The sequence below is a fragment of the Amblyomma mixtum genome, chromosome 1 (assembly GCF_055824585.1).
Source record: "Amblyomma mixtum isolate Tamu chromosome 1, ASM5582458v1, whole genome shotgun sequence".
NCBI classification, from domain to species: domain Eukaryota; kingdom Metazoa; phylum Arthropoda; class Arachnida; order Ixodida; family Ixodidae; genus Amblyomma; species Amblyomma mixtum.
In genome coordinates this window covers 160,045,107-160,117,195 of record NC_143012.1, presented here as the reverse complement: position 1 = coordinate 160,117,195, position 72,089 = coordinate 160,045,107, and the positions used below count along the sequence as shown (strand labels likewise).

At 47.4% G+C, this 72,089-nt stretch overlaps 2 protein-coding genes across 2 annotated transcripts; both read right to left on the bottom strand.

Moving 5' to 3' along the window:
• Positions 1-17,776: 17,776 nt before the first annotated feature.
• LOC149369533 (uncharacterized) lies at positions 17,777-18,728 on the bottom strand. Its single transcript, XM_089573864.1, has one exon. It carries the CDS (start codon positions 18,494-18,496, stop codon positions 17,795-17,797), a length of 702 nt encoding a protein of 233 aa, XP_089429990.1. The 5' UTR covers positions 18,497-18,728; the 3' UTR covers positions 17,777-17,794.
• An 11,968-nt stretch (positions 18,729-30,696) lies between these two features.
• On the bottom strand, positions 30,697-39,197 carry LOC149369532 (carbohydrate sulfotransferase 11-like). The gene is made up of 3 exons (XM_089575853.1): positions 39,162-39,197; positions 36,852-37,501; positions 30,697-30,952 (listed from the first exon to the last, which is right to left on the bottom strand). Exons 1-3 carry the CDS (start codon positions 39,195-39,197, stop codon positions 30,697-30,699), a joined length of 942 nt encoding a protein of 313 aa, XP_089431979.1.
• Positions 39,198-72,089: the final 32,892 nt, after the last annotated feature.

Sequence of the window (72,089 nt, the reverse complement as noted above, 5' to 3'; positions counted from 1 at the left end):
TATCACGTCCTCCCAATTCCAACCAATATGAACCCCATACACCATGGTGCATGACGAAAGGCACGAGCCAAGCAAATGCAACATAAGATCATACGTCGCAAAGCAAATATTCTTTACACTGATGCCAACCCGTACCGATGTCGGTCGGCTGTGGTAGCAACCGTCACAACCGGCCTTGGAGAGGAGATAGCCAGCGCCACGGTTCAAAGCCGAAACATCATAGCGGACGCTGGGGAAGTCGCAATCGCGTTTGCCATCAAGCACGCTCACACCACCGAGCAAATGACTACAATCACGAATGACTCGCAACAAGCCTGCTAGGCGTACCTCAGTTGGGAACTCTGCCAAGCGGCCGCCCGCATCATGAGGAATAGCACTCCCGGTACACACACCCCTCACAGTATTCTGTGGATCCCTGCCCACGAAGACATAGAGGGCAAAGAAGGCGGCTGACAGGACAGCTCGAAGCCATACATTCTGAGCCCCGTTGCTATACCCCTCTGAACCTTAGTCTCCACTAACATACGGTGAAATTGTAGACTACCACCGTCTTAGTCGCAGGAAAAACGCAGCCCCTCACAAACACCTCACTCGTCAGGAAGCCGCTATACAGGGCGAAGCATGCAGACCATGCCGACATGCCAACAAAGGCATGCCCGGGCTCCGGAGAAGTTGCAGACATCCTCCACATGGTTCAGAACTGCCCCCAGCAACGAAAAGCGTACCGTTTACAGGAACTCAGCCATGAGCAGTGGGAGGCGAAGCTGGCTCACGCAGAGCTCCCCTTCCGCACCAGCTGATCGGTAAGGCCTGGAGGGTCGTATTCGCCAATCGTTTCCCGGACCAGGGTGAACCACCCTCGTAATTACTCCATATTATTAAATTTTATTCTCTCTCTCTCTCGATAAAGAATTCCCGCTCAGACATCAGAATCATTCCAGTGTTGTTGTTGTTGTTGGCCTCATTAAAAAGGCGCATACCAATAACGAGTATTGACCATGACCTGTACCTTCCAGAGAGAGAGAGAGAGAAACAACTTTATTGCCATAGATTGGTGGGATTTAGGGCAGGTGGGCTTGGTGTGGCCCCCAGGTGGGGGCGACTTCCTGGGCCCACGAAATGAGTGCCAGTTGGATGCTCTTGTCTGGCCTTCTGAGGAGTTGGTTCCATCCGTCTTCGGAGGGAGCTGGCAGTAAGGTTCGAGGGGCGGATTTCCCGCGCAACCCCAGAGGATGTGAGCCTGGGTGGCGATTTCTCCCTGGTAACAATTTTGGCAGACGGGGTCGTATTCACCGGCTGTGATGAGTGAAAGTCTAGAATGGCTAAGGATGGAGTGTGTCTGCAACCTGCGGAGCAAGGTGGCTTGCGCTCGATTCAAGTCGGGGTGTGGAGGCGGGAACTGGCGTCTCATCTCTCTGTAGAGATTGGTAATTTCGGCAAAGGTCTGGGGAGCCTCGGCAAGAGCGTCTGGGTCCGTGGGGCCGGCCGCCCGGTTGGTTAGTCCTCGGGCTAGTCGGTCGACCCCTTCGTTTGCAGAGTTTCCCGCGTGGGCGGGTACCCAGACCAGATTGATCTTATGGTCGGGAGTGCAGCCGCGAAGGATGGGTGCAGCGGGGTGGCAGATAAAACCTGCCGAGTAATTTTGTATCGCTCTTTTGGAGTCGCTGAGGACTGTGCGCGTACGTGGGTCAGCGATGGCCAGCGCGATGGCGGTTTCTTCTGCCGCTGTCGGAGAGTGAGCTACTACTGTGGCGGCGGTGCCGATAGTAGATTGTGGCGTGGTTGCACAAGCCACGTATGTGTTTGCACTTTGCCGTGCAGCATCTACGTATATTGCGTGTTCGTCGGCAAGGTATGTGGCGTCTAGTGCTTGGGCTTTCAGCTGACGGCGCGTATCATGGCGGCCAGGTAGCATGTTTTTGGGGATTGGTTTTATAACTAGGCGGCTATAGACCCCTATCGGAATGGGCGTCGTGGGGTGGACGTCGCCTATGGGGTTGATGTTGAGACGGTCAAGTATGAGCCACCTGTGTTTAGTGCGTGAGAGGCGGTGGATTTGGGCGGTCTTGTGTGCCTCTATGAGTTTTGTGAGCGTGTTGTAGATGCCGAGTTGGAGGAGGTGCTGTGTGCTGGCGTACTGAGGTAGCCCCAGTGCCGCTTTGTACGCTGAACGTATAATGCTGTTCACAGCTTCCTCGTAATTCCGGCGGAGGTGATAGTAGGGGTAGGAGTAGACTATCCTGCTAATGAGGAAAGCTTGCGTGAGCCGACAGAGGTCATCCTCCTTCATACCTCTCTGGCGGGTGCTGATGCGGCGGATAAGGCCGTTGATCTGATTGGCTGTGGTGCGGAGGCGCTGAATGGCCTCCGAGTTTTGCGTGTTGTTCTGTATTAACATACCCAGAACGCGGATGGTGCGGACCGGAGGTATGGGATGGGTGTCGACTTGAAGCACAATAGGTTCTTGAGGGTCGGGTACGGGCAGGCGAGCTCGTCTGTCCTTGATGACTAGTAATTCGGACTTCGTGGAGGAGCATGTGAGCCCGTTCGCCTGTACAAAGGAGTGTACTTTATTGATTGCTGTTTGGAGGGAGTTTTGGATTTCCCCGTCAGAGCCAGAGTTGGTCCACAGGGTAATGTCATCGGCATATATTGAGTGTTTAATGTGAGGTATCTCTTCCAGGAGCGGAGGGAGGCCTCTCATTGTAGTGTTGAAAAGGAACGGAGATAGGACTGCTCCTTGTGGTGTTCCTCGGGTGCCTAGTGTGATCTTCTCGCTGTGGAGGTCTGCAATGTGAAGTTCTGTTGTGCGGTTATGAAGAAAGTCGGCGATGTAGTTGTAAGTGCGAGTGCCTTCCACTGGGTCGCCTGTTACCTCTTTTTTTGTTTACAATCCCTTCTTCACTATTTAAGTTATTGGTTCTCGAGGAAAGGAAATATCGCTGTAACAGACTTTTATGTTGTGGAGATTAAGGTGTCCACCAAGAGTAAGACGGATTCCTTACCCTTCCTTTCCTGAAAAAAAAACATTTCTTCATACTTTCTCATTATCGTGCGCGGATTCTGAGCGCATCATTGGGTTCGCCGCGGAGCTCTAGTTAGGTGCAATTTCGGCGAAGAAGAGGTGCAGCTGAGTGGCATCAGTCTCGACCTGTGCGAGCTCTGTTTTTCAGCGAGGATTACGACATTCATGAAAATCGATTGGGCTGCTGCTGCTAGTGAGTGCATCTTGGTCTGGGGCGTCACGGGCTTTACCTCGGCTCGTCGACTCGGTTAGTAGATCCTTCAAGCGTTTTACTCTGCAGCTGTACATAAGACAGCGTAAAGTAACCCTGGCCTTGAGGTTGGCATCCGGATGCACGTGAAACAGAGAAAGCCATCTGTTCTCTTTCAGCGAAATGTAAAGAACTCCAGACGGTCGAAATTAGTCCACCTCTCTATCCTAATCCGCCTCTCACAGCTTGCTAGCAGCGTCGGGAGAACTCCCAGGAATTGCATCGTAGCATACCCTTCGCTTCACGCCTTGCAAACTCGAGCTATATATCCGGCATTTTCTATTTAGACCAAAATCATTTTGATCTAGGCATATTCCTATATCGCTCGTTGGATCACTTTGCTCATCGTTGCACTGTGTGGCCTTACCGGAACTCGTTCGTTCTATATGGTAGCTAATTGGCTTTCGGTGTTAGTACGGTGTGGGCATCCCAGCATGGGGCCTAACGTTCCTCAAGCTCAGGTTCAACCTTAGCGCAGCGCAATGCTACACACTCCTCTTCGCTGTCACCTAGGGACAGAAAGATGAATGTAAGGATCGTGCACATTTTTTAGGAATCGCGAATTGAAGTGGTTAAAGTACACGGTCATTGTTGTCAGGCATTTCGACGCTTTCCCTTCAGGAAAATATCGCTTTCGGCATAGGTATGTATAGTTTAAGAGCTGTACGATGAATTAGCATGGGCCATTGTTACACAGAAGATTGTGCCATTAGTACTCATAGATGTCATGTGGGCCGATTGAAGTGATTGTGCTAGCTCAGATACTGAAATGAATGCCACGTAAGGCAACACACTGATACCGACATGACGACTATGACCTGGGAGGTATAAAGGCACGCTAGATCTATGATGGAATCAAAGCGGGGCACCATGATCAAAGTTTTTGAATATTTCCGCAGTGCAGGTTCTTTTTGGTGCTGCACCAAAAGCAAATCACAATTGTTTCGGGACAACGCTCTCTGTGCACGCATATGAAAACATGGCGCACCATGGTTGCATTGCTGCAGTGGGGTAATCCTGACGCTGCAAGAATTAGACCGCACAAATTCAGATCCTATGTCTTGTCTAGATCCCAACTGACGCAATGGCCGTAGTGGCCTTTATAATATGTAAAAAAATACATCTCCACGCTCAGCTACAGCCATCATTCGTTGCTCCTCCCGGCTAGGTTGGATTTTTTTTTCGACGAGATCGTTGCCTGGCACCCTTCAACAGAAATCGTTGTGCATTCTACTTTTGCAGAAGCACATACTCAGTTGTGACGCTCTAAAATGTACATAAATTTCTAATCATAATTTTAATGCCAATTTTAAGGTGTGTTTAGAAGAAGCATGATTAATTTTTGTGAGGGGACGTCGAGTGGTGGACTCGTTGCCGTGATCACCTCTTCATTTGCCCATGTGCTTCAGGGAAAGTTTCAGTAATGCTTATTGACCACGTTGAAGGTCTTTCAAGCAGGCTCACGAGAAATTATTTTCATCTTAACTCCAAGGATTCTCTGTCAATGAGGAAGATCTCAAACTGCTTTGCGACTGGCTTCGCGACTGCCGCCGAACACACAGCCTCGAACTCGGCCTGGAAAACGAGTCGTGGATACAAGCGCTGGAAGTCGTCGCTTCGTCTTTGCAATCAAACTACACGTTGACAGCCGTTAGTTTGTGGTGCGTCTACAAGCATGAAAACCTCATGATGCAAGCAAAGAACCTGGTGAGCTTTCGGCACACATTATTTAAGTTCTACTCGGGCACTTTAGCATGTATAGAGTTTCTTCCCCCATTTTAATATTGCTTCCTGTATCCTGCCTCGACACCTATACTTTTTCACCGCGACGAGACGGAAAACGCTGTTGTCTCAACAAAACGTTAGGTTTTGTGTAGTTTGCGTAGGGTTACGAACTGTCAGTGCTGTTAACCCACCACTGTCTACTCCCGGCAGCAGAATGCGAGGTCTTCGCCATGAAGCTGTAACACAAGATACCATCATAAATCAGTGTGCGCACTCTCTTTTATAACTTATGGACGAAGTGGGTTGTTTTAGGCTTCTAACGCCGTTTCTGCGCGCAACTCCGAACACAGACAAAGCAGTGCCAGTGTCATTTCGCCAAGATTTCCGCGCGCAACAAAACTGGCTTGCAACTTGAAGGAGATGTCATGTCTTGCAGTCGTAAAGGGCGGTTATTGTTTATACTTGTTACATATAAGAGTTGACAAACACTTTGCGCTGCAGGCTCGGCGTAACTACGGTCTTCTTCACTGCGCCGTCGGGTTCGCGCTTGGAGCCGATTCCAAGCGCGCAGGGGAGGCTTTCGAGCTGGTCTCCGCACACCCTCAATTCCTGGAAAGGGTACAAAACATCGGGTCATTGAACCAATCAGAAGATGGCATCAGGATCAGGCATGCCGCGCAGCGCCTTAATCGCAACGTAAGTGCCGTGGCCCGTAGAACAGCATCGCAAACTACGTGAGAAGTGGCCTCCCAGAGTCTTTAATTAAATCACATACAAATTTTCCTCAAGCGGTGAATCTTTTAAAACCATTTCACTCGCCTATAGATCCGTTCCTCCACTGCGAAGTTTGCATATACTAATTGATGAAGAGTTCTCTTGTTTTTCTTTTCCTAATAACCCTCCCTCCGGCCGAATTTACCTACCGCGCATGTTACTTCTATGATTGAACATTTCGACTTTGCTTCTCTATTTTTGAAATATTTCGTAGTAGCTTCAGCAATCGTCCAGGTCGCTGTTTCTGTTTTTTATGCGTCTCTTCGCCCTGCCTTGCTTGCGATAAGGATTCTATCGCTTTGAACGTTCTCTTCGAACTGAAACGTGCCTGCCTTAAACGAGGCACTAAAAGCCTTTGTCAGTCTTCACGCCTCTTGATGTCTTGAGGTTTACAAACCAGTTACCCAAAAGAGTATAAACAAGCGACCATTGGTATTGAGTAGAGAAGTTGAAAAGCATCATACCCACTTGTGATTCACGGCGCGCCGCTCGTAATATGGCACGATACGCCTATGGTAACTTCTTTACTGAATTACAAATAGCTCGAAAGCTTTCTTTTCCACAAAGCATGTTCATTACCGGTTAAGCATCCATCCTCCGTTCGCGATAATGAAGTACTGATCGTCTTAGCATCGCAATGCTGTTAAACAGTACATGCATGGATTTAGTTAACATCAGAACAAACAGTTGGTGATATCCGTGTGAACGCTTGCTTTTATTATGTGTATGCAGTTCTGGCAGCTTGCCGGAATTGTCAAAGACAAGCTCGTGTGCAACTGCTCGAACGAGAGGGGCCACGTTGTCGCTGCTGGGCGTCACCAGCTTTGCCATCTCGGGGAGTACGTACTGGCACACATCCGCTCCTTCCTCAAAATTAGAGTATGGAACTCCTCAAAATAAGTGCCTCCATACTCTCGGGTAACCCAGAGACTGCAGAGGAAGCTGCCATAGCACTGGCTTGTGTAGGCACAAAAGCGAGATCCATCATCAGTGTCTCCAAAGTTGCCATACTAAATTTCAGCAGGGGGCGGGTATCCCCTCTAACGAATACAATTCTAAGCCGTCATGTAATAGACAGGAAAATTACACTAGTCTGGACACCAGCACATGCATCCCTGCCTGGTAATGAGACGGCCCACGAGTTCGCCCGAGGCTTTTCTTTCCGGGCGGACCCGAGCGAGGTGGTCTTTACAGACAGGGATCGCCTGGTGACCTACAGAGAAACTACACAACACTATCGTTTGCAACGAGCTAGACTTCCTCCAGCGGATAGCTCCTTGTCCAGATACCAAGCCATCAACTGGCGCCGGTTACAAACTTACACCTTTCCAAACCCGGCCCTCTGGAGTCTTATGTACCCAGGGCAATTTTCAGAAAAATGCGCAAACTGCGAACTTAGGGCCACCTTGGACCATATACTATGGGAATGTCCTCATGCCCCCCGGGAGGGACGAGGTATAAACACAAAAGATCAATGGGAGACCTTACTACTGAGCTCCGACCCGGCGATTCAGTTACAACTCGTCCGACTGGCCGAAGCCGCCGCCGAGAGTCAAGACCTTTCGGCCGTCGTCTAGGCGGGTAGCCCTCTGGCTACCCTCTTTCTGTTGGACAATAAATGTTTTCCTATCCTATCCTATCCTCAAAATCAGTGACATTCTGGACGAGGAAGACGGAATGCCGCCAAGTCTCCTGAACGAAGGCATCTGTCCGCCCAACAAAAGGGACGAGGGAGAGGAGCCGACCAGCGAGAGATTTGCTCCAAGGAAGCGCACGCGCCGCAGGAAGACGTGATAGGAAAGTGCCTTGCGTAGGCCTCTGCTAAAGCACAGACAAAAACAATTCAAGTCCCTGAAGATGTGATGGTAAACCCGCTGGCTGTACACCGCCATGCAAGGTCGAAAACGAGTGTCACGTGTTTTATGTTTAAAGGAATGGGCAAGAACAAAGGAAAAAGGAATAATAAAGCTGACGAAACACCGACGCCAGTGGCCTATCCCAGTGGCTCTATGCCAATTGTGTTCCGCTACCGAGTCCAAGGCTCTGAATTCGACACCATCTCACGGCGGTCGCCTTTCACTGCACATGAAGCGGAAAAGCTAGTGTAATGCACAGAAGGGTCAAACTAAGAAACCTAGATTGTAAAATGCAAGAGCATTGAATTGCTGGGAGCACTGGGCTTTCGACACTGCGGAAACCAATGACCTACGCAAATGAGAATGCCTTGAAAAGTGTCTTGTAGGCTAAATAAGGCACTGCAAATTATAATAAATCGTTACTGTCACTACCCATATTGGCCTCTGGTATTGGTATGAATTGGCGTCTATCGACAAGCACAAACTGCCAAAAAGAGCCCAACGGCGGTTACTGCTGTCTGACGCTAGATCCAGTGTCATGTATATGCATGGGTATACATGTATATCCATGCACAGAATTTGAGGGAGAGGTGTATTTAAATACAGTTAGGTGCGTCTTCTTTTTTTCAAAAGTACTCCTTCCTCAAGTAGCACAAATCTGTCTTCGACAGTCATGTGTAAAACATTTTCGATTAATGAGCCATCCTGAACGATAATGCCTATGTACTTGTTTTGGAAGGTCATTACAGTAGTTTCGGCCGTAACCAGGGAGAGCACGGTATGTTTTCTCGCGTCAGAAGTATGAGTATTTTGTTTTCGTAATGCCCACGTTAGTCTCAAACTTGTGGCATTGGGGTTGATCGATGTGGTTTGAGGGAGTCCACGATACAGCTAACATCAGCAAGCCGCTCTCGTATTTCGCGGCATATATTTAGTCGACATGGTCTGATGAGCTGAAGACATGGATGGGCGTTGGACTTAGACCGCTACTAACATTTATCACCACCCTCGCTGCTGATAGAAAAAGTTCGAAAATTCTGAAGTTTGTTAAGTATTGTGTAAAAACTTAATGTTTTTGACCGATGAGTTGGGTGACGCAGATAACTGACCAAGTTGGTAAACATTCATTGTAATTAACACAAGCGCTGTGTTGTGGTTAACACATGATGTGTCTGTATTTGTAGCGCTTCTGTTATTCACAATGAGTTGCGTAAGGCAAAGTATGAAGGGGCCATGCGATTCATACTTTACACGCACTATCAGTCTTGAAGCGCTCCAAGATCTCGGCGGCGTAAACGAAGGGAAGCTGCCGACGGTGTCCGTAGAAAAATAGGTCTAACCTGCTGTAGAGCTGAAGATAATGGGAAGTGATGTTTTGGAGTCTTAATCAATTTTCTTAAGTATGTCGGCAGACAACATGTTAGCTTCGTCGATAATAGCACAATGTTGATAGTGCCTTGCTGTCCTCGAGACACCACGATAACCATTCACTTGTCAGCCTCTCCACCAGCTTAGTCATACACATATTAGTGACACAGGACGATACGAAGCCAGGTCCGTCACATCTGCCAGGCTAGAGCACTGGAATAACACTAGCCAGCTAACATTACGACGGAGCGTCGCCAGCCTTCCAAGCTAGACTGAAGTAGTGTAGGAGCGCCTTCCTGTGTTTCAGACCGCAGCCTTTGGTCGGTGATGCCGTCGGGACCTGGTCTGGGCACTGCCCGGAGTTCTCTAAGCGTGAACGGGGCATTCATGACAGACATACAGCAAGCAGGCGGAGGACAGAAGTCAATCCCATAATTTGAACGTTCTAACGAATCTGCAAAATTCTCTGCGAAACATGCAAGAAGTTCATGCTTGCGTGCTGCAAGAGCTTCGAAAGGCTTCCAAAGATGAGATTCTTCAGCAAGTTTGGCAATGACTCGCCATATTCTCGTCATCGGTGAGATCAAAGTCATGCTAGCACAGAAGAAGGCCCACAGCGACCTGCAGTCCTTGTTCGTGCGTCATCGAATGGCAAAATTCAGCCTATTGAATGCAGACTTTAAGGTTCTGTCTTCCTTTTTCCGCATTAGTTGTCGCTCCGCCCTTCTGCGCGCTGCGCAAATGTTCTTATGTTTTAAAGCCGAGGCCAGAAAATAGTCAGGCAACTTGAACGCCGAACTTCCTGCCATCATACTAGAAATAATTTTCTCAATAACATCACCGGATACCCAGATAGGTGCTTTGGGTACCTGTCCCAGTTGACAACAAGCCAGATTCTGGAGCCACGCATAAGGAAGTCGGCAGCAAACAAAGAAGTGTTGCGGCTTTTGAACCTAGTTACGGACCGAAACAACTATAAGCGGCTTGGCGTCTGTGACCTTGAGTGCTTTCCAGGCACTGCATAGGCAGCGCACCCACCTTGGCAGGTGGCAGTTAATGGTTGATCGCGAGATTTGCTTATCCAATGAACGCTTCGGCCTGTTGCAGCAGTGCCGCGTGTCTGCCGCAACGTTGTCAGCGCTGATGAATGCGGCCCATATCTCTCTGCCATCATCCCAAGTACCTGCTAACGCGATTCAGGTGTCAACTGACCCAAGGAGCCAGTTATGCACACTTCCTTTCCTTAAAATCATCGCAATGTCAAACGTTTTCAACGCCAACGCTAATAAACAAGATGAACGCCGACGGCCTATGGCTTCAGTGCCGCGTTTCTGCCACTGTGTTGTCAGTGCCAGCACATGCAGCGCACATCTGTCACTACCACTACGTAGCTTAAAACACGTCGCCAGATGTCCACAGCTCCAACAAGGCAGTTATGCGCCTTTCCTTTGCTTTCGAAGGTCCCGCTCTACTGGTTTCGCAGCTTAAAGCGCGACTAAGTCGTCCACTGTCCAATGGGGCCAAGTATGCACCTTTCTTTGCTTTCAAGCTCAAGGTCATTTCAAGGTCAAATTTGCACGGTCCGCGATTGAAGCCCGAGGTCCCTTAGTGAAGCTTTCGCTTCAAAATAATATAATAATAATAATAATAATAATTTTATTGCCACAACACATGGTGATACATACAAACTCGGGCCTGTCAAAGCCAAGGGAGGCTTGCAGGACTAGGCCCGGCAAAATCGGCGAGCGAAAAGTAAAGGCAATAAAATATCAGGGTAAGTGCACAAACACTGAAATACAAATACTAAGGAAAATACATTGTATAAAAGAGGTGAAAAAAAATCACATTGGAATTTACAAGTTTCTTGCATCAATTTCTGCTTCAATTATATAATAATAATAATAATAATAATAATAATAATAATAATAATAATAATAATAATAATAATAATAATAATAATGTGAGACAGGAGACAGAGGGCAGGATGGAGCGAGCTTTAATGGCACCAGCAGGTATGGCGACCAACCCTTCGAAGAAGAAGATGATCGATGATGATGGATATGTACAGATGAAGACGAAGGTCGCATGTTGTGCTTTGAGCGATGATGATGGATATGTACAGATGAAGACGAAGGTCGCATGTTGTGCTTACACTTTCTCCCCTCGCGTACGAAAGCGACCGGCCCGGGCGCAGATTAGAGCACAGTAGGGCGACGGGCAAAGGGTTTGAGGCGGGAAACATGAACAATCTCGGCACCTCGGCAACGACGATCATTAACAGGATGAACAGAGGCAACGCGATAGTTCACCGGGGACGTTTGTTCGAGTAAAGTATACGGACCAATATAACGGCTCAAAAATTTTTCACACAATCCCGGGGTACGCACTGGTGTCCACAGCAGTACCTCATCACCAGGGTGAAAAAATATGGCACGGTGGGAGAGATCATAGGTGTTTTTCCGGGAGGCTTGGGAGGCGTCGGTATTCAGGCGGGCAATGGCACGGCAGTAGGTAAGACGAGAAGTAAACTGTTCGTGAGAGAGTCTGGAAGAGGTTGAGGGGGCGGAGAAGAAAGACACTTCGAGGGTGAAGGTAGGTTGACGTCCATACACAAGGAAGAATGGGGAGAAGTTGGTGGTTCTTTGCACGGCACTATTGTATGCAAAGGTAACGAAGGGAAGCATGGTGTCCCAGTTGGTGTGGTCGGGCTGGATGTAGGTGGCTAGCATATCGGACAGCGTGCGATGAAAGCGCTCTGTGAGCCCATTGGTCTGAGGGTGATAAGCTGAAGAGGTTTTGTGCACGGTTCTGGAGGCGTGAAGAACTTCGGCAAGGATGCTGGAGAGGAAGGACTTGCCGCGGTCACTAATAAGGACACGAGGAGCTCCATGGCGCAGAAGGATGGCGTTCAGGAAGAAGTGGGCGATCTCTGAAGCAGAGCCGGAAGGAACAGGGGCCGTTTCAGCGTATCTAGTTAAGTGGTCGATGGCAGTGACGATCCAACGGTTGCCCGTTGGCGTTAATGGTAAGGGACCGTAGAGGTCAATCCCAACGACTTCAAAAGGGGAGAAAGGACAGGGGAGAGGCTGTAGAAGGCCCGCAGGGGCAGACGTGCTCCGTTTACGACGTTGGCAAGAGATGCAAGACGCAATATATTTTCCAACAGCGGTTTAGAGGACAGGCCAAAAGAAACGGCGCTTGATGCGGTCATAAGTTTTCTGAAAGCCTAAGTGGCCAGCCGGGGGGTCATCATGAAAGGCCTGCAAAACTTCTCGGCGAAGAGAACGGGGTACGTCAGGCACCCATGAGTCACCGAAGGGGCTGTAATTGTGCCAAAGAAGGATGTTGTCGACTAGCTTGAAAGAGTTAAGTTGGCGACGTAGGCGGGCATTCGGTGGCCGCGTAGCACCGCTCAGACGGTCGATAAGAGTCCGGCAGTAAGGGTCGGCCCGCTGCGCTGAGGCGAGATCGCCAAGACTGGGAGCTGGCATCAAGTCAATGGGTGTGGCGGTCAAGGTTGAAATAGCCGTCGAAGGGGTAGTTTGGCAGTTTGAGGATGTGGAGGACACGGGTTGCGGATGCGGAGGTTGGGTTTGGGCGAGGGGACAACGAGATAGCGCATCGGCGTCCTGGTGTTTCTTGCCCGATTTATAGGTGACGGTAAAGTCATATTCCTGGAGACGGAGAATCCAGCGGCCGAGGCGGCCGGACAAGTTTTTCTGCGAGGACAACCAGCACAGGGCATGATGGTCAGTGACAACTGTGAACTGGCGGCCGTACAAATAAGGGCGAAGTTTCTGAATGGCCCAGACAACAGCGAGGCAGTCTTGCTCAGTTATCGTGTAGTTCTGCTCCGCTGCAGTCAGTGTACGACTGGCGTAGGCGATGACTTGCTCGCACGAAGAGTGCTGCCGCTGCAGAAGAACTGCACCAATGCCGTGTCTACTGGCGTCCGTGTGTAAAATCGTTGGAGCATTGTCGTCGAAATGTGCCAGTATCGGATCAGATGTGAGAGCCTTCTTTAAGGTAGTAAAAGCGACCTCACAGGCCTCAGACCAAACAAACGGCTGGTCAGCGCAGAGGAGCTTATGCAAAGGGGCCGCAATAGAGGCAAAGTTGCGTATGGAGCGCCGGAAGTATGACGCTAGCCCCAGAAAACTGCGCAGGTCTTTGACGCGCGATGGGCGAGGAAAATGCAAAACTGCAGCCACTTTGTCGGGATCATACTTTACACCCTTCTGGCTAACGACGTGACCGAGTACCTTGATAGAAGTGGAAGCAAAGCAACATTTCTTGGTGTTTAACTGTAGGCCGGCCTCAGAAAGTGCGCTTAATACTTCATCGAGACGAACAAGGTGTTCAGAAAAGGTCGGAGAAAAAATGACTATGTCGTCGAGGTAGCATAGGCACGTTTTCCACTTCAGGCCTCGGAGAACGGTGTCGATCATGCGCTCGAACGTGGCCGGAGCATTGCATAGGCCGAACGGCATAACGTTGAATTCGTATAATCCGTCGGGAGTGGCGAAAGCAGTTTTTTCCTTGTCGGCCTCATGCATTGGTATTTGCCAGTATCCGGATCTTAGGTCGAGACTAGAGAAAAATTGTGCACCTTGGAGACAGTCGAGGGCGTCATCAATCCAAGGCAGCGGATAAACATCTTTTCTAGTGATCTTGTTAAGGGCGCGATAGTCAACACAAAAGCGTACTGAGCCATCCTTCTTTTGAACGAGCACAACAGGCGAAGACCAAGGACTCGAAGAAGGGCGTATGATGTGGCGCTTGAGCATGTCGGCTACGTTATCTTGAATAACCTTGCGCTCACTAGAAGACACACGATACGGGCGATGGCGAATGATGCCCGAACCATCTGTGTAGATGCGATGCTTAGCTGCGGTGGTTTGGCTCAAGGTTGTTGCCTGGGTATCGAAGGAAGCGGCATGCTTGGTCAAGACGGCAAGCAATTCATCTTTTTGAGTCGGGTGAGACCGGGGCTGATAGCAGCTGAAATAGATGCAGAGGCAGAGGCAGGGGTCGAAAGAGCGAAGATTGATGGGGCAGAGGAAAGAACGGCCACAGGTTGAGTGGTATCCACAGAAGCGCGACGGCCTGTCGGTCGAGGAGCGGTCCGGAGAGGTAGAGGAATAGGAGGGACGATAATTGGTAGGGTCAGCAAACGGTGGGCGGTAAGCGTACGACGCGTGCGGAGCGTCTTGGGAGAAGTCCCCGTACGATGGGCGACGAGGAGGACTGGAGGCAAACGCCGGACGGTAAGCAGGTGACGAGTACGTAGCTCCGCTGCGAAAGTCTGGGTACCACTCGCGCTCGTCGCGTTGACGCCGACGGCACACACGGGCAACATGCCCGCGAATTCCGCAGTAGTGACATACCGGCCGACGTGCAGGCGGACTCCAAACAGGACACATAGCGGGGCTCGGGGACACAGAGACCGGAGTTTGCTGGACGGGCTGTGGATGCGACGGGTAAACAGCAGCAGGAGGCGTCGCAGCAACCTGGGCATAGGTAGGCACAAAACGCGGTACAGGTGGTTCCGCAGCCAAGGGGCGAGTGACCGAAGCGAGCTCGTCTTTGATGAGATCACGCAAAGGCGAGGACGACGGGGCTGGGGGTGGGTGGGAATCAACTGGCGGTAAGGTGGAGCCGTGCAGTTCCTCTCGGATAATGGAGCGAATGAGGGAGCGTAAGTCCACGTCAGGTGAAAGTGGGGTGTCCCAGGTGTCTTTTAATCGAAGCGACTGAAGGTCGTCAAGACGATGGCAAGTTGTTCGGATGTCTTGGACTGACGTTGGATTCTGAGCAGCAAGCGTGTTGAAGGCAAATGACCCAAGCCCTTTCAGAAGATGACGTACCCGATCGTTCTCTGACTTAGCGCTGTTGACACGTCGACACAGGGCAAGCACGTCTTCAATGTAGGATGTGTAGGACTCACCGGGTAGCTGAACGCGCGTATCTAGCTTTTTTTTGTAGACAGCGGGGCTTGCACCAGATGTGCCAAAGATTTGTCGTATCTGTGCCGAGAAGTGAGCCCAGTCCGGGATGGCATCTTTGTGGTCGACGAACCAAGTCTTGGCCACGGCAGTGAGGTAGAACGACACGTTTACAAGTTTCATCGCTGAGTCCCAACGATTATAGGCACTGACCTGGTTATATTGGTCGAGCCAGTCCTCGACATCGTCCCCACGAAGACCAGCAAAAATGGGAGGCTCGCGCTGGAGTGTGGTGATGGTCCAAGTGGGGTGTCCAGAAGATTGGGAAGAACCGGGTTGGCTCATCACTGCTGGCTCCAGACGGTTCGAATCGAGAGGAAGAAGAACGGGGGGCCCACCGGGAGTACGAGTGGTGTTGTCGCTGACGGTATCCATCGGTGCGGATGGTACGAGCAGGTGGCGACCGGAACGTAGCCGCAGTCTGGCGGCGGAGAGGACGCAGGGATCGAGAGCACACTCCACCACTTGTGAGACAGGGGACAGAGCGCAGGATGGAGCGAGCTTTAATGGCACCCGCAAGTATGGCGACCAACCCTTCGAAGAAGAAGATGATCGATGATGATGGATATGTACAGATGAAGACGAAGGTCGCATGTTGTGCTTTGAGCGATGATGATGATGGATATGTACAGATGAAGACGAAGGTCGCATGTTGTGCTTACAATAATAATAATAATAATAATAATCTTTATTTCCATCGGTATGATGGAGGAGGTTGTGGGTGAAAGCTGCTCGTAAACGGCAGCTTGACAAAGGCCCACAGCCCCCCTCTACAGGGAAACAGCAGCAAGGCATGGAACGACACAAATATACACATCTAAACTCTTCGCGGTTTAGCAGAGCCAAAATAAAGTACAGTAGAAAAAAAAAGAAGAAAAAACAACAACAATGCAATAAATACAGAGGGCACAAAGAGGTACAATAAACAAAATATTAAATAATCGGGCAATGGTCACTTCTCATGCAGTCAGGTGTTGACCACTTCACACGGAGGTAAGGTGAATGAAAAGTCAGGTCTAAAGCTTTGGCTGAGGCTGGAGGTGGGAAGAAAGAGGGCTTGCATCATTGCCAACACACTGGTCGAAACTGTCAATGAAGTCCATGAATTTGCGTCCGTGGGAATCCGTATTCCTGTAACACGAAACAGAATGGTTGGGGCTGGTATCATCACAGATAATTCGAGTAGTTTGGCAGCGATCACAAAGCTGCTGAAGAAACAGATCCAATGCTGCCTTCTTGCGCGGAGACACTTACATGAACGCAACAGATAGTGTTTGAAACCCGAGCCGCTACCTCAATGTCATCAGTGCAACGATCGGTTACGTTCAAAGATACAACTGTGGCATCACTCCGCGGATGTAAAGCGCGGCACTTCCTGCTGGAAAAGGCTTTATGCTGCAGTTTTGATGGGCGACATATCCGGTCAAAGAACTCCGGCTTGGCAGTCCAGCTTCGGAGAGGACCAGTACTCGAACATTATTTTCTTTCAAGAATGGCCTAGAACAAACTGTGCAGCAAGTTGCATATAGCTTCGTTTTTGAGCACCGTATTTTGCGCCGCGCTCTGACTCACATTGTCGGGAAAAGATACGGACTGCGACACACTCTCATCTACGGTAGCTCATTTTCTCTTCGCTTGACAGATATGGGAGAGTCCTAAAAATAAATAAAGAAACAATACCCACCACGGTGGCTCAGTGGTTAGGGCGCTCGGCTACTGAGCCGGTGTACCTGGTTTCGAATCCGACCGTGGCGGCAGCGTTTCGATGGAGCCGAAACGCAAAAGGCGCCTTTGTGCTGTGCCATGTCAGTGCAGGTTAAGGATCCTCAGGTGGTCGTAATTATTCTGGAGCCTCCACTACGGCACCTTTTCCATCCTTTCTTCTCTCTGTCCTTCCTTTATCTCTTTCTTACGGCGCGGTTCAGGTGTCAGAGTCCTCCATTCCACCGATTCTGGCAGTGATCTGGTCGCTGAGGACCACGGAGACTTTTTTCTGATGTTGCTCGAACAACCGACTCGCACGCAGGGGACCTTGACATCTTGCTAGAATCGGGTCTCTCAGGGATGCTGCTTGTTGCTGCGATGATAACATCCGACTTCAACGCACGGAATTCGCCACTTTCGAGAACGGGCTTCTTAGTCGCCTGAATTTTGGGGTGCACACAGGTGTGCATTATTTGAAGCGGAGAATGGATTGTATCGCATCATGTCTAGGAGATCAAAATCCTTCCTGTGAATGCTTGGATTGTTGCATTGCCCGCAGGAGGTCTGGAAAGCAGTTTTCGGCTACGCGCATTTGATTCGAAGCAGGGAATTGCAAATGGCACCGATTTTATTGATGTTTATATCATTCTGGTGTCACGGTTTGTGCTCTAGAATTCGGTTGAAGGGTTCCTCGTAGATTGAATTGAAGCAGTTTTTTTCTAAGACGTCAATATTTATATGAAATTGTGAATTAGGGGAGCCGTTCTTTCCTCAAGCTGACAGCGTCGTCTAGAGAGTAACAGCTGTGCCGTATTATAAAACGTTGTTTTCTCTCATTCCAGGTGTATTCGTTGCATTTGGCAACTATCTGTACTCGACCGGTTGCCTCGAATTCAGTCTCCAGTCGCGCCAATGTTTATTGATTGTTTTTTTTTATTCAGTTACCCTAAAGGCCCGTGTGGGCATTACATAGGGGGGGGGGGGGTACAATAAAAGTTTATAATACGGAGAAAATACACAAACAGGCGAGTACACACAAAATTCGAACATGAAGCAAACAGGTAGATATATGTGGCTCATACAACATTCACAGCCCCAGGAAGCACTTCAGATTGTCGACAAATGTGACGTGGTCAGTGATGGACGCCACGTTTTCCGGGAGCTGATTCCAGTTGCGAATGGCAACAAGAAGCGGTGACTGAAAAAACAGATTTGTGCGGGCGAAAATGGGCTGTACTTTGTGTTGGTGATCCAGTCGCGGAAATACTTGGTTAGCTGGTACTACGTGTAGCGCAGAAAATGGTGAATGACTATGGTAAAGTTTGTGAAAGAAGGACATGAGCTGAAGCAACCTGCGTTTCTCGAGCAGAGATAAGTTAAGAGACTTTTTCATTTCAGATACGCTTGCTGTGCGTGAGTAGTTCTTTACGATGAACCGGGCAGCTTTGTTTTGAAGAGATTCAACTTTATTTATTAGATAGGTCTGATGTGGATTCCATATAAGCGACGCGTATTCGAGTTTTGAGCGGATTAATGCAGTGTATGCCGTAAGTTTTGTAGACGAGTTGGCCAGATGCAAGTTGCGCCTAATGAAGCCAAGCGCTTTGGATGCCTTGCTGAGCGTGATATCTATATGAAGGTTCCATGACAGGTTGGATGATAAATGAACGCCTAAATACTTTATGTTGGACACTGATTCCAGCTGGGCATCGTTTATACTATAAGTATAGGACTCCGGCTTGATCGTCGTGAACGTGATGGCTTTCGTTTTTGACACATTAATCTCCATTTGCCAGTCTCTGCACCAATTACCGAGATTTATGAGGTCCCCTTGTAAACAATAAGCATCCGTAGGGTTATTGATTTGTCTATATACCACGCAATCATCTGCAAATAAACGGACTGTAGAGCACAGGTTATTACTGATGTCATTTATGTAGACTAAAAACAATATTGGTCCGAGCACAGAACCCTGTGGCACTCCAGATTTCACGGAGGCAAGTGGAGATGAATGGTCATTAACGAAAATGGACTGGGTGCGGTTTGATAGAAAATTAGATATCCATTTGACAACCTTCGTGTTTATATTTAAGCATGCAAGTTTGCTAATGAGGCGCTGATGTGGAACCTTATCAAAGGCCTTTCTGAAGTCGATAAATATCGCATCTATTTGGCACAAAGGGTGGACAGCATGATGAACATCGGTAATTAATTCGAATAGCTGTGTTTCGCAAGATTTACCGCGCAAAAATCCATGCTGGTTAACGAAGAAAAAGTCCTGTCGGTCGAGGTAATTCATAATAGCTGATGAAATAATGTGTTCCAGTAATTTGCAACATGTGTTAGTTAATGATATAGGCCTATAGTTTGTGGGATTTAATGGGTCACCAGACTTGAAAATAGGGATCACGCGAGCAACGTTCCAATCGCTTGGGACACATCCTGTATCGAGAGATTGTTGGAAGATAGATGCAAGAACAGAACAAATTCCAGGTTTAGCTATTTTAAGTAACTTGGGGCATATGCCGTCGGGTCCAGGAGCCGCGTTTGTCGGAAGGCGATCAATGGCGGATGATATACCTTCAGGAGTGACAGTTATGTCAGGCATGCAGGAATCCAGGGTCGGAAAATGAAGATCAGTTGGTATCGGAGTCTCATCAGTAAAAGCAGAGCAAAAGAAGTCATTGAAATGGGCTGCGACCTCGGCCAAAGAAATAAGTTCCCCTTCGTCTGCTAAAGATATTGATGCTTGTGTTGAGTAGTTGGGATTAATAATTTTCCAAAATTTTCTTGTGTTGGTTTGAAGCATGTTTGAAATGTCCGTATTGTAAAACTTGTCCTTGGCAGCTGCAATTTCGGATTAGCATGACTTCTCATGCTCGCGGTAAAGCTCCCAATCGCTCACTGAGCCCGACCGTTTCGCTTTTGAGTATAGTCGTTTCTTTTTGCCTATACTGCGCTTTACTTGATTTGTGAACCAGAGGCCTTGTGTCGACTCGGTGATAGCGATTTTTGGTATATATGTTTCCTTTAGCGAAATCAGTTTGTCGCGAAAAAGTGTCCAGTTCTTATTTGCATTGTGAAGACTAAATGTACGCATGAACACGATCGAAAAGGATGTCAGGTCACTGATCAGCGCGTCAGTGTTTGCTCTTGAGTAGTCAAATATGAGTTTCTTCTTGTTTTCTGCTTTTTTCTTGGCTATTGTAAATTCGCTGTGTAGCATGTTATGGTCACTTACACCGTCTAGTACATTCACTGACGTATACTCTGGTTCTGTGGTCAACACAAGATCTAAGAGCGAACCACCGCGTGTAGGACAAGAAACAATTTGATGCAAGTTGAACATGGAAAGGATGTCTAGAAAATTCTGGCATTCACCTTTCCTTGTGCCATACAGGGGCCTCCCATTGTGCCAGTCAATATTTGGATAGTTGAAATCGCCGGCTAGGAATATTGGTGACAGCGGAAATCTATTTTGTACAATGTTTAAGGATTCATATATATATTCGGTAAATTCTTGCAGTGAATCAGGCGGGCGATAGCAGACCCCGACGGCACAAGTTACAGCAGGTGATAGACGTAGAGCTACCCACAAAATCTCGAGGCAAGAATCTGTAGGAATGACATGCGCTTGCAAGTTCTTTTTCACGGCGATTAGCACCCCGCCACCACGTGACAAGACTCGATCTTTCCGGAATATCGAGAAATGGCTTGACAAAGATAGCTCAGAATCAGCAATGTCAGCGGATAACCAAGTTTCCGTGCCGAGCACAAGGTCTGCCGAGCATGATTCTACATAAGAACAAAGATGATCTTGCTTGTGAAATAAACTACGAAAGTTTGATATTAAAATTGACAAAGAAGATCTCCGGTGTGCACCTTTCAGTCACTCATTTTCGGTAGGCTTATTGCGCTTCGGAAGAGCTACTACCTCGCTAGCAACGCTGTCGAAGCAGTACATCGTGTTGTTGAGGAGGAGCTTATCGTACAGAAGCTTGTATTTTTCTTCAGGCTGCCGTTTAGCCCGAGCAAAGTCTCTCAGCTTCTTCCTAATGAATTGCATTCTGGGCGAGAAGTCCTCCTCAATCCACACACGTGGCGATTCAACATCTTTCAGCTTGGATGCATTCTTCAGTATGTTGCTTTTATTCTTGAAATTTAGAAATTTAACGATAATGGGACGAACGTAGTCGGATATTTCTTCCCCTAATCTGTGTGCACGCTCTATTTCGCCTGCAGAAATTCCCAAGTGTTTGGACACAAATTCGGTGACACATTTTTCTGTATCTTTCCATGTTTCTGATGGGTTCTCAGGTATGCCTTTGAAAAGTAGGTTATTTCGACGCATTCTGTTATTCAGGTCGTCAACAACTCGGCTTGATTGTTCCATCTGTTTTAATTCTATGGTTTTGAGTTGACCCTGAGATTCTTTTAACATCACACCAAGGTTATTGACTTCCATGCAAGCATTGCTGACAGTATCAGAGCTGTCTTCTAACTTAGAAAGGCGCCGTTTGATTTCCGTAACACTCGAGTGAACATCTTTCAATTTTCCTAAAATGTCATTGTGAAACTTTTCATTGGACGATGCTATTTCTTGGACAATAGTTAGAACTAGGGCTACCTTATCAGGGCCCGGATTTGTTTCAACATCTCCTGCGGTTAACAACAGGTAGGCTAGACAAAAAAGAACCGGAGTTAGACGGCCGCCCAAGCATAGGTGGACAGTAACGTTTCCAGGCCGAAGCCAGACAGGAGAGCACGTTTCAGTCACTCTACAGCGTGCAACAAAAACGCCTATTCGAGCGCGGTAGGTACAAATGTCGACTCCCATCAGTTGACAGCTAACAGTACACAACAGCTATACACTTCAGTTGGGATTTGCAGCCAAAGATAGTCGAATATACACTTTTCTTTACAGATTCACACTCACCTAAAAGGCGAAAATATTGCCGTGCATTAGAAGCGATTCCAAGGCCGCAAATCCCGCTTTGTGGTTGATGGTCAGTCTTCTTATAGCCGGGCGGTGCGTTGCGGGCGGTGACGGAAGTAGTTGCGCTATCCAGGTGCGCAGTACAGATGATGGCTCGTGGCGATTGTAGCAAGTGATAGGTCTGCCGTATGGGACAGGCAGAATGGTGGTTCCCGTCGACGCAGGGCAGCAGATCCTCCGTCAGCTAAAAGGCGAAAATATTGCCGTGCATTAGAAGCGATTCCAAGGCCGCAAATCCCGCTTTGTGGTTGATGGTCCGTCTTCTTATAGCCGGGCGGTGCGTTGCGGGCGGTGACGGAAGTAGTTGCGCTATCCAGGTGCGCAGTCCAGATGATGGCTCGTGGCGATTGTAGCAAGTGATAGGTCTGCCGTATGGGACAGGCAGAATGGTGGTTCCCGTCGACGCAGGGCAGCAGATCCTCCGTCAGCTAAAAGGCGAAAATATTGCCGTGCATTAGAAGCGATTCCAAGGCCGCAAATCCCGCTTTGTGGTTGATGGTCCGTCTTCTTATAGCCGGGCGGTGCGTTGCGGGCGGTGACGGAAGTAGTTGCGCTATCCAGGTGCGCAGTCCAGATGATGGCTCGTGGCGATTGTAGCAAGTGATAGGTCTGCCGTATGGGACAGGCAGAATGGTGGTTCCCGTCGACGCAGGGCAGCAGATCCTCCGTCAGCTAAAAGGCGAAAATATTGCCGTGCATTAGAAGCGATTCCAAGGCCGCAAATCCCGCTTTGTGGTTGATGGTCCGTTTTCTTATAGCCGGGCGGTGCGTTGCGGGCGGTGACGGAAGTAGTTGCGCTATCCAGGTGCGCAGTCCAGATGATGGATCGTGGCGATTGTAGCAAGTGATAGGTCTGCCGTATGGGACAGGCAGAATGGTGGTTCCCGTCGACGCAGGGCAGCAGATCCTCCGTCAGCTAAAAGGCGAAAATATTGCCGTGCATTAGAAGCGATTCCAAGGCCGCAAATCCCCATTGTTACATTGTTACACATCCCCATTTGACATTGTTACACCGACGATGGCGACGTGGGTCAATCCACGAACGGGCGCTTAAGCCATATAATGTTTCCTTGTGAAGAAAAATACATTATTGAAATTTCGGCAGGGTTGCTTGATTCGTTCTGTAGTTGCACAGGTGTATTTTTTATAGTACGCTGGCTCCTCCCCATACACATGTGGCTACTTCGCTCCACCCCTACTTGGTGGCGTAAATTTTGTTACTGTGCCCATGATTTTTACGCAGGCTGATATACACTTCTTGCAGGCCTCAATGAATCTTTTCTGGATATACTGGAAGTTATATTAATTTGCGCGGGAAGCTTTCTACTTTTCAGAGAAGCCACAGACACGATTGAGCCAGAGTGTCTGCGAACATCTAGTTTGCTGCATGTCAAGGCGTAGGTAGTGACGAGTAACGCTCGTAACAAAGCAAACAGTCAGCAGGCTCGTCTGTAGCAACTTGGTAGCTTGTTCAAGCGTTCAGAATTTCAACGCTGAGCTTTCGGGTCAACAGCCACCCCCACTTTCTCTGCCTGTTGCCGATGTAGTAGCAGTTGACTGCTTGGTCTGAAAGGTTGACACCTGCCATACCACTGTTGTAAAAGGAATGGAGTTTTGGCTTACAAAATTCCTGTTTCTCGTGTGCTGTTGGAAACCACGGCTTTACAAAACGTGCAGACTCAATTCTGTTTTAGGCGCAGGCCATAGTGGCTACACTCTTGTCCTTAGACTTCAATAGAAGCACGTAACTTTACTATTGAAGCAAGAACGAAATTTTCCTGGCTGCTTCTATTCCGTTGCTTTCTTTGGACCGAGTGGACACTTCCTTAACCTGTCTTTGTGATCGGTTACAGTAGCCCGAAATAACTCCCGGTGGAGCGTTACAGAATGTCTTTGCTGCTGAAAAAAATTTCCAAAAGAGATGAAATGGTCACTAAGCCTTCAAATCACCTTAGGAAAAAACCGGACAACACGCGCTTTCAAATGTTTCTTTTCCGAACTCAAGGACTTTCCACACTAGGGGTGATACGCATAACAGTGACCATCTGCTCTGCAGAACATCCAGCTCTTATAATCAACTAAAATCCCACCATCGTCATATTCAGGATAGCTAGTCACAATTACGAGCAGTCACCAAGACCGGGCTTAGCAAACAAAGTGCTTTTTTTCTGAAAAATTGCAAACCATAAGATATATGACCTATAAATCATCATAGCGCAAAAAACCAAAGGTGCAGGACATTCATACCAAGCATTGTTTACTTTACTTTCGTCTTTCGTGCGGCTGTATGCTTGAAACTGGCATAATATGTATATAAACGCGGCCGCGAGAAAATTATAATTCATCGACTATCTGTGCATTCTGCGGGAAAAGAAATATCCTGTAGTTTCACCATAGAAAGATGACACACTGGGGACAGGAAACGCGCCTTCTTAGTTAGAGGACGTTGGCCAGTCACCTGGTGACAAAAGCATGACCTGTTTAAAAAGAAAAATTGGAGTTTTGGTATTGAAATCATAAAAAAATAACTGTAGTTTTAAAAGTACGCTGGGCGCTAGCAAGTTAAGAGCTATGCGCTAAAATATAGCGGCGTATTCGGCGATGTTCTACTTAAACAAAACGAAAAAAAAATTGGTTTTGAGCTCAAGAAAGTTTCTGCAGCCGAATAACACCAGATATAAGAATCACTAAAAATAAATTCAGAACCTGTTGCGCCTTTAGGTTTCGCAGAGTGAGTAGGCGTTCCCGAAAAATTAATAGGGAAGCAGGGTCGGCTCAGTGCAATCTCTATATATTTATTGCACTACAGAACGGAACAAATCTGGGCAGAGGAAAGGTAGGATTATTACAGAATTTTGAGCTTTCATCAATCCTTTCATAGTGTGATGATGATGTTACTGATCTAGTTTTCACAGACAAAGTACAGCTTCGCTAAAGAACGCCATGGCTCATATGTTACCTTTGTGCGAAGTAGGCTGAAAGCATTTCTTGCCTCAGGTGCAACCGAATAGAAAAGAACGCCATACCCGAGGAAATATTGTAGACATCTTGAAGGTGGCATGCATGAAGCTGCGTGTCCTCATACCGAAATTCAATGCACCTCGAAAGCATTTCCTACGATGTATTCTTTAGTTGCCCCAGAAATGTGCAGGTTTGAAATTGAAATTGAAATTGAAATTTATTCCGCAACAGAAATGGAATGTTGCGAGGAGGGCAGGTAAAAAGCTGAAAAAACAGCTTGAGGAGTCCTGACCTCCCAGCATACACAGTAGCGCAGCAGCGTGCGGCGAAGGCGTACACGTCAAACATCAAAGCGAGGAAAGAAAAAAAAAAGAATAAACAGGTTATACAAACAAGGTACGCAATTTCTGTGAGGAAATCGCGGAAATGTCATTATTTGTTTCAGTAAAAAGATAATTTAAAACCGTCGGCAATGAGTATTTCAACATTTGTTTGGAGCAGGCTTTTGCCTTTGATGCTGTTAAGGAGATAAATTGCATGCCTTTGTAAATGTGACGACACCGTGAAACGTCATTAGAGGAGTAGGAGTAGTATTTGACGAGTTTTTTGCTACCCTATTTACGGCAGTCAAGAAGGCACCCAAAGGCTTTTAAAAGGAATTTTTCATTGGGTTGATATGCGCCCACAAAGAACTGAAGAAGTCAATGGCCCGGATATCCAGAAGCGTAGTCGGCGCTGATCAATGAACAGAATCCCGGCCGCTCAAGACTGCACCCATTTTAAAGCTGGCAAAGAACATTCAACATAGGTCAAGCAAAACAACCACTAAAATCATGACAACGCAGAGCCAGCTGTGCATGGTTGCGATTATTCCAGACAAATCTGGTCACATCTCGCATCACGCACAAAGCGATAAAGACACCTGTTTGCGGCTGTAAGCATCAACAGAAGAGTCCTCAAGAACAATCGGCATGAGACTTTGCGATGAAAAGTGTTTGCAGCATAAACACATCAAAATGAAAAGATAAAAGAAAAATTCGCTGTGGCTTAGCTTGGTTAAGCCCGGTAATTGCGAAAGCAATAGCCGTACGTATGCCATGGTACAGCTGGTAGTGTAGCTGGCGGTGGTGCTTGTGGTTAGACTTGTGGTGATGCATCGGTTATATAATCCAAACCAATCCAATGCCATGCAGTCCAATTCATTGCAATCCATTCCAATCCAATCCACTCCCCTGTAATGTAACCTAATCTAATCCAATCCAATGAAATCTAATCGAATACAATCCACTACTATCCAATCCAATGTAATGTAATCTAATCCAATCTAATCTAATCCAATGTAATCCAATATAATGCAATCAAGGTCAAATGAAGGTCAATGGTGGTCACTGCCGCGGCACGTTGGTGGTCACCGGCCGCGGCACGGCAAAGGCGCGAAAGTGCAAGTAGTATTGCTTTCGCAATAAAAAATGCGAACACAAAGCGTGCATTAATGCGCATTGAAAGCCTTTCGGCACACAACATGCACAAGTACAGAGCGTACGCGGCGCCGCTGGGATGCCGCGACTCCATCGGGAACGCATTTGTGGTTCTATTACCTGAGCCGACGGATGATCGGTCAGAGTAAGCTCGGAGTGCTCGAAAAATGAACAGCGGAGAACCAAAACCGAAATTGAAAAGTAGTCCTTGGTCCATGGGCGCGGTTCTCCTAGCCACAGCCAGGGCAGGCTTATATATGCATCGAGGTGTCGCTTCGTTTTCAAGGCAGTGTACCGCTCGAGTGCTCTGCATAATGGTGTCACTGACTGAAAGCGCCAGAGTAAAGGCCAAGAATCTTTTCGCTCAGTCCGCGCCGGCGTATTGGTCTCGCTGTCCATACACGATCATCCGTGTGGTATTTCATATGGCGTCGGTAATCTGTTGGTCCTTGATGTGTAGCCGCTCAAGCCGTCGGTCTTCTGGGCACTGAAGATGAACGGAGGCCTCGAGGGTGTCTTCGGCAGTAGCATGGCCTCAAACCTAGTTGTGGACAGTGTCCCGTGGGCATCGTAATTGGGCTGGTTTCCTCCACTGCGGTGTTGGAGGTGAAGACGACGTAGGGTAGGATGAGGCCCAGGTTTTGTGTTCTACGATGATGGACAAGCAGACATGTGAACAATAAGCTCGATAAGGCTCTCTACGAGGCCGTTCGTTTGCGGATACTACGCAGTTGTCCTCCGGTGGCTTGTCTAACTGTAGCGCAGAATCATGAACCAGCACGGCCGTAAACGCTGTCGCCCAGTCTGCTTTGATTACCTCAAAATGTGTCGTAGGAGAGTGCATTCCACGAACAATTTCGCAACTTCTCCTGCTGTGACGTTTCGGAATTAAGGCCTTTGCTTCGGCGTATTGGTTCAAGTAACCGGTCGCCACTGTCATTTACTTGTTTCCGGACGCGATGTCGGCACATGGCCCAGTCGATCGATTGTGGCATTGACTTCAGAATTCCTTCGGAATACCTGTGTTGAATGCGGCTTAGGGTGCTTATGAATATGCGCTTATGAATACGGGTTAGGTGAGGGTTGTTTAGCGCGTAGGAGGAGGAGCTGCGCAGTTCCACCGCCGCTGGTGCCTCTGAAATTTTTCTTACACGCGGCGGGCCATAGCAGAGCCGCAGTAGCCTTACACTGGCGGCGCCAGCGACGACGACGCTGGCTTTTCCGCCTCACAAGCTCCGTAACGCTCTTGCGTTGAATAAGCTGTTATAAAGAATTTGGTAACCTCAAGGAGGCTTTCTTTTGATGCCTACGCATTCGTCTGGAAGGCACCACTTTTCAGGCGTTTTCTTCGCTCGTGCCTTAGTTTCAAGCCATCCCGTTAATGAACGCTGACTTTTCACAGTGTCTTCAATTTTCTGTTAATATTTATCTTGCCGCTTTCATTTCTTTACCCCCTCACCCCTTTCACCCGTGGAGGATAGCAAAGTTAACCTCCCTGCCTTTTCTCTTCTACGTCTTTCTCTCGCAATGTGCCGCGCAGACCTTGTAAGCGGGCCAAAATGCTGGGCATAAAACATCCCGGTTTGTTTAACTTTTGGGGCGTCCCCGGGCGGTGGTTTGCTTGGCACAGCGCAGACGGCGGTGGCTTGCTTGTCGCGCTGCTGCCGGCAAGGCTACGTAAGCCTGTGTATGGTTAAGAAAGCAGATGAACACTTGGTCATCCGAGATGAACGTAGCAGTTCCCGTTGCTTAAGCTGTAATCGAATACTGCCAGGCAAGCAACGCTCACTAGCATCGCGGCGCGATCGTCTTCGCTGAGGTTGCACGAGGAGTTTTGTAGTCTAAGTAGCAGAGCAAATAGAACACGTTTAAAACTTCTTCTGCGGCGTTTCTTCGTATCTGAGATTCGTGTTATGTGTTTTAGGATATGTTTTTTCATATATATGAGCGGTATTTATTGAGCAAAGTGTTGCACATGCTACCGGTACCAACGCATTGCACGAGCCGCATCAAGCAGACGCTCCGAAACTGTCCGGACTCCCGTTTAAGAGATGCGTCACTTCCGGCGGGGGGTAATGGTGCCCGTTTTAGAGCGAAGCTCTGGCGCCCGCTCCTACGCCCGCTCCTACGGCGTCGCCGTCGCCGTTTTCCCTCGTAACCAGGGCCGCAGTCGGGGCCAACGTTGGTCGGGGCAGCGCGCTGCTCTCGTTCCGCGCGCTCCTGGCGCCATCTCCCGCGACATCCCGATAACTAAATTGCTCTCTTTCCTCCTCCTCAAATGCAACCCCTGTGCGGCGGCAATCAGAGCGCCGGATCGGAGGCGGCGGATCTCGATATGTGCACCACCCGAGCCGAAACGCATAGCCGCCTCCGTTCGCCACTGCGAACCGCCAGCCTATATAAATAGCTTATTCTCTGCCAGTTCTTTCTAATTCATGAGCGAGGCAACCGGTGAAAGTTCTTCGTGACAACCTCGGGAAATACTTCTATAGACCTCTTTCTTTGTGAAACTGGCACTAGTACAGCAAGTCGAGCATAGATCCATCTATTTCTCCAGCCACAGATCTTCCTTCATGACAATAAAGAACTGTTGATGGAGTGTTTCTTGAAGAAGGAATACGCGTAAAAAAAACGTTAGAGGACACTGCGGAAACCGTATTGCAGTAATGCGAAAGGACTGACGCCTCCTCGCTGCCTCTAATTGGCCCTCTTCGCCTCTAGTTGCTCCTATTTGCCTCTATGTCGATTGTGACGTTGAGTCTGACAATCGAATCACATCACTTAAACCCAGTTAATGCACCTTACTTTGTATGTTTTTCGCATTTACATTAAAATTAATAATTTAATTCATACTTAACTGAAATCACAGTTATGGCAGTTATTCCTCAATTACTCGTTTAATTCATTTTTTTGAAATTCATTCATTTCATTCACACTTAATGCACAACTGATTCACTCTAATTCACCTTTAATTCATTCTGATGTATCATTAAGCAGCATTACACCCACATTAATTCAGTTTAATTTGTAATTAATTCACCTTAGTTCACTCTAATGCTCCTTAATTCATCTTCATTTACTCCTGCAGTTTCTATAATTTGTTATTATTGATTGGATAGCGATTAACTCTAAAGTCCCCAACGTTTCCCCTCGGTATTCCATTCGGACATTCAAATTTCGAGCCGCGCGTTAGCTCCGCCCACCTTTCCGTTCAAGTGAGCCAATCACGTGGTACATCACTACACACAGTGTGTCACGAGGCACCACACTTCCGTTGATTCAAATTTCGCGCCACTCCCGGCCTGGCCAGACACGCCCACGTTTCGTCACTTTTTTGGATCTAATTAATTAACTAATTATCTGTTCGGCACGAAAATTTTTGCGCCGCATCCTCACACCATCCTACTTCGATTACATCAACTTTTGTGACGATATCTTTTTATAGTTTCCTGCAACCGCGGCGGAAGCGGTTTTCATTACAGAAAGCCGCCGAGATAGGATAGCAATGCTTTCGCATTGTTAACAAGTTGTCTGTAATTGTACATGCATGCCTCGGTAGAATTCACAGCCTCAATCTTTTGAAAAGCTGATGAAACAGCTAATGAACTGCGCTCAAATTCCGCATTAGTTGTGAAACTTTGCAAACGTCTCAACTACTAATTGCAAAACATAAAAAAAAAGAAATTCTATGCAGAGTGTAAGTCGAGCTAGGCAAGGAGTTGAATATTTTTATTTCCAGGTTCGGTATTGAAAACTCCGATTTTCGGCTTGCCGCTCGCACCTTAGCTGCTTCAAACTGGTGCGCAATCTTTTGTGGGTAACATAACCCGGGGGTGTACTCTTAAAGAACAACCTTTTTACGTTTTGCAAAATTTCAGTCAAGTAGGGCCTTAAGGGTACGACGCGATAGCTTAGTGGGTTAGGGTTTCCATTCTGAGCAGTTTGACACGTTGGAACGCATTCTTCTTTAAATTGTTTCAATTAATTTATTGATACTACACACACTAAAAATTTCTTCATTCGCATCATTAAGCATTGGTTTTTCTGAGCATTTTGACAACTTGAACACCCTCTTCCAATGTCTTCGTTTGTTTTATCAATCAATTGATTACAATTATTTTATTAACTTATCATCGCTTATCACACACCAATCAATCAACAACCACTGGGACCACAAATTACCATTACGCTATTTTACCGCCTCCCCGATTATTTCTGACAGGCGGGGCCGACTACGCCGACGGCTCTTCGGCCGAATGAGCTGTGTACGCTATCGCGTAAACACTATTTCAATCCCTCATTTACACGTCATATCGCACCCTGAATATGTGTTTTTCATTATATATTCGCGTGTTATATTTGGATTGTATTTCATGGGCAGACCTGATGTTTAAATATCATGCATGTCCTGTTTGAACAAGATTAAGTGAAGGTTTAGAATTAAGACATGGCAGTGTCGTGAATCTGCAGAGGTTATTTTTGTTTTCAAACAATATTTTATGACATCTTACAATATGACACATGACGTACATCTTACAATCTGTGTATTAAAGTTTATAAGACAGGACTTGTGTACCCTTCCAGCTTGTACCCGTACAGTTCAAAGTCGTACAAGTAGATGGCGTGCAACTGCAGCACCTGCTGTCGCGTGAGCTCTGAGAAGTGGCGAGCGAATGCGCGCCTTGCGTCCGAGGTCTTCCGGGGACTCTTCGCATTCCTCTTCGGAAATTTCCAGCCGGTGAGTCCGAGTTTGGGGAGCAGGTCCTGGAGGTCACGCTCGAGCGTCTCCACCTTGATAATCAAATCATACCTGGTCGGAGAGAAAGGAAAGTTGTTTTTTATTTACATCATTAGTGCTTCATTACAATTGAAAAGACGAAGAGTTTTAAAGTTCTGCGCCAAGGCGAGTTCAAGTATTTGTGAGACAGACAAGAGAGACGATTGCCGGTAGAATTTTGATAAACGTGTTTTCTCCTTAGCTTAAGAAAACTTCTTTTTGGGCTAGATGGTGCATAGCTTATATTGAATCTCCTTAGCTTATCGCTCAAGTTAATAAAAAATTGAGTCAAATTGTGCATGGCATCCACAGAAAGTAATCTTGCTGAAGATCTGAAAGCATTCAGGGAAATGCCGAACTTTCGTCTCTGAACATCTTTGTTATTTTAAAAGGGAGTGTAACTTTCACTTGTTTAGACAAACAGACTGCCACACCAAAAAAATTAACTATTTAACCGTGTGAGTACATTTGTTATATATACGATAGCACCTATACGCCCCTGTGAAGAACAGTCTGGCTATGAAAAACTGTTTTGAGAATTTTTGATGAACGTGTTTTATTGACATCTTATTTCTAGAATGTTCGAAGTCTTAGCGGTATTTTTCGAAGTCAAACTGCGGTTACAATGCTCAGGTTTGAACACTATAAAAGTTATTAGTGTGTCGGTAAAGTAATTTGACCAACATGAAACGCGTTCGATAATCGACCTGTTGTGAAATATTAGATCTACACAAAGTTTTTTATCAGCGGTAACCCTGTTTTGCGGGGTTGTTAAAGAGAAGCCATTCTCGTTTTCCAACCGTTCTACAAAGCGACGGTTTTTGGAACAATCATAGTTCAGGATTCCACTAACAAGAATCTTTTCCTGAAATCCAATGATAGATTGTCATGAGGAGTTCAAAAAGCTTGAAACACGGATGGCCAGTTGGATGCATCGGGAAATCCCGCAGCGGCGACATGCTGCTGCTATCGTTCCTCAGCTTTCCGCTTTCCTTGAACTTCCTTAGCCAAGCGATTCGCTTCCAGTGGAAAAATATCTCTGCTTTGTAGTTTCTGCACCTTGTCGGTCCCGTACCTCGGCAGCGCGCTCCGTGGGAGACTTCAAGATTAGTTTACGCTTGTGGGCAAGGGCATCTGTATATAGTCGCTGCGCCCTCTCTACGATAGTTTCAGCTTGTTTTATGGCACGCTTACACTCTTAATGCCACACCGCTAATGCTCGATGCTTTGCTATGACTAAAGATTCTACCGACTCATACTAGTGCTTCCGTTTTTTACGTTGATGTTCAGCCCGGGTTACTGGGCGCAAATCATCTCAATTGACATTTGAAAGACCCTGCCTCATCCATAATTTTTAGGGCGGTGTACACACACATGTGTGCGAGTAAAGCATGTGGAAAGAATCCGACAAGCCAACAATTCTTCGGCGCCGCGTCAAAGTCTCGGCTGCCACCGTCGCTGGAGCTGAAATCCCGGCGCATGGAGCGAAGTGACGTAGGGAGGCACAGATACCTCGCGAGGCTAGATCTCAGCGTCAGCTCCGGAAATGCCACGCAGGTGGGGATTGATGGAGACATATATATATGGTGGGGAGATATAGTCCTGAAGATTATGGGTAAAAGGCAAACAAGAGCACACAAGATAGTCGGCCCCTGTCTTTAACAGTGCAACGGCCCCTCCAGTTGGCCCAACGGCCAGTTGGCCTCCGCATTTATAGGATTAGCCGGCTGGGGAGGAAAAGGCGGTCGAATAGCATGTTCACAACAAGAAAGCAACCCAGCCAGCCACCTTATGTTTTGTTTCCGGCGGCGGGGAGCACAAACCCTTGATTGCTGACCTCACTATCTGGCGCAGTAACACAACAAAGTGACCCAGGACACCTACTTCGCTCCCTTGCTCTGGCTGCGAGAAATGCTTTAAGCCAAATGTGGACCTTCAACCTGTCAGAATGTTATCTCGCGTTCGTAGCGTCCTAAGTGGCTCACAGCAGCCATTTCTAATTAGTTGTCCAGTAGGAAGGAGTACTGCAGCGCCGCCTGGGCCGTGCAGGTTCCCTGCCGCACCGAGCGAGTCACGTGACCCTCATCTCTACACTCTTGTACTCGCCGCCCTCTCCCACACCAGCTGCGCTGCCACAAACGTGGCCTTGTTAACCTCCACCAATTAATACTGCAGATTTACTGTGTGATTAATTTCATGTTTTTTTCTTTACTGAATGCTTGGTGAAAGCTTGGCTTCACACACACAACAGAATTTTTGTATAGTATTAAGGTAGGAGCACGGGTCCAGTTAGGTGGTGGGTGGGTGGGTAGCTACCAGGCTAACGGGGTGGATGTAAGGATAGTGGTGCTTCTGGAGACCAGCTTGCTCTCGCACTGCATCGTGGAGTCGATTTGACAGTCTGTTTTTAGTTCCACTGCTACCTGGGCTTCTAGTGCATCGATGCTTGATGGAGGGAGAAGGGATTTTGTTTGGACTGGCCGGCGCTCGTGGATGATAGATTTCGGCAATGGGTTGCGCATCGGGAGGGTAAGGTTACCGATGTTGTGCGTGTTTCTGTGTGTGTGTTGGGAAGGGGGGGGAGAAGGTGTGCGGTGGGTGCGGAGGCAGCCGTCAGCTAGGGGGTGCGGTGATGAGTTCGCTGGAAGGTGGTGCTTCCGATGCGTGGAGGATGCTCGCTTGAAGCGGAAGCTTAGCTTCAACGCAGATATCCGGGATGGGATGACGCTACAACTGATTTCGCACTAAATTTGGCAAGCAGAAATTGCAGACAGCTCAATGCATACACGAAAAATCCTCACACAAGAGTCCTAAGAAAAGGTCAGGATACGATCGCTGTTTATAATTAATGTAGCTTAGCTAATGAGAATGCAATTTTTACTTTCTTGAAACAAAAGCGCCGCCTGTGAACTAAAGTTTCTCTGTTTATTTGGGCTACGTTACTGTAGTGCCCATTCATACAGAAAAAAAAAAACTGCTAATGGTCATTCGCATCAAAACCCATGCCATCAACAAAAAAAAAATAGTTTTCAATGCAAAGCTTTAAAGCCTTGAATCGTTGTCCAGTTTTCGCAAGTTTATTCAGAGCCGCGGCGAAATGCCGCAAGGAAACAAGGCTGTGTTATCATTTTGAATTAATGCCGGCTCCTGAAATGAATACGCTTAGTGCAAGGACAAGTATACATACCGCTCTAGGGGATTTAAGATATGGCATGGCTTTGTCTTGAAATGTATGGCTCGAAGGAAGATCATGGTCTTAAATGAGCATTTTTAGAATTGCTGTTTTGACACCATGGTGATGTCACCGTTCCTTTAATACGTCTTGCTCACTTGCGTAGGTTTAGTCGGAAAATAATTTTTTTAATTAATCAGTCAGAAGATCTTTTATTATACCAAGTAGCCACTATTAAAAGGGCACTGAAGAAACATGCTAGTTTTCTTGTAAGATCACCGCTGTTATTATGGCAGACAACCTAAATTCACAGGAAATGATGTTTTTGGGAAGTACGAAATCGAGTAACCTTAAATGGAGGGGTGCCCACTAGAGTTCATATGTAGCAGGACACATTGGCTTCATCAGGACCAGTGTCTACATTAAGTCGGTTTAGGACATTAAGCCCTATAAACTAAACCAAACCCAAATTTTCTACGCGGATTTCAATGGCGGTGCTACACTGCTGTTGATCTGCAGGCAGTGATCACGGAGTCCTTTCCTGCCTTGGTGTTACTAGTCCGACTCGAGTGGGGAAATCTTGCAGCATTATATGTAGCTTTGGAGCCAAACATATCCATAAACCGGAAACATCAGAGACTCAATGTCTATTAGGAACAAAAACCAAATACCAGCGACTTCTGTGTCCTTTAGGCTTCTTTTTGTGCACGACTAAGAATGTTTTGTCGAATGCACCAGAGTATACGTATTTTGAATAAAATTTCAGTCAACAACTCTACAGCTATTACGACATACACCTCTCTCCGCCCGAGGTGTGAGTTAACATGCATTGATTGGCTGCTGAGTGAACGAAAGAAAAGAGGCGACCTCGCCGAGTCGGCCTTTAAAAGAAGGCCAGCCAACACGACGTGTGCCTGACCATTTATTTCCTCAGTTTTATTCTGTTTGAGCAGTTCAAAAAGAGATATGGCCGTCGATGAAAGAAATGGGTGATCTTTCAGCCATGCTATTTTACTGCTGTCAAGAAGCGCAGGTGTGGTGCCTGACGTAGCTCAACTAGCATGCTCTCCTATATAGGCTTCTCCCCCTTCAAAATGGAGGAAAACGCCGCCAACCGTATTTTGTCCAGACGAGTTGTATGCCATTCAGAGAAAACAAACGTTGTCATCACTCAAAATAGCGCTAAATTCTCGATCATAAAGAAGATCTAACAATGTACTAAACTTGGAGCGTCAGTACACATGTAGAACGCGAGGCTTCCTCAGTTTGTAAGTCACAGACGTTAGTGCTAGTTCCTTGTAATACACGTTGATAGTTTGGCTGCCAGTTTGCCCGCTTAACTTTCACTTCAATTGCAGCAAATAGTATACAGACTCTTAGCGAAACCTGTTAAACTTTACAGAATGAGCTTCACAAACTCTCTGTCGCACGAGAGGGCAAACTCCTACACCGAAACACAATCAGTGATGAAATGAAAACAGCTGCTCGAATAATGGTGAGCGCTTTAGCGAAGATATGTCAAATGAGCTAGGGTTTTGCCAAGAGGTGATAGATTACGCCCATATATAGAAACATATGAGAGAACGAGTGTTTCGAGGGAAGTAAATGCGGCAGCACATATTCTAGTGATTGTGGAACTGCAAAAGGTGTGCAACAAAGTATGTACAAAAAGCGGTGAAGCTACATTTGTCTTTGGCGCTTTTAAGACGGAAGCCTTTAATGCCTCATCGTTGTAAGCAGGAGTTGTCGACAGAAATGTCACGCTTTTCAATTGGTCGAAACGGTCGTGACGTCACGGTGTTCGAATTTCAAACGGGGCCAATTGTACTTTGGCTACTAACCATGCAACCAATTAAAGGGATCTTATAGTGATGCTCCAAGTTAGTGGGACTTACTTAACCAATTAGCCTAATTAACCTTTCTAGTCAGACCAGATAAATAAATAAAACCGAGTAGGAAATTGGCCGAGCTCGGGAATCGAACCCCGGTCTCCGGAGTGCGAGACGAGCACGCTACCACTCCGCCATGCCAGCTAGATGATTTAGAATTAACAAAAGCGCGTCTAGTGAATACGGTGTCTTCGTTCACTCTCATCTTCCTCCCTTCCCTTTACGGTGAGGTTTGGGTGTCCACCGAGATATGAGAGACAGATACATTTCCTTTCCTCAAAAACCAATTCACCGACGAGCAAGGCGTAGAATCTTTCCTCAAAAAGCGTTGCATTCAAAGGGCAACGCATCGCGCCGAACGGGTGGTGGCGTTCCGTCGACTGCCTGGCAGCGCTACAACACGCTGTCGCGTTCCACTCCTAAATGCAAAGATTAAGCGTCATTAATTGGCAGTTAATTTATGCACCAACAGAATGTAATGTGAACAATCGCGTATCAGAATGCAGCACTCAGGCTTTCGCCTTTCACCCCTTTAGCCGCTAAAGTTCCTCGTAATTTTTGACAAATTTATTTCTTCTCTCACCAAAAATATAGGTCCTCTCTTCAGTGAGTTCTCTATATTTGTTTGTTACGATCTTTTACAAAGAAACGACCAATACTAGAAACCGAATTTTCTGCGGGACGTAGGACTCCACATGGGCGTCCGGCACGGGCTACATCATTCTGTACATAATCACACCGCGCCAGCTAGCGCTCTTCACCCGCATGAGCAGCTGTCAAATCCTTTTATTGTATTCAACGGAGTGCGTAGGTAAGAAATATTCTTTAAACTGCTGTTCCCTAATAATCGCGGTGTTGAAAAAAAGCATACCTGAAGCTGCAAGGCCGGCAACGAGGAGTGTGAGGGGCCCAGTGGACGTCCCAAGTTTCGACTGGATCCTTGAGTATATCAGTGACGAACTCGCCAAAAGTGAATGTGCCGTTAGGGCCACTGCCGATGAAACCATTGCGATACACCCTCTTAGCTCCGTCTATCCACAACCTGGTGGTGCGGACTCGGTCCACGTACGCCGAGACAAGTCTTTCAAACGGATGACGAACGACGATGGCCGTTGCGTAATCTCGACCAAGCTTGTTCCTCCAGTAGGCGCTCGGAACGACGGCCGGGTACCTCTCGAATTCGAGCGAAATATCGTCCGCCTTATCGCCGGGATCTTTCACGTCTTCAGCCACCAAGATAAGTGTCTTGAGGCTAGAAGTGGCCGCTTTGGGAACTGGACAGAAGCCGAAGTGGCGGCTCTCCACAAGATGCAACGTGCACACTCCCCTTGAGCGGTTTGGAAAGTTCCAGAACGCACGGTCGTCGTTGGAGTCGTTCAGGAAGAGGATGTCGTGGTACTTTTGGCACACCGTTTGCACCCTTGCTACCCTTGAAGCGAGATCATCACATTCTTTTTTCGCAGCAGTCTGGTACGAGGAAGGGGCGTGATCATCGTAAGTCATGCACTTGCAATGCGAAAGCTGCATGGAAAATGGAAAACAACAATTTGGTAAAATGGCATCATTATTGGAAAGTAAAGCAGGCATTGCCGCAGCGCTACAGAAGTCGGGGAAAAATTAGGTGACAAATTTTTATCACGTGCATATCTGTGAAATTTGTACAAAGAGTGATGTGATTTGTACCTTTCTGCGCCTTACTACATATCTTCGTTGCATAATATGACATGCACGGAATATCGTTCTTCTCTGCGTCTTCAGCTATTTGGAACGCGTTTACACCAGAAGCTGCTCGAAAATTGCGAAATAGATCACTCGGCGTCAAGAGCGTCAATATATTGCTTTGTTTCAAACTACGTGGTACATAGTCACTGCTGCATGACCTGTTTTTTTTTGTTGCCTAGATTTTCCACTCATACGCTAATGCTATTCGATGGCATTGTTCGTAATAAAGAAATAAAATATTTCGATTCAAGCTTGGCGCCCCAGCCTTGATTATACGGTGTCGTTTTTAGTAGACCATTTGCTCATTAAATTTTTCGCATTAAACATTTTTTATATTGACAGTGCCCGTCTTGTTTTGTGTGTTTCTTCTTGTTTTGGTTATTTTCGCTCAGTTCTTTCCATCATTTAGATATTCACCAACTTGCCCCGACAAAAGTCCCTATTCAATAATATTTCAAATCTTCCACCACTACACAAACATTATTAAGTCGAGCTACGAGTCTAAGGCAAATGAAGAAATTCTGAGGTGACTGAAAAATCGAAATCTGTATTCTTATATAGCATTCTGCGAGTACATTGACATTCACTTTTTTGGGCTTTTAAAAACTAATTTGTTTACCTCTCACAACGTTATGTATACGCAATCGCGATGGTACGAGGTACAATTACTTCCGGGTAGTCTGAATTTGATGTTGCACGGGGTTGTAAATGTCTTATACAATTGTGGATTCCATCAAGAGTCGAAAGCTTCAGGACGTGTGTTCTTTGCTTCCGAGCTCACGGGAGCAGCACATCTGCCGAAGCTGCCACCTCGTGCTGAAAACAAATTTCTCAGAGAGTAACAACGCCCAGGCGTCCATGTCATGGTCACTGGGACTCTTTGCGACTAGATTCATGCAGTCTTTTGATTTGAATTGGAGCCACATGTGGCCGTCTCACATGCTCTGATCGTTACGTCGCTGCAACATACCATGCAACCCTGCCGTCCGCCGCGCTGTCCATTACAGCTTTACAGCATTTTCTAACAAAGAATACTTTCATCGAAACCCTATATTGCGGTCCATAAATGTAATGCATAAAAAAGCACCATGTTTGATTGATTGGAGAAATTGCAGACAGTTTGCTGAATGCATCTGAAAACGAGAGAAATAAGTAAATGAAAACTGGAAAACCCCAACAGCATGAAGCGGCATTTTTTTTCCTAATAAAAAGAAAGGAGCCAATTGGCAGGTATCTTTGAAACAGTGGTGCCGCAAAAACTAAACAAGGCAAGTACGCAAAGTCAACAAGCTTCAGAGTGTAAACTAGGTATTTAATTTTGTGGAGTAGCATTACACCAAAACTCACCGCTGGATTTGTACCTATAGAGAGGTCTCTGGACTTTTCACAACATTGTATTAGCCATGAGATAATTTTAGCTGCATTGTTATGCAAACTACTGCAAACATCACCCGCTAACCGGTGCGTACCTGAAGTGGAACATGAGGTCGAGCATGAGGGCGGACTGATGTGAAAACTGAAATAAAAAACTTTGCTCGCAGTTTACATAGTTCAGCTGAATGCGAAATAGGTGAGCTAGCGCGTTTGCCTTTGTTTATCTTTGTTAATCTCTGTCTAGCTTTTTATAAACCAGCACTCAGACGTTCTTGCAGTTCTCGCCTTTCTACTTGTGATAAAACTGTTCGATTTCAGTGATCGTTTTGCTCTCATGGCCAGTCTCTGAAGCCACCTGTACTTGGCTATCTACTGCTAGTTCCTCCGGCAACTTCATCATTCACGTTTTCTTCCTCCTTCGTCTTCGCGTTTTTCCTTCTTCTGTTTCCGCATCCAGTTTTGCAAGGTTGTACTTCCTTCGCCACTCAGCGTCGGCTTGCCACCTCGCAATGTTCACTGAACTGATTGACTCACGTTGGCGCTCTTCTTTTGCATTGCTGTCTAGCTCGGCATGCACGTCGTTCGGCTTTAGAACCTGTCGAACGACCGGCTTCACCCGGGATTTTTCGTTCGCTTCACTGCACTTTCCTACGGCGACTTCATCTCCGCCTATGCTATCTGGCATCTGCACGTGCTGGTAACCATGTCTCTCGCCCTTCATCTTCACAGCCGATATCCAGGCGGCTGCACTTGCTGCGATGCGCCTGGAGCTTACCCGAGTTACTCCGAGACACACCATGAAATAACGGCTTTTAGTGCGCTCCCTCTCGAAAAAAACTGTCTATTTCTCTCAAGCCAGCTAGAGCTGCAGAAATGAAATTAATATGGCCACGCCTAGATTATCAAAACACGGCCGCGTGCACAGATCAGCTTCCCTGGCTACTGCACGAGATTACTGTGTTGCCGCCTCAAGCGATCAACCCTCGTGTTTGACTGCCACTGCGGGCCATAGCTCAATTCCGAGGTTTATCACTATGTACAGTTATTCCGTTCCGCGGAAATAAGTCCTTTCCCGTCGTAATCCATGATGTCTACGAGGTTATGACGAATTATAACTTGACAATACCCGTGAGACAGGCAAACGAGATCACCGTAATTATGCATGTCTCACATCTGGGCAATTCGCGCTGTGCGAAGATTCTGTACAAAGGCGAGAGCCCTCCGTCACACCTGAAGGTAGGCCGTTTTCATCATGACGTGCGGCCATTTATACCGGAAATCACAGCGCTGAGTGCTGTAACGAACACGTTCATAGGTGTTCTAACGGCAACGGGCCCCTTGACACGTCGTCTAATGATTGCCCGCGTATAAAAGACAAGCCTGGCGTCCTGAAGCAAATGGTTCGGGGGCAAATGGTCCTGGCGAGAAAATGGCGTTCTGAAGCAAATTATCCACGCACAGGGAAGCTCCTGCGACTGTTCGATAAAAGCCTTCTCGCTGTATAAAGAATTCCACAAAAACTGCTCCAAAAAGCACCCACATCGACACGCCCCTGGAACCTTCTTAACCCCCTACCATGCTACCACGTCGAAGTGTGTCTTGTCAGCGCACTAGGTCAAGGATGGCCAGACCGCGTCGTGCACGGATGCTTGGCCAGCGCTTCTACCATTGCGTCCTAATGAGCATCTTCAGCATAAGCGCCTATCGTAGGGCTCAACATTTGTTACATACGGGCTACCAGAAGAAGATGGCGAACCCCTCGTGATTCTTAGCTCTGTGGTCAATGCAATTCGACCTCTGCTACAGGCCCTGCAATTCCCAACTGCTCAGAGCGTATTACTGGTGCTGCACTCCCTGGTTCCAGCGCTTAAAGACCTTTAGAATACAATGGGTGGCCACCTTCCAACGTTTCGTGGGAAAGTCAGAGGCGCTGCGCTCTTATAGTGCAACGCAAGGGGCCTGCAGTCACGAATCTCATGTTTCTGGCTATATGTGTTGGAGAGAAGCTCGACTTCTCGCGTACAAACCTTGAAGGTTACGTTAATGTGCATATATAACACTGCAGTCACCTGAATTAATAAAAAACCAGAAGGATATTGTGGTGTAAGTGGGAATCGAACCAGGGTCTCCGGCATACGAGACGTGACGCTCCCCCTCCGCCAGGACTGTTTCTGTTTTTGTTGTCACATGACATTTATTACGATGATTCGATGTTTTATGTGCATGAGCTATCTACAAATATTAAGATAAGAGTGGCACCTCAACACACATAAGCAATGAAGCATGAAAAAAGAGTCAATTCGGAGCACTTAGCTAATACAATATAACACGAAACATCTAAGGAGCAAGGAACTAGAAAAAAGGTTCATACTTAAAACAGCTCGAAAGACGGTACGAAGAAAGTGGACAACACAACCACTTGTGTTATCTCCTTCTTTTGTCAAGTTTTTCGCGCTGTTTTAAGTGTGGACCTTCGCCAACAAGCCGAGTTCGCCACACCAGTATAAAAAAAAAGGCAATAAACAACACACCGCTGTCATTCAGTGCCACTCTGTAATCAAACTCGTTCTGGGCATACAATTCTTTTAGGGGCAGAATCATTCTCCACAAATGACCTTGAGCAGAAACAATAAATAATCACCATGGTGGTCCATCATGCGTGTTTTTTACAGGCTGTATAATTCATTTCAAATGACAAATATAAGGGTTCATCAACAAATGGTAGGGCAGTAAGAAATTGTACAGAATGCGGCGTCAAATTAAGTTTTGTTCTCAATATCCGTTGCATGATGTCCCAGAAGACTATTGGATCTTTAAAATTAATGAAAGAATGCTCAATGGTTTCAGTAGCAACAGAAAGGGGACCGTGCACTGTATACCCAAAAATACCCTTTTTCTGTCCCAGTGGTAAAACTGCTAATGTGTCACTGTGTAGCTTAAAAAAATCCTTTTACGTGGTTGGTTGGTTGGTTTATGGGGTTTAACGTCCGAAAGCTACTCAGGCTATGAGAGACGCCGTATTGAAGGACTCCGGAAATTTCGACCACCTGGGGATCTTTAACGTGCACTGACATCGCACAGTACACGGGCCTCTAGAATTTCGCCTCCATTGAAATTCGACCGCCGCGGCCGGGATGGAACCCCCGTAATCGGGTCAGCTTTTACGGGGTGGGAGTGGCCTTTTGTGCATACTCTTAAGTCGTGTCCCAGTAAACCAAAAAAACAAGGGGCGACACATTGGAGGACGAAAGAGCATGCGGATTAACACTTGGCACAACCGCTTCCTCGACACCGAGGAACGGAACTCAGGTGAAAAACGAACAAGTAGGAAAAGAACAGACAAATATAAATCCTGCATGAATCCCCACAGACACGGGATATCCGAAACACAAGAAAGCACAATGATGGTCGGTAAATCATGAACTAGATTTACTTGCAGGAATGAACGCATATGGCGTGTGTAGCGTCCTGGAAAAACAGGACACGTAAAACTATCTGTCAGACATACAGGCGGACGAAACCAAGGCTGCCAGTGCTTACAGGCCGGAAAAGGTTATCAAGCCTCATTGATTCAGAAGGCGTATCCCACACAAAAGTTGCGAAAGCTTTGTGCAAACGCTTGCTACAAGGTTTTGTGCAAACGCTTGCTACAAGGTTTTGTGCAATGAATAATTTGCACTACATATTAAATTTTAGTGACGAGAAACAGATTGCATGTGGTCGCCCTGCCAAGAATCGAGAGACCAAGGGGCACAAAAGTCTGAGAATAGCGCTGAAGAGTTGGCACGTGGTCTTTCCAGTAATGTGCACTGTGCTTATAGTTTGGTTTGGGTTATTGGGGTTTGCCGTCCAGAAGCAGCTCAGGCTATGAGGGACGCCGTAGGGAAGGGCTCCAGAAATTTCGACCACTTGGGGTTCTTTAACGTGCACTGACACCGCACGGACACGGGCCTCTAGAATATCGCCTTCATCAATATTCGACCGCCGCGGCCAGGATCGAACCCGCGTCTTTCGGGTCAGCAGCCGAGCGCCGTAACCGCTGAGCCACCGCGGCGGGGCTACTGTGCTTATAGGCAATCAAAGGAACGCCAATGTACTTTGTTGGCGTAGGTGTCCATCGTATACCGGCATATTCGGCAGGTGTCACATACCAAACCAGAGACCGAAACTCTTAGAACGATTATTTCGACCTCCTGACACTGAACTGAAGTCTTCTGTTAAACGAATAACCTTATGGATGTTTGGCTTATTGCAGCAGTAAAAACGGGAGGTCATCCGCATAAGCTTAATACCTTTAGTTCGTGACCCATAATACGAAAACCATTGAGAGCTGCCCTATGTATAACATTTAAATTAAGTGGCTCGAAGTATAATGCGAAAAGGTGCGGGAAAAGCGTGCAACCCTTTTTCACAGAGGACTGAATTCGGACTGATTGTGAGAGGCAGCCATTAGCAATCAAACGCGTTGAACAGTTTCTCTAACAAAGGCGTATCCCAGTAGAAAGAATCAAACCACTATTAAAGTGATTTAGAAAAGAAGCAAGAAATGAGAGGACCGACTGAGCGCCTTTATTACGTCAATTTGCAGCAGTGCTAATTGTTCGTGAGCGTCACTGCAATACTGCAACATCGCGCGCGCTGTATGTAGATTAAACTGAATTGATCGATCCCTCAAGCCGCATGTTTGATGACGTCTAATGAAAGTAGCCCTTGCGACCTGTAGCCGATTTGAAAGGACTTTAGCGAAGACCTTATAATTAGCATTAGCCTGATAGGTCTGCAGCCACCCACAAATTGAGTTTTTCCTTATCGTCAGTTTTCGGCATGAAGATGATATGACTTTTGATAAATGACTGTGACAGAAATCGAACATCAATACTGGTCACAAAAATTTTGAGCAGGGCAGGGGATAACGCAGATTTAAATGTCTTAGAAAATTCCGCTGAAAGGCCGTGAGGCTTCAGACTTTTCGAAAGTGGTAATCGATCAATTGCATCTTCCAATTCATCCAAGGTTATAGGACCCCTTATTATAGTGCACTCATCCTCAGCAAGCGGCGAAACCATAAACACCCAGCAAGCGGCGAAACCATAAACACCCAGCGCGCTACAAGAACATCGTTAGCACTGCTTGAAACGGCAGCAAAATGTGAGATGTAGTATTTTGAGAACTCGGTTACTATTTCATCTGTACTTGTGACCAGGGTTCCACTGCAGTCGAGCTCAGTGACGCGCTTGGTACTGACGTGGCGACGCTCATGAAGCAAGGCCTGTCTAGTTGGCTCCTCTCAAAGCGAAGCACGATTGCTGCGAGATCCTACACGGGCCGCTCGAAAGCGGTCTGCATCGAACCTATGAAGGTGAAACTTGACAATTGCAATTTTTTGCTTATGTGACCATGGAGCCTCGCAGTCAAGTTCGTGCCACTTATAAAGGCTTTGAAGCAGTCATTTCACCTCACATGCCTTAAGTTAAGAACTCGTGCAGGCAGTCTCAATGGCGGCGCCACGAACTTCCTGCTTAAACGTCTCCCAAGCTGCAAATAATGGGACTGCCATGGTCAAGCAAGATTCCTAAGCGGTCCTCACTCGCTGCTTAAAGTCCGCCTCATTTAGTAACAAAGAATTAAGCTTCCACAGTGCCCACTGCGGCTGAATGCGCAGATGCACAAATGTCCTAGAATTGTATATATCTTTGAGTTATGTACTGAGGTGTTCATGAATAATTTAATTATGAGAGTGCAAAATTAGACATTGAAATCGACCTTTCGCTCCAACGAACCAGGTTCAGTAGAGTTGAACCGCACCTGAACTTTTTAAAACCACTTCCCTTTATTGGTCATCTGCGAGCCTAACTTGTCCGAAGCAATCAGGCTTTCTGGGTACGAGTGCTTCTTTGCGCCACCTTGGGAGCGCGCAGCAGAGTTCTGGTTTACTTCTGCATTGACATGACGTACATTTCCTATACATTTCAACACCACAATAACAATCAGTACGCATGTTTCGTAGTAAAAAGGATCCGTAGCATTCACAGTGATTGCAGCATATGCCTCCCTCTCCTCTCTATTGGACTGTGAGAGGCTGAAGTCAAACATGGAGGCAACCCGAGCTCCTTGCATTATTAGCAGCAGCTTTGGGGAATTCCCTGAATCAGCGCCAGAGGAAAGAATCTGGCCTTATTTGCTTCAGATAATGAGCTTTACGTAATGAACTATGGTAGCGCAACGTCCCTCCAAGAGAGCTCCTACAGCAGTTACCTGGACGTGCCGCTAGTTTTTCGGTCTCTGCGCCGGCGGGTCCAGTGTTTTCCTCACATGAAAGCCGATGAGAGTGACCACATACCCACCTACTTTAAGATTCCAAGTCTTCGTGTGTCCGGCCCAGCTAAACACGTGCACATAGACTCGACGGCATTTATAACACGTATGAAAGAGGCGGGCACAGGAGCCCTCACTTCTAGTTTGGATGACACCATAACAACTGCAATGAAATCTGCGGAGGCTACCTCATGTCATCTACAATGCGCATTGATTTTAATACAGAATTAGACCACGTAAGTGCTATTTGGTGCTGCGCAGAAAGACGCTGCATAAGGACCAAATGCTTAAGGAACCTCAGAAAGGCGCGACATTTGGAGAGGAAAACCAAGCGACGAATGTACAGACTGGCGGACAAGAGCTGGAAGTCCTCCTGTCATTCTCTGGATACTCGAAAGGCCATGTCCCTCATTTGGCCTAAGTGCGGGTGCTTCAAACGCTTTCACAGCCAGGACGGCTTTTGTGTGCGTTAGCTCTGCACCAAGACCATAGCCAGATTGTAGTAAACACTGGCTTCTTCAGGTCAGTTTCCGGTGCATTGACTACCTCGAGTTCACAGCGCGTTCTTCCTGCATCATGGGAACCAGTGATGGATGTTATCTTTACTCGTGGGGAACTCGAAGCTGCCCTTTGGGAAAGTAAGCGCTAGTCTTGACCGAGGCCAGATGGCTAATATGTTGCGTTAAAAGGTGTTGCAATCGGGGGTCGGATGTTTGGGTGGATGCAAAGCTATCTGACTGAAACGTGACTTTTGTCATGTGTGACGAGGACCCGCCACCTCCGTATTACAGCTACCGGGGCGTATCCCAGCGCGGAGTTCTGAGCCCAACATTGTTTAATATTGAGCTTATACCACTCCCGGAGAGCCTACCGAATACCGTTCATCTTCATCTGGGCTTCCTCTGTAACTCGTCTCCAGGTGCCAGCAAAACTTCAGTGGGCCGCAACCATTACTCCCCGCTATCTCTGAGAGCAAGGTTTGAGCGTTTCATCCGAGAAGTGTGTATTAGTGCCATTCACACGCAAATCTATGGCTCAATATCGGCTAAGTATCGACGGCCATGATATTGCCGGTGGCACTTATCGTTTCTAGGGATTATCATACGTCGTAATCTATCATATAACCCGTATTGCACCTTTTTAGAGAAAAAGGTGATCTCTATCACGCACCTACTCAGATTTCTGGCCAGGAACTCATGGGGCCTGTTGGTTCAGTCAATGGTGCAGCTGTACAAAGCACTTTTATTGAGATTTCCGCGCTATAGGACACTCGGGCTTTCGAACGCATGCAAGACGAATTTGCGTGCCCTCCAGATTGTACAATGTCAGGCTCTTAGCACATGCCTAGGTCTCCCTAGAATCACATCAACTGTTGGAACCATTGCTATCGCCAAGGACTAGTGACTTTTGGCGTATATACACCCTTCATACCCTGCGGATCAACATAAGTTATTTAACAGGGTTTACAGAGCATCAGCTTGTCACATTGACGCTACAGAAACTACAAGCAGCCTCTTCAAAAGTACTAGCAGCCCACCAGTCGTGCGTGCCATCAAAGTTCACCCCCGGCGCACGACCTTTCTCTGCGCTGTATTCCCTGCTGGAGCCATGTGTGTCACACAATTCTGGGGATAGCGAAGAAATCGAACTTATCGACACCTGCCCTTAAACAGTTTTGCACTCTACCTGGTCCACGTGAAATATAGTGAACGCACTTGTGTTTATACAGATGGCTTGCACCGTGGTACTTCCTGCAAGGCAGGCCAGTGTTAAGCAGCTAATCTCACTTCGAACAACCTCCACCGGGTCAGAAATGGCCGCTCTTTGTGCGGCTGTGCGGGACATGGAGGAACAAATATACCGCGAATAGGCTGTGTTCTGCTATTCAAAAGCTGCATGCTCTAAAATGTATCAAATCTACTTTGCGGCATGGCGTCCACGAGAAACTCATAGCATTAGATGACATCTTCAACCCCAGGCACTGAAAGACGGTCATAAAATCACCTTCCAGTGGCTACCAAGACACAGTGGCATCGTCGGAGACGACAAAGTCGACGCTACAGCTCGGCGGCCCAGGGCAGTACCAGCATTATCCGGATACTTCTGACAAGAGCCGACGCAACGCGACATCTGCGAGTGCTTGGCCGAAAAGAGATTTTAATGGCATGGTCTACCCCTGAAAGCTCTAGAAGCCGTTTGCACCACCTAAACCCCTTACTTCAACTAAGTCGTAAGTTCCGCTTCTCCCATTGTGGTGCTACGCTCTTCTGTGGCCTTTACAAATACCTACTCTCATTAATCGCAATGGCAGACTCTCCTGTGTGTGAGAACTGCGCGTGCGACAAGAATTGGTCACCTACTTTGTGGGTGCCCCCGGTTTCAATGTGAGCGTGCCCTCCTGGCTCTAACGCTCCGCCGCTTGAATCACCCTCCCCTCACAGAAGCCAAAATTCTTGTTCCTTGGACTAAACCATCGCCATCGCAGCCATCGCAGAGGATGGATTTGGAGGCGTTTTTCAAGTTCTTGAGGGAACCAGGATTGATTTAAAGGTGATCAACTTTCAGGGCGTGGCCTGTGTACTGTGTTAGCAAAGGCCTACGCACACGCGTGGAAAAGTGATCTCCCTTTCCTCTCTCCCCTTTCAATCTCTCCCTCCGTTCCCCGTAGCGTACTAGGCCTTTCCTAGTAAACTTTCATTTCCGTTCATCTTTCTTTCTCTCTCGCGCGCGCGCGCTGTACATCGGATGTCGTCATCCTCATCAACTTCTACCCATGTACAATGGATCCAGAACACACCGCTATCGCAGTGAATATTATATTGCGCTGCCACAATCAAGTCCCCAGTCACCAATTTCGCCCATCATTGCCTGAAGCCTGACTTTGAGACATAAGCCTCGAAGCGAAAACGAAATGAAACGCGGCGTGCTAGGGAACATGCCTCGCATTTGGCCAAGTAAGCTAAATCTGCTGTAATATTTTTTGCGCTAGTGATTCATCTAGTGCTAGTGGTCAGGAGCGCGCTTCGTACTACTCAGCCACGACACGAGGCAGACGGATATATTTTGCTTGTTTTTTGCACCGGACTACTTTCGTACCTTTGGCAGCGTTGACTGCTATGTATGGAACGGAGTATAGGCCCCCGTCACCATGCGTTTGAGGAGCAACAGGCCACACCATAGCCAGAAAGCAAAAAAAAAAAATACCGGAAGACAGCAAGGGTTCTGTTTAGCATATGGCTGGTAACAAAATGTACACCCTCATTAGAGTCCAAAATCAATCCCTCTCAGTGAAATGAAGGCTTGAGGGAACTGCATTCGCCTTAAAAGAAGCGTAATATATAAGAAAGAATTTTAAGTAACACCTAGAAATATACCGGCATTAGAATGTTACAGATATGAGGTATATGAAAAAAGAGGAGCATTTTTTACTATTTCAGAAAGGCAAGGCAGGAAGAACATTTATCACTGCTAGAAATCAGCTGAGGGTGATCGTTCACCAGGTTAGTGATTTTCCAACTTAGTAATTCTGCCCTGTAATTACTCACAGAGTTTATTGATAAAGCTTGTTTTCCGAAGGTCGTAATGCTGCTCTTATTTGTTCCTAATAAATATAATCTCTTCCAGCTTAGATTTCTAGCCTCCAAAAAGTTTCAATACCCAACATTCCATTATCCCCAAGACACAGTGATATTTTCTGATTCTTTTTGTGGCGCTAACGTTTTCAGAAAGTATGCACCAACTCGCCCAGCAACAAGTTTTACTTGAGACACAGTGATATTGAGCCACAATTTTTCACCTTGCGAAAAAAAGGCACACTTTTACCGTCGAATACTATATTACGCTAAATATTCGCGTATGACCAAGCATTAGTGTCTGGTATAAACACGCAGTAATGCAGCTCTGATTTGGCAGTGTAAAGCTGATGTTGACAATGAAAACCAAGATGCAATATTAAGAGAGGACTCTTTCACCTATCTATGCATTATGGAATCTTACGTTTTTGAAGGCGAACATCAGGAGTGGACAGCAGGTTTTCTTGCAATTGAGAAACCTACAAGTTTCCTTTCGGAAACGCGTTCTAACGCTCAAGACTAGAATGAAACTCATTACTAACATGGACTGGTACATTAAAGGAGGTCAAAACAACGTGTTTAGTTTTTCAGTATTTAATCTAAGTGAATTTTCCGTGTACCAGTAAGATATTTTTTGAAATAAATTATTACAAGCGTAATATCGGAACATAAACTCATGGAAGGAAAAAATACTCTCGTATCTTCACCTATCGCCAGCGCAGGAAGCAGCAGGAGTCTGCGGAATAAACACACTATCATTAAAGTGCAGAAATATAGTAGGTCCTGTACGCGGCGATGCCTTTTCTTGGCAGCAGTATAAACTTGTTTCTAGACTATTTAAACTGTTGGGACTGTATATGAATTTCCTCGTTCAATCACCTCCATTCAGTGGAGCTCTCAGCTTTACATAGCTCATATGCATTTCTGAATTTTTTCAATTTTTTCTGGTGTTTTCTGCCATACATTTTTCGTCACTTCAGGTTATGCAGGTTTATTTTATACGTTATGTTACTGTTACCTTTGCCGACTGCAATGTGGTTCGGCACGGTGTCTTACTAAACGCTTATTTATAAGTAACGGGAAATTCCAATACGCTCACTGACTCTGGGATCTCCTTCTGTATGTTCTTTTTTGGCGACGAATGAACCTATTATGAATAAAATTCAACAGAATAAAAAATGTGCTGGGGTGGGCCCTGTATAACTCTATCCATCCACCTATAGCTGGGCGGCAGCAAGGCAGCCTCACGCGCTTCTCGCTCACTGTTTCCTCCTACAATGCTAGAGCAGCTGGCCCAATGTTTGGAAGCTCCTAGAAATTGCATGCGCCCAGACCACTCGTTTTAAACAGAGAAACTGCCCTCTTCGTGATCCTGCAACGTCAAAAATGCACGTTTATATTCAAAATATGTCCTAAATATTGAAGATTGTCAATATTCTCCGTTTATGAACGAAGTAGTAACTGCAACCGCGGAGTATATTTGTTCCGCAGGATGAGTGATGTGTTTCATATTTGTATGTAGCCTTGGCTCCATTGATTCCTCGCGCCTTTCCCCCTCCCCCTTTTCCGTCTTTCTTTTCTCCCCGCGATCGCAGACGTGATTGGCGGGTGAAGACACTTGTTCACCCCTTCCTGTTCCGTTTTGGTATTTTCGTTTTTTTTCGACGCGTTCTTCTCACCTGCATAGTTTGCTTGTTGTTTTGTTTCATGTGTCTATTAAGAACAGAAGACTATTAAGAAGAGAAACAAGAACCACGTAACTTCAGTCTTGAAAAAGGACAGGCTCTGTCCGAAACGTCGACTCCCATTAAATGTCTGCCTAAATGAAGTGTTCCTCAATATATATATATATATATATATATATATATATATATATATATATATATATATATATATATATATATATATATATATATATATATGCGCGATGTGTGCGATTTTTCGGTTATTGTTAGGTTCTCGTACCTAATAAGCAGGAAAACTTCAGACCTTTTCTTTTCACTCTTATCAGAGCCTGTTCACCAAAAAATAATTGAACAATTTTTGTAAACGAAGGGGGTACTAACTTTAGTCTATAATTACTAACTAGATGTCCACAATAACGTTTAAAATATTGACGCCTTATCGATTTTTAGTTTTTTCAATGAGAACACTTAAGATCAGGTTACTTAGATGACAAACTTACCAAATACAGGCAGCAATGGCTTTAAATGGTGCGACACAAATGTCTTCAAAACCTCTATGGAATTAACGTCTGATGCCTATAACATACAATTTCTGCACAAGTAACGCGATACTGGAAGTGGGTGCACTAAATATTAGGTTCAAAGCATTTTTTAAAATTACAAGACAATGTTTCATCCCACGCCCTAAATGCTAAAAAGTTTCCCGTTATATTATTGGCAAGGAACTCGCTACTCAGAGCAGCCACTCCACGTGTAATTTGAGGGGGTTATTAGGTACAGATTTCTGAAGATCTTTTAGCCTACACCTCGTTCTTTAATGACAAAATGAAATCCCCTAAAGTTCTATGTCTTAACAATATTTTTCCAATTCTTTATCTCCGCACCTAATATATAGCTGACTATTTGATACTACTTCACCACTGTGAGGTCATAGGTTTTGAGAACCTTGCTAAAATCTGTGTTGAGTGCTCTTTTTCGGGTCAGCAGTTCTCTGCGATTCGTGTATTTCTCCATTTTTGCGTTTTATCACTGTTATAATTTGAAATGCACATTCAAACAAGCCTCTTAGTTTATACCAGAGGACATCATATAAAGCGTTAAGATTTTCCTTACGTTATTCTCTAAATTGAACACACTAAACTAGCGGACGAAGAAAATCGTCGTCTTTTTTCCTATTAATTTAATTGAGATATCTGGCGTGGTGGTTTGTTTTAATGGGCTGTATACATGACTATCACTAAAGTACAAGGTTGCCTGATGACCACTGATATCACTAAAGACTTCTCCTGTTGTCGTGCCTTGAATATCGCTTTTTGGTTAGCAACGGTTAATGCATGTATCGCTAGAACCAGCATGCGAAATAGTAGACATTTAAAACACCATTGGCGCATATTCTACAAAGCAATTCGCTACATCATGGTGCTCGTTTATGACATTAATGTCATCAGTAGTGTCCCGCTATAAGAACAGCATCAGTACTCTTGAGTTTAGGCACACAAACTAGGCGTGCATACATTGAAGTCTAGTCACGTTGCTGTATACCTGCTTCCCGCAAAATAAAACTAAGTACATGACACTATTGTCCACTTTTCAAGACAAGAATTTCGTAATAACTGGTTGGGCAATCGAGGCAAACTGCAAGACACCGAGAGTAGTGTGTACATTCAGAAAACTTGAGTAATCAAACGAGAGTTTGTTTATTAAGTGCGAATAATTGGGCACTTGGAAAGGCACGCAGTTAAAGTGTTCAGCTGGGAAAGTATTTCTTTGAGCATACAGACTTATCTGACATAAAGAACTTTTATTATTTCCTTGATGTGCTTATCCAATTGGTCACAGTCAAGTTATGCTCTGTGAGGCCAAATTTAAGAAGAAAAATTCGGCGATCTAGTGCCATGATTTTTTTGTATCTCTTCTCACTAGGAAATGATTTGAGTGAATTTTTGCAGAATTCCTTTCCTCCATTTACATTTTTTTTTAAATTTTGTGAACGCTATTGACTTCAGCGTGATTCCAGGCGGAGATTTCAGTGCAAACCAGCTTTCTGTGAACAGCGTGGGAGTAATTCATTATGCTGTTATTCTCAAATGTTCAGGACACTGACAAATTTTACTAGTTGTACAGGATCACTCATAGGACACTGAAAAATTTTAATAGTAGGCAATCACTCATTGATCTTTCTGTTACAAATTTTGATGATAAAAGCTTTGTGTCCGCTGCCAGTAGTACTCGCTTCAAGATACTGCTTGGAGTGAAAGCACATTTTAACCTTTACTTGGCAATGTTCCAAAATGAGAACGCATTTTTATGTTTTTAGGCTACGCAGTCGCGAGGCGAAGAGTACGTAGTTCTGGTGCGGTGGTGTTGACGACGGCGAGGACGTTAACTCATGAACCACTAACACGCCACAGCTTTGGTGCGCATCGTTTGGGAATGCAGTGCTGTTGCGCGGGCGCGCGGGATCCACAGTCCGTTGTGTGCAGTCCGCAGAACCGCACCGCTACCGCGTGTGTGCGACGCAAGGCTAGTTCATATTGTTAGCGATGAGAGAAAAAAGGAAGGAAAGGAAGAGAAAATACAGAACGCGGCTCTTCACCGCAGTGACAGCAGGACGACGATTCTAATAGCGCTGATATACGAGATTCCAGCGCTTAAAAAAGAGACAAGAACTGTTCTTTGAATCAGATATATCGAGAGCAACTTTCTTCAGACTTTCCAGAAACTAGAAAGTCAGGAAGAATTTTTTCCCAATTTTTCTCGTGCGGAAGACGAATATATTCTGGACATGCTTGATTCATGTTATGAGAATTTTAGGAATAGCACTGATAGTGTGAATGACCTATGGCTTACTTTTAAAATGATCGTCTCCCATTGTTTTGCCCGTTTCGTTCCCAAAATTGCAAAAAAGTCTGTGTACCGCAATCCTTGGATATCTCGGGAGACGTTACGCTTGCAACGAAGGCTTAAAAGGTTAAAAAAGAAATCAAGCAGGAATTCATCATTAAAATCAATTGTGGAAGCAATTTCAGAGGAACTTAAGCAGAAAATAATTTGCGACAAAGAAAAGTATTACGGAACGCTCCTGCCCTCGTTCATTGAAACGTCTCCCGAGAGATTCTGGCGCCAAATCACGCCCAAATCTTCTTCCACGAACGAATTCATAGTAGACGGCAAATGTGTGCGTGATGAGGCTGTTGTTTGTTCTGCGTTCAACAAATTTTTTCAGTCAGTATTCACAGAGGATAATGGATGCCTGCCCAACTTTTCTGCAGCACTCCCTGCCATATCTGATGTTGTAATTTCAGAGACTGGTGTTTGTAACTTGCTTTTGAACCTTGATGTCAAAAAATCAGCAGGTCCCGATAACATACCAAACACTTTTTTGAAGCGTTATGCGGAGTGGTGCGCAAAGTACTTAACAGTAATATTCAACAGATCTTTACATGACGGATCTTTACCGGTTGACTGGAGGACAGCCGCGATTAAACCTCTGCACAAAACCGGAAAAAAAGCACACATCGAGAATTACCGACCCATATCTTATGGGGGTTTATTCTTGTGATAACGCTCAAAGAGCTAGAGGCAGTTGTCGCTCTCTAGCACCAGCCTGCCAGCCCTAGCAGTCAGAGCTGTGACCCCCAACCCGCGGTGCGGTGGGTCGCAACCACGGCGGGTTCGGGCCAGAGGGGACAAACACGAGTATGCTACTCGGAGGAGCGTTTATTGCTCCCGAGCAATACAACGCAGCAGCAACAATACAACCGCCGTAACGAGGGAGAGTGTTCCGCTCGCGTTCGGGGGTGAAAAGCACAAAGGAAAGAACGCACGCAAAATGTGGGGGAAGAAGGTTCCGCTCACCTCGCGTGGCTCCTCGCTCACGGCCCGCGGCGGTCAAGTCACACACGGTGGCCGGGCGATAAGGGCAGCGGTCTCCGTGGCAGATCTCTGATCCGTGCGTGTGCACGGCTCCCGCCAGAAGACGAGCGAGCCTCGGGAGAAACGCGCCTTCTTCCCGGGCTGTGGAGAGGAGGTCTCTCCGTTGTGAAAGGGGAAAGAGGGAAAGTCCCCGCAGCGGCGTCGCGGCGGGGCGAGAAAGGAAGCGGGGGCGGCGTGAGTGCCCATCCTCGCAACCTCCCGAACGGCGCGCGCATAGCATCGCGTGATAATTACGCGCGGCCGTTACTATGGGGCAGGGGATTCATGTGTATCCCCACAATCTCTAACTTCCACATCATGTAAAATTTTAGAACATATAATTCATAAACATATATTAGGTTTCTTGGAACAGCACAAAGTACTTACCGATTTTCAGCATTGTTTCAGGCGTGTGTTTTCCACAAGTACACAGTTAGTTGAAACTGTGCATGACTTTGCTCAGTCGATTAACCAGGGAAAACAAACAGACGCAATATTCATGGATTTCCGGTGTCACATAACAAACTAATTCATAAATTAAGTTATTACATTAAAAACGACAGGATACTTGCATGGATTACAGCTTATCTCTCGAACAGATGTCAGTTCGTCACTCTGAACAATATTTCTTCTAGCAGTGTCCGGGTTATGTCTGGCGTCCCCCAGGGATCTGTTTTGGGACCACTGTTATTTGTTTTGTTTATTAATGACATTGTGGCAGATCTTTCAGTTCGCGTGAAGCTGTACGCGGATGACTGTATCCTGTATCAAATGGTGTCTTCAGTTGACGACCAGGTGCGTCTAAATAATGACCTAGCGAAGGTGGTTGCGTGGTGCAACAAATGGCAGATGTGCATTAATTTTGAAAAAACCGTCTTCATGAAAATTACAAACAAGAAAATGCCTCTTCATTTTGTGTACGGTACTAACAGCATATCATTATTAGAAGTGACAGGGTATAAATATTTGGGCCTATGGATTACTAACAACCTTTCGTGGTCAAAACACATAGACGCTGTAGTAGCAAACTCAATGCGGAAACTATTTTTCTTGAGGCGCTCCCTAAAGTCATCCCCAACTAGTGTTCGTCTATTGGCGTACAATTCCCTCATCCGTCCGTTACTAGAATATGCCGTAATCATTTGGGACCCTTTCACGTCAACAAACACTCAGAAATTAGAGCGAATACAGCATAAAGTAGCCAGATTTGTTTTTAACTCATATGGCCGTGCATCTGTAAGTGAGCTCGTAAGGCGAAGTGGGTTACCCCCCGTCACTGAGCGCAATCGTGTTTGTCGATTAAAGTTTTTTTTCCAGCTTATAAAAGGACGTTATAAAGTTGATACCTCTAATTATTTTTCTTACTCCTCAGGTTATAACACGAGACAAAGACATGCACTAACAATAACCCGTTTGAACGCGCGAAATAACTGCTTTAACTATTCTTTTTTTCCGAGGACAATTACTGATTGGAACAAACTTAATAGCGAGACTGTTAATCAAAATTCTTTACTTCTGTTTGAAAAGTGCCTGTAAATGTTGTGAATTTGTGTGTGTTTATATGCTTGTATTTTGTTTTGTCCCACCCTGCTATGATCTGTACAAGATCGCAGTATCTATAAATAAATAAATAAACTGCGTAAACATGAAAACAACTGCGGCATTTTCAGCCACATTATCACCAGAAACGACTAGAACATCGTTCGCTGCAGGCGAAGAGCCAGAAGAACCATTTCTAGAGCGTGTTGCAGGCCTATTACCTGAACTGGCCAAAGAGTTACTTGTCACAGGCGGTCCAGGGTTAAACTCGACATCGCCACTTAACAAAAGCAGACTCAGACAAAACAAGGCATGTGAAAGTGACAGTGGATTTTCCGTCTACGCAGCCTAAAGAATAAGTACCATCAAAATACACGGATTACTGCAGGGTGGAAAAAATTAGAAGTGATTTTAACCGCATCCTGAACTAATATGCTCACAGCAAGCTTACTTATACAGAAAGCACCGTCCTAAAATAAGCTGAAAATCTGCAAACAACACTCGATTCTTCTATAAGCTAAACCTCCGTTGTTTCGGCCAGTTTCGAGCATTGAGTCTGTCTCATTCCCATTGGAATGCGGTGGTTTTATCTTTCACTGCATGCATCACGGTACAATGCTTGTAGATTGGCGAAGAAAATTTTCTTCAATGGGTCGAAAAGACGGAAAAGATCTTGGCCTCCCGTAAAAGAGAGCTCTAGAGCGTGTTGTCTGCCTATCGGGCGAATAACTGCCAAAAACACTGTACCCCCCCCCCTCCCCCCCTTCCCGAAAGTGCCTACTCGTTGCTATCCTTGGTACGACGATTTTTAATACAAGCGGGGGACCGCGTGTATACTCAGGGACGTGTACTGCCGTCAACAAAGACAACGGTGTTTATGCTCTGCAAAACTGTTTACGGAAGCAGATCCGAGAAACTTACGGATTTTCGTCCTTCATCATGACTGCACAGCTGAAATCGGTTATGATACGTTAAACTTCCACCTCAATTCCTTTGTTCTTCCCCCTCCACTCTTCCACCATCCCCGAAGGTGAGTCCTAACGCAAGAGAGTTGCTCCCGCTGCAGCCCGCAGTTCTGTATTCATACACGCCCGTTCTGAACTACGTTATGACCACGTTATCTTGAGTCCGTTTGAAGAGATGAGCACTCTTAGGATTGTAATTATAGCAGTCGAGCGAAATTTCCTTTTGCACCTAAGGCGATATTTTCTTTTCAAGCCTTTTTTATTTACTTTGGCCTCGATGACGCACGGATATAAAAGGCCACGATCAGTGGCGCTGGCCACTGGCGTGAACTATGGGCTTTCTATTGACTGATGTCTTCGTCGCACTGAGTAATCGTTATTCAGAAGGAAACCTCCTGGGCCACGATCGCTAGCAATCACTTACCTGAGTGTAAAGGGCCGTGTGTCCCAACATTTCTAGGAAAATCAAAACGGCTAGGATGAATATTACTAACAGAATCAGCCGTTTCACAGACCGGCTCATTGCAACTGGTCGTACGCTATGCGAATCCTCCACTGCTGCAGCAACTTTCAGTTCGCGACTGCGCAATAATTTCTTCCGCCGTGGCTTCTGGTGGCTGCAAATAAACTACAAATGCGAATAAACTGCAACGATCTGAAAAGGGAAGCTGCTATGATGGCCTTGCTCACTTCTGACATCTGGGTGAAAGGACCTATTGCTCGCAGTATGCTATACCTGTACGCGACGCTATCTCTCATGTTACCCTCGCCACAGAGATATTGTGCGCAGCTCTCATCCTGAGCATTTGAGTTTGCAAGTTCAATATATAACTCCATGATAACTTACAGAACGATATTCTGCATGAGACAGTATATATTAGCTGTGTCGTGGCAGTACCACATCCCTGCACGCTGCACAAAACAGGGGAGCTCCACTTTGGTTTTGTTCTTTTTGCTGTCTTTGCTTCGTGGTTGCACCCCATGCGTTTCCGACCTTAGCAGCTGCAGCGCACACGACGCCCCGGAGGCGAGGTTGCTGTTTTTCTCGCACGCCGCGTTTTTCTACAGTACACCGAACACACATATATGACCAGAGGACATTGCGCCGTCTCTTTTCAACTTAACGCACACTTTGAAAATAGCTCTGTAATGGGCTTTTCGGGTACAACGCACAAAGCACAGCTCGACACAAAGCACAAAGCGCGGAACGGCGTTCACCGACATGCACTGGTTCCAACGGCACCAACCGGAAGCGCGCGCTCGCCGAGAGCAGTCCCGCTGCCGCGCGAGCACTTCTTCTTCATCACAATGGCCCCCGGCGAAGGAGGAGCCATCCTGGCGACTCACGGCGTGGTACACATCACGGGTTCGTGGTAGGGCTTGAGGCGGCTGATGTGAACGGTTTCACGGCCACGGCGGCGGTGGTCAGAGGAGGGTGTCAAAGGTTCCACAACGTAGTTCACGGGGGAACTCTGACAGACAACACGGTAGGGGCCGTGATATTTTGTGAGGAACTTGGACGACAGGCCAGGAGGACCAGAAGGGACCCAGAGCCAAACAAGGGAGCCGGCGGGTAGGTGGGCAAAGGGTTGACCAGAATCACGCCGTTCTTTCTGACGATGTTGGTCGTCAGACGTGAGGGATCGGGCTAGTTGGCGGCATTCTTCGGCGTACTTGGCGATTTCAGAAGCAGGCGAGCAGTCAGATGCGTCAGGATGGTAGGGGAGAATGGTGTCAATCAAGCAGGTAGGTTCGCGTCCATAAAGGAGGAAGAATGGCGAAAACCCTGTAGTAGACTGGACGGCGGTATTGTAGGCGTACGTCACAAATGGGAGTACGAGGTCCCAGTTAGAGTGGTCGGGAGTGACATACATAGTGAGCATGTCACCGAGCGTCCGATTAAACCTTTCGGTCAGCCCGTTCGTCTGAGGATGGTACGCCGTGCTTGTTCTGTGAACTACGCGACATTCTTGTAGAAGCGCCTGAACAACGTCGGATAAAAACACGCGGCCGCGATCGCTGAGAAGCTCGCGGGGAGCACCGTGGCGAAGAACGAGGTTGCGAAGAATGAAGAAAGCGACTTCTCTGGCTGTAGCCGTCGAAAGAGCGGACGTCTCGGCATAGCGCGTAAGATGGTCGACAGCGACGACAATCCAGCGGTGACCAGCAGTAGAAGGCGGCAGAGGCCCATAAAGGTCGATGCCCACACGATCAAACGGACGGGCAGGACAAGGTAAAGGCTGCAATGGCCCGGAAAGGCGCTGCGGTGGTGACTTGCGGCGTTGGCAGTCAAGGCATGAGCGAATATACTTTCGTAGAAAGGTATACATGCCGCGCCAGTAGTACCGGTGCCGAAGGCGCGTGTATGTTTTTAAGAGACCAGCATGGGCGTTCTGGGGTGCGGCATGAAAAGATGCGCAGACTTCAGCACGTAAGTGGCGAGGTATGACAAGCAGCCATTTTCGACCATCTGGCATGTAATTCCGGCGATAAAGAAGACCGTCTTGCAAAGTGAAATGGCGGGCTTGACGTCGAAGGGAGCGGGAGGGCGGTGACGTAGTGCGGCCGGAGAGGAGGTGCACGAGACAGGTTATCCAGGCGTCTTTGCGCTGCTCCAGATGCATGTTTGGAGGGCGTAACGAAGAGAGCACGGGGTCAATGCTAGAGATTGTCGCATCGTTGGCAAGTAGCGGTGAGCGGGAGAGGGCATCGGCGTCAGAGTGCTTGCGTCCGGAACGGTAGATGACTCGAATGTCGTACTCCTGAAGTCGCAGTGCCCAACGACCAAGTCGGCCGGATGGATCCTTCAAGGACGAAAGCCAGCATAAAGCATGGTTGTCGGTGACTACGTCGAAGGGGCGGCCGTAGAGATATGGTCGAAATTTGGTTATTGCCCACAAAATGGCCAAACATTCTTTTTCGGACACGGAGTAATTGATCTCGGCTTTAGAAAGTGTGCGGCTGGCATAGGCGACGACATATTCATGAAACCCAGGCTTCCGTTGTGCCAGCACAGCACCAATGCCAATGCCACTAGCATCCGTGTGGATCTCGGTCGGAGCGTCCGGGTCGTAATGGCGAAGTATGGGTGGTGAAGTAAGGCGGCGGGGATGTGTTTCTCGGCATTTGGGTGGTAACGGTGCCGTTTCTCAGCTCCAGGACGGGATCAGAGTCCACCTCCACCACTTGTAATGGGCTTTTCGGGTACAACGCACAAAGCACAGCTCGACACAAAGCACAAAGCGCGGAACGGCGTTCACCGACATGCACTGGTTCCAACGGCACCAACCGGAAGCGCGCGCTCGCCGAGAGCAGTCCCGCTGCCGCGCGAGCACTTCTTCTTCATCACAGCTCATTTATGTTCAGAGCGCGACAAACTATATTTAGTTCGTAGGTGACGTAGCTAAAATTTGTTCAAAGTATCAGCCTTTCGCAGGCACTATGAATGGAGCTAAGCACCGCAGCACTAACAAAAAAAAACAGGTTACCGCTAGCTTGGGACGCTGGTGATGTGGCCGATTGCTTAAAATATCGACACTGCAATGTAAACCGTGTAAGCTTAGCAATGTACATGTCGCTGGTAGAAGCACCGATGACAAATGCCGACGGCTGAAGAGGTCGAGTTGGTCGATAGGCACTATCAGATCATGGCTGTGCTTGGTGATAGGCATTACTATCGCTGAACAAAGATCGTAAATTGGGCTTTCATAGGCAGCGGTAATTAGAGAATTAGAGTGTTTCTCTTTGTAAACACGTGCGTTGCTTTTTTATTATAAGGAAACCAGTACAAACGGGAGTATTTGAGGATAAATAAGCAAGAGGTCCAAATACTAGCCACGAGGTCAATGTTTTGCTTCACTCTTATCTTGAAAGCATATTTACATATCGTAATCAACGGGTTGTGAAGGTTATGCAGAAAGCACAGTATATGCGCAAACAATTCTCAAAAAGGCTTCCGTGTTACTTGCCTTCGATCACTATCCTCAGCTTCTAACTCGCATTAATGTGTGCCAGTCTCTCAGTGTTACTGTATAGTATATAAAAAAGGGAAATGAAGATGCATTATGCGTACGTATGTTCATGAGCTCTTCAATGTTCTGCTTTCTGAAGAAAATGCCCTAAACTGTCGCGGCCGAGATTAAAAAAAAATAGCTGGCTCTTTAGTCATCAGACCAACCGCATGCATCGTTTGCAATCTCCGCATTAAAGCTAACAATGAAGTACCAGAAATGCTGCAATGCAAATCTGTTGCCTTTCATTTTTTGAATGTGCCGTTTAACTGATTCCCCAACTAACTTTATGAAAATTCACGACATTCATAAGACATTGTAGTTGCTCTTTTTCAAGAGAAATAAAAGAAAATGCTGAATTATGACAAATACAAAACATAAACATACAAAAATACGCCTAAGAGAATGCAACGTAAGCATTCAATTATTTCAGAACAATCAGCGCTGTTTTTTTGTACGTTGAACAGCCAGTTGTTGGACTCCCTGAAAAGAATGAGTAAATAATTGCTGTAATTCTACCTTTGGGAAGTATCGGAGGTATTAATAATGATTCCTTGCGTAGCTAGTTGTAACAGCTGTAAGGAAGGGGTCTCGACTTTATGGGCAGCGTGTAGATTTTCAGCAAAGAAAAGTAGTTTCGGCCTCCACAGGCTGAGCGCTGAATTTGTATGTCTGTGGAATATTTGCCCCGTTTTACCTAACCAGTGTAGCCTACTAAGAAAGTTAATCAATAGCGACAAGCTCGGCTAATAGACTTTGTCTTAGTTTAAGTGCTCGGTTACTTTGCAAAACTTCTTTTCGCATTCGTGGAGCTTGTTCTCACGCGAGCATCATTATGGTGTTCTATATGGCAGTTCTCTTAAGTAATATTTTAGGGAATAAATCCCATATATAGGCCCATGCGCACAAAAGTTTTCTGAGTATTTTCGCACATGCCTCATTAGTAAATATGCACTAGAGGGTCAATCTGATATGCGTTTTCCTGATATCAAACACGTTTGTGAGGACCATTTGAGCATTTAGCACTCTATTTTCAGCCGGCCTCATCGGGTCGCCGTTCCAAAATAAATTAATGAAACACCAATAACTATGTTTTAAGATCGCGCCATGGCTAATATTTCGCTTGGGATGACTTATTTCAAATGTAAGCTCACGCTAGGTGTTATTTGAAGCGCAAGGCTGCCAGATTTGCAAGCGAGAGGTGAATAAAGAAAGAGTCGGGCAATGCGGCTCCATATGACGTGGAAGGCTGTTTTTTCTCTTTTGTGTTTCTAAACAGCAGGAAAAATGATTTCACAATGTTGTTAAAGGAAGTCGCTTTCATTCCTAGCATATCATGTGCCTCACCTCACCCTTTACCAGCACTGTGCGCTGACCTCGCAAAGGTAGAATGCTGCGCTAACAGCTGCGCCACTGCTTGCACACGTAGCCCAGTTCCGCTCCGCGATCCGGCGGGAACAGGCAGTACTGCACATTTTATGGGGCTTTAAGATTTCAAAATAATTTTCGAAACTTGAATTTACAGCAATTTAAAATGAACCGATGGCAGTGAAATGTACCAAAAATATTCTAATTATATACAACTTGGATTAGCCCTCAATGTTGGTTTAAAGTTCCACTTTGTATTTTTATATTATCTACTTTCGTTCAATTTTCGTAAAATTTACCGAACAGGGCGTCCAAATTCTTATTGAGAATACATGTTGTCGTGGAGAATTGCTCTGAAAAGTGCGACCTTTAAAAAAAAATCTGGTATGTTTTCTTTTTTGTTCTGTGTAATAAATGTTCTAATTTTGAATTTATTTTCATGCTCTAAATATAGAAATAGACTTATGCTTTTGGTTCTAGTACCTGTATTGGAAAACGCATTGGTTGCAGCGTGGAGAAGATTTCATATATATGCGTGTAGTAGTTCCTGAGAGAAAGGTACATAAACCTCTGAAAAGGAAGTTTTCATAAAAATGCAGACAAAGCATCATAAGCCTCGCACATTTCAGTTGGATGTGACCGCGAAAAATATGGTTTGGTTTATTGTCTATCCTGATGAAATATTCCGGAGACGAGGCCTCGTCAGGCGTGCATTAAACGCCTTTTGCCTCGTCTACCTTGGCAGTGCTTTATACCAATGTGTGTTATTCGGTCTTGTATTGTAACCAGTTCTGTCAAAATAAAATGATCAAACAATGTAATGTAGTGTAATGTAATGTCCCTAACGGGACCCTTAAGGGTTACTAAATGATGATGATGAAACAAATGTCCCAAAGTGACTCACGCTATGAGGGATGCCGTAGTGACAGGCTCCGGAAATTTCGACCACCTGGGGTTCTTTACGGGCACTGACATCGCACAGTGCACGGGCCTCTAGAATTTCTCCTCCATCGAAATTCCAGCGCAGCGGCTGGGATCAAACCCGCGTTTTTAGGGCCAGCTGCCGATTGCTGTAACCATTGTGCTACCGCGGCGGTCCGAAAAAGTATGAACAAAGCACTTTTAATGTCGCGCATAGCCAAGTGCATTATTTTTTCTCAAAGATACTGAAATGGTCTGTCAGGCGGTTTCCAAATCTAAAAACTCACTTTTCACTCCACATCAGCACAAAAGTGATCAAAAGGCTATATTCAACAGCGCGCATGCCAAATTGTAATGCTTTTTCTGAAAGCCGCACAAAAGCTTTATCAGCAGGATGTACAATTGCTTGCGTTTTTTTTTACAAAAGAAAGTCTCATCCCTTCTTAAGAATCCCTGCCTCCAACAACGGCAAATGAAAGGACAACTTTCTATATAGTGTTTTTTTTTGTTTGTTTTGCAACAAGTTACTTGCAGTTGGCGGCTGCGCGTTGCCCATCCTGTGGATTGAACAGAGGCAAAATGGAGGTGATCAAATTTATAAAAGAGTTCACACTTAGAAACTGCTTGCGACGTAGCACAAAGCCACCTTATTTTAAACTTTGCCTCGTAGTGTGCTAAAATTCGCACCATTCTACCCGCATAATTTGTGGCGTTTTCTCTTTAGAAAAAAGTAATGGTTTTGAGGAAGGGAGATGACGCCGTAACTGTCTCACATATTGCCACACTGCTGGCACTCTGCCGGCGCCACCTGGTGGCCGAACCTTGCCTCCAGGCGCGTGGCTGCGCGTCGTCTTCCTTCTGCATGAGCTCGGCGGTTCCGCGGGCTTCGTCCTAGGGAACGCTGTGCTTCCCGCTTTTCTGCTGCGTTTGTCGGTGATATTTGGTGGAGCCGTGCTGGGTACCATCCCATGTACGCTGACCCCGACGACAGCCGTGACGCTTCTCCCCTACCCGCGGACGCCACACCCGTCCACAAAACGAGCCGTCGCCTGCGAGGCCTTGAACCCGAGTTCGAGCCACTAACAAGGCCTGTCAGAGCGATGACGTCCACCACTGGCAGCCAGACAGGTCAGTCCTCCGGCAGTACCCCGCCATGCGTCCTTCTCGCACCTCGGTCGCCACCATCCTTCCACGGCGACCGGTTTGAGGATGTAGAAGACTGGTTGGCCAATTTTGACCGTGTGGCCGCATTTAACCAGTGGGACGACGAGCGGAAGCTGCTGAATGTATATTTCGCACTGCTCGACTCGGCGAAACCGTGGTTTGAGAACCACGAGGCGTCCTTTTCCAACTGGGCAGCTTTTCGCCGTGAGTTGCTCGCCATATTCAGCTCGAGCCAACGGAAGGAGAACGCTGAAATTGCCCTTCGCTCCAGGTCACAGCAGTCCAACGAGAGCGTGGCCATGTTTATAGAGGACATGACACGCCTCTTCAATCGCGCCGACCCTACCATGCCAGAAGCTACAAGGGTGCGGCACCTTATGCGTGGGGTGAAGGAGCAGCTGTTTGCTGGCCTCATGCGCGACCCTCCGCTAACCGTCGCCGCCTTCGCCAAGGAAGCTACCTCCATGGAGCGTTCGTTGCTGGAACGGAGCGCCCAATACGGCCGTCAGGCAAATGTAGCGGCCACTCAATACTTCGCGCCCTTGCCAGGCCCCGGGGATGAGGCGCTGCGAGAGATTGTACGGAGCATTGTCCGCGAAGAACTGCGACACCTCCGCATGGATGCTCCGTCGGCAAGCATACCTTCTACAGGGGACGTCATCCGTGACGAAATCCAGCGCGTGGTGCAGCCACCACCAGCACCACTACCGGAGCCACACGTCATGTCCTACAGCGATGCCCTGCGCCGACCTGCTCCCATGCCGCAAGAGTTTCGCCCAGTTGCCGGACCTCGAACATCCCACCGTTACGTGCGCCCCGTCGAGCAGCAGCAGAACCTGCGACCTCCTATCAGCAAAGCGCACGTGTGGCGCACGCCCAACGACCGCCCGCTCTGCTACCACTGCGGGGAGCCTGGCCATATTCTGCGGCATTGCCCGTACCGGCGTATGGGTTTGAGAGGATTCCCGCCCGACGCGCCTCGACCTCGCTATGGCGAAAGACCGCAGGACATCGACGAGTACCTCACTGCTCACGTGCTGCCCCCGGCCTCGCAGCAGCGCCAATCGCGATCGCCTTCCCCGAGGCGCTTTGCTTCGCCCAGTCGGCCCTCAAGATCTGGTCAGTTCAGATGCACGTCCCCTCGCCGGGAAAACTGAAGACGGCGTCCTCCGGGGGTAGGGCCGCCGCCACTGTACAGAGTCAACAGCCTCCACCCGACGATTCGACGCCCCTGCCCGGGGGGTGGCGACCCGATCCGACGACCTCTCCGACGACCTCACCGACGTGGTGCGAACGATTAGTTTCATCTGAAATTTTTGTAACCGCCTACAGTTATCAAGTGACCGCACTCGTCGATACCGGCGCTGATTTTTCTGTGATGAGCAGTCAACTCGCCACGACTCTTCGTAAGGTTCTGACGCCTTGGTGTGGACCCGTGATTCGCACCGCCAGTGGCCACTTAGTGACGCCGATCGGCGCCTGCACCTGCCGCATCCAGATCCGGGGTCTTAGTTTCACTGGCTCCTTTGCCGTCTTACGTGACTGTTCTAAAGACCTCATTCTGGGCATGGATTTTCTTCAAGAGTATGATGCGGTCATCGACCTTCGGGAACTCATGGTATCTTTTTCCGCCCAGCGAGCCGTTGACACCCACAGCGAGCCCTGCAGAGTAATGTTGCGCCTATGTGACGACCATGTAACGATCCCTCCGCGAGCCAGCAAGTTCGTCACAGTCGAGTGTAATGGCAGCACCGGCACCCTTGGCATCGCTGAAGCGAACATGTCGCTGCTACTCGCTCAGCAAGTTTGTGTAGCTCGAGGCCTAGTAGATCTTACCAACGGTCGCACCGACATCTTAGTTACGAACTTTACCCGTGAACCGCAACATCTCACGAAAACAGAGGTCGTCGCTTACTTTGACGAGCTCGGAGAGTGTAGCAGGCAGTGCTCTTTGTCCACGACGTCAGAACACCACGAGGCGACAGCTACAGCCATCCCGACCGACGTCAACCCGCACCTCTTGGCCAGTCAGAAACGCTGCGTAGAAAACCTCATCTATTCCTTCCGCGATTGTTTTGCATCAACTTCCAAGGTGCGACAGACGCCGCTTACAAAGCACCGAATTGCCGTTGCTGACGACCAAAGACCAATATGTCAGCGCCCTTATCGGGTATCTTCAAAAGAACGTGACGCCATCCGCCGCCAAGTTACCCAAATGCTCCAGGACGACGTCATACGACCGTCCACGAGCCCCTGGGCATCACCTGTTGCCCGCGTCACGAAGAAAGATGGCACCCTCAGGTTCTGCGTGGATTACAGGCGCCTCAATAACGTCACGAAAAAATATCTGCCTCTCCCGTAACCGAGAGTAGAGTAAGCATGAAATGTTTACGGGCCTAATGTCATCTCGGTGGACACCCGAACCGCACCGTACAGGAAGGGAGGAACGCCACTACCCGTTCAGCGCGATGCCTTGCCATTTGAACGCAAGGTTTTTTGAGGAAAGGAAATGGCGCAGTAATTCTCTGCCATCTCGGCGGACACTCGAACCACACCGTAATGGAAGGGAGGAACGCCACCACCCGTTCGGCGCGATGCCTTGCCCTTTGAACGCAGCGCTTCTCCCCCGGGCCCCTGTGCGCTTGCGCGGCTTTGCTTCGATGCGCGAAGCCCCTAAGAGATCACGCATGACAACGAAGTGTATCGTGGCATTTATGTGCTTTTTGCACGCGTTATTAGAAATCGGAAATTATAATTCCGTGCATTATCAAACGCACAGCGACTGATATCTTGATAAACATTGAGAAGGCACTGGCAGCAGTTATTTTTTGTGACTCCTTTGGAGACCAACCGGCGCTTGCATGCCGGTCGCGTAGGAGGGCTTAGAGAGTCTCGTTAAATCTCGTTAAGTCTCGTACGGTGCCCTGATGTTCTCGTTTCAGTGCCCGGATGAGTGGATTTTAGTGGCCGGATGAGTGAATTTCAGTGCCCGGATGATGGCTCTCGGTCTCGGCGTGACGTCACCACACTGCCGACAACGGGGGCTAAAAGCATTTCATGCTTAAAAGGATGTGTACCCTCTGCCACGCATTGATGACCTCTAGACCGCCTGCGCCATGCCACCTATTTTTCGTCTCTTGACCTCCGCAGTGGGTATTGGCAAATAGAGGTCGACGAACGCGACCGAGAGAAGACCGCCTTTATTACCCCTGACGGTTTATACGAGTTTAAGGTGCTCCCTTTTGGCTTGTGCTCGGCCCCTGCCACATTCCAACGAATGATGGACACCGTGCTATCTGGACTGAAGTGGCAGTCGTGCCTCGTATATCTCGACGATGTCGTGATCTTCTCCAACACGTTTGATGAGCACCTGAAACGTTTGCGTGATGTTTTCGAGGCCATACGCTCCGCTGGTCTCTCTCACAAGCCAGAGAAATGTCACTTCGCGTTTCATCAGTTGAAGTTTCTTGGTCACATTGTCAGCGCTCGACGCGTTAGTCCAGACCCCGAAAAGGCGGCCGCCGTAGCTGCCTTCCCCAAGCCCACAGACAAACGGAGCCTGCGTCGTTTCTTGGGCCTCTGCGCGTACTATCGCCGGTTCGTTCATAATTTCTCCAAGCTAGCTGAGCCTCTGACCCGCCTGACGAAAGATGCTGAACCCTCCTTGTGGGGGCAGGACCAGGAAAGAGCCTTCACGGAACTCAAGTCCCGTCTCCAATGTACGCCTGTGCTTGGCCACTTCGACGAGGACGCCGACACGGAACTACATACTGATGCCAGTAACGTTGGCCTCGGTGCGATCCTTGTTCAGTGGCAGGATGGTCTAGAACGCGTGATTGCTTACGCCAGTCGCACTTTGTCTCGCTCCGAAGTCAACTATTCCACCACGGAGAAGGAATGTCTGGCTGTGCTGTGGGCCGTTACGAAATTTCGTCCGTACCTGTATGGCCGCCCATTTCGTGTTGTGAGCGATCATCATTCCCTTTGTTGGCTGGCGAATCTGAAAGATCCCTCGGGGCGGCTTGCTCGTTGGAGCCTTCGGCTCGAAGAATTTGATGTCACCATCGTGTACAAGTCCGGCCAGAAACACAGCGATGCTGACTGTCTATCCCGCGCTCCTATTCCCTGCCCCACGGGCGAGTCCGACGACGATTCCGCTTTTATCGGTGCTGTCACCGCGTCCACCCTTGCCCGCCAACAGAGGGCCGACGCCGAACTGCTTCCTCTCATCGAGTATCTCGAAGGAACCGCTCTATCTCCTCCTCGAATCTTCAAGCGCGGGCTGTCATCGTTTTGCTTGCGCGATGGTGTCCTCTATAAAAAGAATTGCGGCCCAACGGACACTGCCTATCTGCTTGCTGTACCTACAGCGCTTCGTGACGATGTTCTGCGTGCGTGCCGCGACGACCTTCCTTCGGGCCACCTCGGATTTTTCCCGCACGTTGGCGCGCATACGTCGCAAGTACTACTAGTCCAGGCTTGCTGCGGTTGTCCACCGCTACGTCCGAACCGGCCGTGAGTGCCAGCGTCGGAAGACGCCGTCGACTAAACCAGCCGGGCTTCTGCAGCCGATCGATCCCCCACGCCTCCCATTTCAACAGGTCGGCATGGACTTACTCGGCCCATTTCCGGCGTCTTCCATGGGTAACCGGTATATTGCTGTTGCCACTGACTATCTTAGCCGCTACTGTGAGACCAAGGCCCTTCCCCGTGGTACCGCAGCCGAAGTTGCACATTTCTTCATTCACAACATTGTACTTCGTCACGAAGCCCCTACAGTCGTATTAACTGACAGGGGCACCGCCTTCACGTCCGCGCTTACGAGCGAGGTACTTCGACTCAGTGGCACCAGCCATCGAAGGACTACAGCTTACCATCCGCAAACGAACGGAGTGACTGAGCGGCTTAACAAGACAATTGCCGACATGATTTCGATGTATGTAGACGATGACCATGGGAACTGGGACCGGATACTGCCTTACATCACGTTCGCTTACAACACTGCTCTACACGAAACGACACGCTTCAATCCGTTCCATTTGGTGCACGGTTGCGAAGCCTTGACCATGCTGGACGTCATGCTTCTTCCGGATCCTGCTCCCTCTTCTTTCGTAGCGAACAAATTTGCTCGTGACGCCGTAGCCGCTCGCCATGTTGCTCGACAGCGAATCCGGCACCAACAACAACGCGACGCCGAGCGTTACAACCTCCGCCGCAGGGAAGTGATTTACACACCCGGTGATCAAGTCTGGGTGTGGAGCCCGATCCGCTTGCGGGGGCGCTCTGAGAAGCTTCTTCGCCGTTACTTCGGTCCCTACCAGGTGTTACGCCGCCTCAGCGCGGTGACCTAAGAGGTTCTCCCTCAGGGAACTGTCCGGTCCTCACGACAACCGACGCCCGAAGTAGTCCACGTGGCACGACTGAAGCAGTATTACTCCCGTTAGCCCCTTTTCACGCATGCAGACACTCGCGCCGTTCATTTCCCGCCTTCCCTTCATTATTTTTTTTCCGCCCGTGCGGCATCGGGTCGATGCCTCTTGAAAGAGGGGGGGCAATGCCACACTGCTGGCACTCTGCCGGCGCCACCTGATGGCCGAACCTTGCCTCCAGGCGCGTGGCCGCGCGTCGTCTTCCTTCTGCATGAGCTCGGCGATTCGGCGGGCTTCGTCCTAGGGAACGCTGTGCTTCCCGCTTTTCTGCTGCGTTTGTCGGTGACAATATTTACGTGGACACTAGAACCGGGCTTTAAGGGAAGGAGTAAAGGAGGGAGTGAAAGAAGACAGAAGAAAGGTGCCGTAGTGGACATCTCCGGAATAATTTCGACCACCTGGGGATCTTTAATGGTTTATGGTTTCGGCGATTTAACGCCCGAAAGTGACTCCGGCTATGAGGGAAGATGTAGTGAACCACCTGGGGTTCTTTAACGTGCACTCACATCGCATAGTACACGGGCCTCTTGGGGGTCTTTAGCGTGCAATGACATCGCACACACGGGCTCCTTTTGCGTTTTGCCTCCATCGAAACGCACCAGGATTCATTTTCGTGGGTCAGGTTGTAGGAGCTCTAGTTTTCTTGATAACTTTACGATATATACCACTTGTATGGGAATGTATCTGTGACTAACGAAATGTTCACATTGGTTGACAACAAAAAAACACTCGCAGATACATCATTACCTAGGGTACACGTCCGCTTAAGCACTTGCCACGGGGCACGCCTGTGAATATTTTCAGTCCCACCAGATACTGCTCCCATGAAATGTGAAGGTTTCCTACACAATGTCCGGTACCAGATCAAAGAGATTGACACTCAAAACTCATTATTGAAAGCTAGACCCCCTCAACCCTCCAATTTAGGCGGTGTTTTCTTTAGACAACAAGGTCAAATGAAAGCTTCCTTGTTTGCAGCATCGACATAATGTCTGTCCGCAACAGGAGAAAGTTGTCCCAAATTAAGTAATAAAATAACAACAAAGGGTGTATTAGTGTATCCCGAAACTTAAAACACGCGCACTTAAATGAACGCAGCGAAGATGTACACAAAGGGGGGATGGGCGCTAAATCCACACTTTTTAATTTATTGCATAACGGCACTTTGTATACCACATTTCTCAACAACAGCCTCCATTCAACAGCCAATCCACACCGCAGCAAAAAAAAAATATCAAACGCACTGTTCGTTCACTAATGACTTTACTGCGTGAATTTATGCAGACATCACCGCGCATATGTCTATAACGCATCAACTAATGGTGCTGGCTTCTCAGGTTTTATGCAGTCAGAGATGACAAAGCTTTACTAAGCGTACAAACAATGGCGGACATGCACGTCAACTGTAGTGATTGTTATATGTTTCCTCTGAGAGGAGCAACTCTTGTCAAAGGTTGACGTAGCACTATTATTGGCAGAGCACTTATAGTTCTCAATTTCATAGGTCGAGCTGGCTCCTAGTCGTGGGTGGTGTTCGGCAGCCCGTGTCTTACGGCGACCTTCGCTCACTGCACCAGCCTCAGTTGCGAGGCCGGGTCGGAGCTAGAGTCCACGACCTCCCACCCCTCCTAGGGTCCATTGGGCCGGTGGCGGATGTTGTCGGCAGATGAACATGATGTGGTCGAATGTGGCTCTCGAGGCCGCACACAGAGAACATTCGGGAGTGTGAGTACAAGGGAAGAAAAGAGCAAATAGCGCTTGGGAGTGAAAAATGCAAGCCTGCAGTTGTCGCCAGATCGCCTGTTGTTTTTTCAGCGGTGTGTGTGGCGGGGGGGGGGGGGGGGGGGGGTGAAAAAATTAGGAGTCACTTTGGCGACTAAAGTGGTGCAAGGCGAAAGCCTTAGTACAGCATTCTGTCACGAATGTGGTTGTGAATGATGAATTAAGTGCTGCCAGCGAATGACGCGTCCATTGGCTGTCTGCGTGTGTTACTGATGTGTGGTTAACATGTTAAGCTTCGCCTGCAAGAGTGGAACGCGACAGCGTCTTGCAACGCTGCCAGGGAGTCCACAGAACGCCATCGCCAATTCGGCTGTACGCCTTGCTGGACGGTAAATTTATTTTTTGAGG

Coding starts and splice junctions, on each gene's coding strand:
- LOC149369533 (XM_089573864.1), bottom strand. CDS start 18,496: ATGGAGATTAATGTGTCAAAAACGAAAGCCATCACGTTCACGACGATC.
- LOC149369532 (XM_089575853.1), bottom strand. CDS start 39,197: ATGCTCGACCTCATGTTCCACTTCAGGTACGCACCG. Junction 37,502..39,161: donor TCCACTTCAGGTACGCACCG/GTTAGCGGGTGA, acceptor TTTTCCATGCAG/CTTTCGCATTGCAAGTGCAT. Junction 30,953..36,851: donor TGCCGGCCTTGCAGCTTCAG/GTATGCTTTTTT, acceptor CTCTCCGACCAG/GTATGATTTGATTATCAAGG.